General features: G+C 39.0%; 3 protein-coding genes across 3 annotated transcripts; all 3 read left to right on the top strand.

Moving 5' to 3' along the window:
- Positions 1-44283: 44283 nt before the first annotated feature.
- LOC141597502 (fruit bromelain-like) lies at positions 44284-45492 on the top strand. Its single transcript, XM_074417970.1, has 3 exons — positions 44284-44626; positions 44980-45158; positions 45277-45492. Exons 1-3 carry the CDS (start codon positions 44284-44286, stop codon positions 45490-45492), a joined length of 738 nt encoding a protein of 245 aa, XP_074274071.1.
- Positions 45493-52363: 6871 nt separating this feature from the next.
- LOC141597503 (oryzain alpha chain-like) lies at positions 52364-53995 on the top strand. The gene is made up of 2 exons (XM_074417971.1): positions 52364-52712; positions 53430-53995. Exons 1-2 carry the CDS (start codon positions 52364-52366, stop codon positions 53993-53995), a joined length of 915 nt encoding a protein of 304 aa, XP_074274072.1.
- Positions 53996-60339: 6344 nt separating this feature from the next.
- LOC141597504 (fruit bromelain-like) lies at positions 60340-62137 on the top strand. Its single transcript, XM_074417972.1, has 2 exons — positions 60340-60682; positions 61561-62137. Exons 1-2 carry the CDS (start codon positions 60340-60342, stop codon positions 62127-62129), a joined length of 912 nt encoding a protein of 303 aa, XP_074274073.1. The 3' UTR covers positions 62130-62137.
- The last annotated feature ends 9952 nt before the right edge of the window (positions 62138-72089 follow it).

Raw genomic sequence — 72089 nt, forward strand, 5'->3', positions numbered from 1 at the left:
TTATTTTCCCTTTGAAAAATCAAAAATCAAAAAATATGTTCATTTCTTTTCCTTATTCACTCCCTATGCTTTTGTCCATTGAGGACAATGTACATCTCAAGTGTGGGGAGGGAAATATCCACTCTTGTGAATATTTGTTTATAATTGTAAATGTTTATAAATTAGAGAAAATGCCTAAAAATTGAAAAATTTCTGAAAAATTCAAAAAAATTGCATTGTATATATATGTTTTGTCTAACCTTTGGCATGACACATTGACCACTTGAGGCAAAAAGGAGCTAGAAGACCGCTTGGTATAATCCTTCCTATCTCTTACTCCTTTTTACTATTCTTTCTTTTTGGTATCTTTGATATTTTGAAGGAGAATGGGAATTTTGTTGCTTTGGGTGTCTCCTTGGGAGACCGTTTGGAATTTTGGTGTTGATGTGCTGCTAGGTTTAGCCAATTTGTTGTACGTTTCATTTCATGTTTATTTAAATTTCCGCATGCATTTGTTCACATGTAAATACTTGTTGCATTTCTTTCTTTTGCATTGAGTTTGTAAATAAGTTTTTAAGGAAGAACATGGTCAAAGGAAGGGAACCAAGTACCCCCATGATGAACTAATGTGTCCAATAGTGCCTTTCCCCTCCTCGTGACTCGCGCCCGTGGCCTCTTAGTTAGCCGAGGAAGGAGGGCTTGACCAATGAGTTTGGACCGATCTTGTGAGACCTAGGGCCGTAGACTAGACCTTTGGCTTGACTTAGCTACTCAAAGGTAAGGGTAGAGCCTCCTAGGGTGGGTACATTCATACCCCGCCCTCATCTAGGTTCGAGAGTAGGTCTCCTCGCGAGGCGTGTCACATCATTACGCATAAGTGTGTCGCATCGTCCTTAGACCATGAAATTGCATTACATTTTTGTGCATATGATATGAAGCAAAAATCAGTTTTTATGTGCCTCACATAGCCACATAGCCTTGTTTTCTCCCCTACATTGTTTCCCTTTTTTATTCACCCCCTTTGAGCTTAGCCTTTTTCATTTGGCAAACCCACCTAAATAGCTACATTCCCATAACCACCCTTCCTTAACCAAGAATTGGTCGGTTTAGTAGTTGTGTTGTAGGAGGTGATTTGGGACGTGACGGTGGATGGCTTGCACATCCACTTGGGTCGGATTTCGAGGTGAACTTGGTTTGTAAATAAATAAGAGGTTTTGAAAAAAGAAATGAAAAACAAAATAGAAAAGTGAAAAAGTCATGAAAAAATCAAAAAAATGAGTTGTGTTGTATATATTTGTTTGTTGTCAAGAAAAAGAAAAAGGCAAGCAACACCCCTACTCATCATTTAAAGGGGTAGAAAAAGCCGTTGCTAAATAAAAAGGGGCAAATTGATGTTTTTCCAAAGATGAGTCGGGTTTGCACATTTTTTGCATGACTTGGGAAACCGAGTCGTTGTTACGGTGTAGACGTTACCATTTGTTGAAATAAAAGGAGTTTTATCAAATTTTTCCTACTTGAGTTGGGTTTATGCAATTTTTGCATAGTTTTGGTCATCATTGCTATGTTAGGGCATAGACGTGTCTCATGTGTTGCAATAAAGAGATGGGATGTGATGTGTCGACGATTCTTGATTTGAACCCCACATGTCCAAACGGTGCTTGCACCAATACCGTTTCGACCTTCTCCTTAGCCCCGTTGTAACCCTTGCTTCATGTCTTGTGCATTTTCCCATTGTTTGCATTTCATTGGACATAGGACGATTTTACACATTAGATTGCGGGCACGTTTTCGCTAGTCGAGTTAGTCGAGTGATTTTGGTTACTTTTTGTCACAAAAATCACCTTGTTCTTTCATTGAGTGACGAGTGAAAACCGTGAGGATGTCGTTGCCTTGGTCCCCTTAGTCATGGGTCCTTTGGTTGAATCTTGTGTCGGTTTTGTAATTCTCGGCGGACTTGCCCTTTCTTCCCTTTCCCCGCTCTTGAATTTGTTTCTTGAGCATTGGTCATACAAGGGTTGCTTTCGTCACATTTAGGGGGTTGGCACCTCAATTGGCACTTCTGAGACGGTACTCCCGACCAAGACCGTGTTTTGTTGCTTGAACAATTCGGCCACTTAGATGAGGAAAGTGGATCATTTTGTTAGATGCATTCTATTTGTTGATTACATGCTTTCGTGATGAATGTGTCGAAAGTTTTGTAGCAAGACCCAACTTGCCTTGCAATAGGGCACTCTCCCCTCATGGGTGTCAAATTGTGAGTTGAAGGGGCGTTGAGTGCGCTAATACTCGATCGGTTTAAGTAGTAATTTAGTTGAGTGATGCTTATATTGTGCATCCACTCTCCATATCTATTATAATAATGCTTTGTGCATTTGGTTTAGGGACTTACTCGGGGACGAGTAAGGCTTAAGTGTGGGGAGGTTTGATATACGATTAATTTACCTCTAATTCCCTCTTTCTTTTATGCATACCGACTCATAACGAGTCGGTTTCGGGTGTTTTTCCTTGCATTTTGTGCCCGATGCCCGTACTTGTTACCTTGTGCATCCTTTTGTAGGAAACGATCCAAGTATGGAGAAATTGGGGCAAGAAAGGCACCCCATTGCCTTTACATGAAGAAGAGGTGAAGAAATGCTGAAGAGTGTGTTTTGCCGGCAGACCGGCAGCCGGTCTAGCCACCGGCAAAACACACCCCAGAGAATGACTTAAGATTTTGAAGAAAAGTTGAGGAATGTGCTTTGCCGGCAGGCCGGCAACCGGCCCACCGGTAAAGCACAGCAAGTGGGATTAATTGGAGAATTTGGTGAAAAACAAGCTTGGCCTCGCTGCCGGTAGGAGCACCGGCAGCCGGTCAACCGGCATTTCACACATCACAAAGAAGAAGAAAGTCCTAAAGAAGGTGTTTTGCCGGCAGGCCGGCAACCGGCCCACCGGCAAAACACAGATGCCAGATGTTTTAATTCTTTGCACGGTTTTGCCGGTAGGAGCACCGGCTGCCGGTGCACCGGCAAAACGCAGCAGACGGGATTTTGGGCTTTTCTTCCTCTTTTCTTCTTAATCTTGTACAAGCCTATAAATACCCCTCTCCTTAAACCCTTTGACACACAACCCTAGATCTGAATTATTTCCCTTTCCAAGTTTCAAACTTTGTTAATTATTTCACTAATCATTCCCTAATTAAGCTAGTTCTTCAATTAATTGGGGTTTGAATTTGGGTTTGTAAGAAGATTGAAGGATTTCCTTCTTTATTATTTCTATTCCAAATTCCTCTTTTGCATTTGTGTTGGTATTAATTCTCTCCCTATTTTCAATTGTTTACACTTTGTTCTTCCTTCATGCTTGTTTGATTGTTTATGTTAAATTGTTGTTGTTGTTTGTTTGTTGTTGATATTTTCATCATTGTTCATCTTTTTATTGTTCATCTTTCCTTTGTTTCTCTTTCATTTGTTCATACTTGGATAGTTGTCCTCAAAGACTTAATCTTTGAGTTGATTTGGTTAAAGATTGCATCTTTAGGTTTAATCACCCTTGTTATTAGATTAAATCATCTTTCTTTACAACTATTGTTGGATTGTTGCATGTTTAGTAGTAAGATTCATCTTCTCACCATGTTTGTGACCAAAGTCTCCATCTTTATTGTTTGTTTTGCAATTAGGACCATGATTAGTGAGTAGTCTCCCACTAGGGCTCGGTTTGACCCAACATGAGTAATTTCATTAATTGAATTTCATAAAGGCTAATTATTTGGGGAAATTGGTGAGGGTAGTTTAGAGGAATGACTTGGTTTATGGATTGACTTTTGGGTAGTGTCGACTTTTACCCTTGACCACCAACGAGAGTTGGTTAGGTTGTGATTTGGATACCCGAGATTTGACCCTATTGTTGACCTCGGTTGAGACCGAAAGGGAGAACCGGGGTAGGACACCTCTAAATTAGCGTTTGAAATCGACCCTCGAGAGAGGGAGTGGGATGACCCGGGAATTGATGGGGCTTAATGACCTTAGCAAATATCGGACCACCTTGGGAAAATGCATGTTTTTGGGGTAGTCGGGTATTGAGTTAGGGATTCCGACCTTCGAACCCGAGAGGGGGGTTGGTGGGTAGTGCTAGTGTCCTATTTCGAACCCGAGAGGGGGGTCTTAGGCGAATTAGAGCCGTCACCTCCTCACCTAACTACCCTTGTGATTGGCCTAGAGATTTAACTATGTGGAATTGCGAATTGTTTGGGAAGAACCGAGTCTTAGGCCGTTTAATCATTTGAATTACAACTTATCCTTCGTTCTTGCTTATTTTCCTTGCTTTTGTTAAGTTTGCATTTCATCTTGTTTTAGATAGCATTAGTATAACAACCTCATCTTTTATTTTCGACTTAGCTAAACGATCGGATTAGAACAATTAGTAATCTTTTCAACTCCTTGTGGGATCGACCCTTAATAGTGTACAACGATAAAATCGTGCACTTACGAGGTATAGCTTGATACCATCAGCGCCAAATTAGTGAAAAGTAATCACAACGGTTATATTAGAACCCGTTTTTAATACTTTTTAACAACGGTTGTAGACTCAATAACCGTTGTTATTAATATTATGAAAATCTTAAGAACGACATATTGCTTTATTCTGCTATACGCTACAAAACACAAACACAAGCTAATACTGCTACTATATCATCCTCCATTCCTCCCTGATCGTCTCTCTGTCTTCATCTCCGTCACTGTTGTCACGTCTTCTCTCCCTCATCGTGTTTATCAATCAGGTATATATATGTTTATAGTTTGTTGATAATTTAGCTTAATTGCTTTCCTGAATTTCGTTTATTTGTTTGCCTATTATTGTATTTTCTGAATTAGTTGCCTATTATTACGAATGTAGAATAATGACTCGAACTTGGGTGATTGATGCAAATATGAGTGACCGCACCTACAAGGATGGTTTAGCTGAATTTTATGAATTCGTTTCGAACAATTTGAAAGGTTCTTCTAGTATTGCATGTCCTTGTGAAAGATGTGGTAATATTAGCTATATGGCTTTTCCGGACGTTAAAATACACCTAGAAAAGTGGAGATTTAGTCGATCCTATACACTTTGGATTTTTCATGGGGAATCATTAGAGGAAGAGAATAACTCTGAAGAAGATGATGTTGAGGTACACGAAAGGCTAACTGATGATCCTGAGTTTGCCGAGTTTTTTGAGTTGGAAGAGTTGGAAGTAGAGAAGTTGAATGTTGGGTCTATAGATAATGAAGAGAATGATGATGAGTCCATTGCTTTTGAAGATGTAGGTGATGACACTAGTAATTGGGATGACCTTAACAACATGTATGAGAAGTTGTGTGAGTCCAAGCACCTCTCGTATCCCGGTTGTAAGTTCACAAAAATGTCGACTGTGGTGAAGTTGTATAATATCAAGGGGGCAAATGGGGTGAGTGACACGTGTTTCACTAGTTTTTTAGCCTTGATAAAGGAGTTGCTTCCTGATGGTAATGTTCTACCTGTTAAGACATATGAGGCGAAAAAACTAATAAGAGGAGTGGGTATGAAATATGAGAAAATACATGCATGTCCAAATGATTGCATATTGTATCGGAAATTATATCAAAACTTAACCAATTGCCCTAAATGTTTGGAGTGGCGTTATAAGGATAAGGAAGGGATCCCGGCTAAGGTGTTGTGGTATTTTCCATTGATACCAAGAGTCATAAGGATTTATGCGAATTCCGATGATGCAAAAATGTTAACTTGGCATGAAACAGGAAGAATAAATGATGGAAAGCTAAGACACCCGGCAGATGGTAAGCAATGAAAATCGTTCGACGCTAAGTATCCCGAGTTCGGCAATGAACCTAGAAACTTACGTCTAGCGCTGTCCACTGATGGAATGAACCCACACGGAAACATGAGTAGCCAACATAGTACTTGGCCAGTAGTGTTGGCTATTTATAACTTACCTCCATATGTTTGCATGAAAAGAAAGTATTTGATGTTGTCGTTGTTAATTTCCGGCCCTAAACAACCTGGAAATGATATAGATGTATATTTGGAACCTCTTCTAGATGATTTGCGATTGTTGTGGGATAGTGGGATAGAAGTATTTGATGCATATAAGAACGAAACTTTCAATTTGAGAGCGATGTTATTGTGTACAATATCTGACTATCCGGCTTATGGCGACCTTTCTGGGCACACAGTTCATGGGAAAGAGGCTTGTCCATTGTGTGGGGAGGATATCGAGTCTGAATACTTGAAGTCTTCTCGTAAGTATGTGTATATGGGAAATAGGAGGTTCTTGTCTCATGACCATTGTTATCGCAAGATGCAAAAAGCATTCAATGGAAGACAAGAACTTCGTCAACCTCCTAGAATTTTGAGTGGGCATGAAGTTTATCAAAAAGTAAAGCATATTGAGATAGATTATGGGAAGAAGAGCGGCTCTAAATTGTCTACTCGTGGGTATAAGAAAAGATCCATATTTTTTGATAAACTTCCATATTGGCCTGACCTGGAGGTCAGGCATTGCCTCGATTTCATGCACATTGAGAAAAATGTCTCTGATAATATTATCAATACCTTTCTGAATGTTCCTGGTAAAACAAAGGATAACGCCGCAGCTAGGGAGGATATGAAAATGATGGGTATTAGGCTAGAGTTTGCACCACAAAAGAGAGGTAATCGTACATTTTTACCGCCAGCAGCTTTTTACCCTTTCACGGAATGAGAGAAAAGAGTTACGTGCATGCTTGAATGGAATTAAAGTGCCACATGGTTATTCGTCGAACATCAAAAGCCTAGTGTCGATGCAAGACCTAAAACTCACCAGGTTAAAGTCACATGATTGTCACACTTTGATGCAACAATTACTACCTGTGGCTATTCGTTCCATTTTACCCGAAAAGGTAAGATATGCTATAACTAGATTCTGTCTCTTCTTCCAGTCCATATGCGAGAAAGTCATCGATCCCGATGACGCGGATTCATTGCAGGACCTCGTTGTAACCTCTCTTTGTCAATTGGAAATGTATTTTCCACCCTCTTTCTTCACTATCATGATTCATCTGACCATTCACTTGGTTAGGGAGATTTTGTACCTTGGGCCCGTGTACTTGAGATACCAGTATCCTTTCGAAAGATTGATGAAAGTCTACAAGGATTATACATCTAATCGGTATCGTCCGGAAGGTTGTATTGCTGAACGCGCTATTTTAGACGAAGCTCTTTCATATTGTTACGCTCATCTCTCCCCGAGGAGTTGATTGGCGTTCTAAAAAATCGTCATAGTGACTGGATGACCGGAAAAGGTATTAGGGGCCGGGTTGAAAAAAATTGTGACACGTGAAATGTTGCATTTAGCACACATGTATGTGCTAAACAACGAAGATGAGGTGCAACCTTATATTCAACAACACAAAGATGAGCTCAAATACGATCACCAAAACAAGACCGAGAAGTGGATTGCGAACGAGCATACGAAGACGTTTCCAGAGTGGTTTAGGAATATTGTCTTACAGTGTACTGATCAAACTGGTGATGACATCTCTCCTAGGTTACTACGTCTTGGTTTAGGTCCAAATGCCAGGGTCACCTTTTACAACAGTTTTGCCATTAATGGATATACTTTTTACACCCGCGAGCAAGATGAGGTGAGCACAATGCAAAATAGTGGTGTGAGTTCTGAATTTGAGGCAATGCACTTTGCTACTTCAAAAGATAAAAAGCCTATTTGGGGAAAATGCCTTTATTATGGTGTTATTCAAGAAATATTGGTACTAGATTACATTGATTTCACAATGCCTTTGTTTCGATGTAATCAAGTTGATAACAACAACATCCATTGTGTCCGAAAGGATAAGATGGGATTTACGTTGGTCAATCTGGGTAAGGTTGGCAATAATAAGGATGATCCTTTCATAATGGCATCCCAAGCTAAACAAGTGTTCTATGTCACCGATCCTATGGATAAGAAGTGGTCTGTTGTACTGTCTATAAGGAAAAGAAGGAGTAGTCCATCCGATAATGGTGATGATGATCAGGATGTCGTTTTTGAGGGAATGGATCGATCTACCACTTTGTATCTTATTTCGACGATGTTGACACTGATCATGAGGACACCGAAAGCATCTATATGCGTGATGACCATGGTGAAGGTATTTGGGTTAACGAAGAAACTATGACATCCAAGAAACGTCCCCGATCCTCGAGATAGTTCATCGGACACGGTATGCATGCATCTTTGGTGTTGTCTTATTTTCTTGATCTTATTATTAGATGTGGATGCTTTGGTGTTGAAATTGTCAATAATGTTGCGATATGGTGCTTCTGCTGTTACAGTATGTATTGTTACAGGTTTGGACTGTAATGGAATTAATGTAATTTTTTAAAAAAAAAGAGGTTCGACAATAACAACGGTTATATTTAAATTACCCGTTGTTAATACTTTCAACAACGGGTGTAGTACCTCTACCCGTTGTCAATTATTGTTTTTGACATATTTCATTTTGGCGCTAATTTGGTGAAAATATATTACAACGGGTATATTTTAACCGTTGTAATAAACTTTTGACAACGGTTTACTTTTATTGACCCGTTGTTATTAACATATAACAACGGTTCTTCTTTGAGCACCCGTTGTCAATAGTTTGTCTTAATAAAAAACTAATATAGAAACCCATACAAAGATGCCATACACAAACACACACAACATTATTATTAGTTCAACCGTTGGGTATCCTGAGTTAATTCTACTCTCTTCCTCGCTTTTTACATTCTCGTCGCGCCGTCGCCGCCCGCTTTCCGAAGCCCGATTCCGTTGCCTTCCCTTATCATCCTGCTCGTTCTCTTTATCATCATCATCAACAGGTATGTTCACTTTAATTTTGTGTTTCGTCATTAGGGTTTTAAGACGATCATCTTGTTTCTTTTTCATGCATCTGTTTGTTTTTCGTCTTCTTTGTTATCTTATTTATCATCCCGCATCATCTACTTTACTCCTCTTATCAGGGTTTAGGATTTTAGAAGCTCAATCTGTTGTTTTAAATTTTCATTCCTATTAGGGTTTAGGGTTTTAGATAATACTCTGCATGTACGTTGTTAAGTTGTTCATTTCCAGCTATATCATTCATATTTGGGTTTTAGGATTATCATGGGTGAAAAACGTAAAAGAAGTCAAAAGAATAATGAGCCTGGTGATAATAAGCCTGGTGAGAAGGGTGCTACGAAGTGCAAGAAAGTCCTTGCAGCTATAGCCGCTAAAACAAATTGTTCCAATTAACATGGAGTGAGATGGGTTTCCCTCTTTGTCCAAATGCGGGTCTTTTCTCCAATTGGATTGGTGCTTGCACAAGACAGTTTGTGCCTATCCATTTAAATGATGTTAGAACTTTGAATCCAAAATTGGCGGAATTATACTTGGCTCGTGTAAAGGAAGGCTTTATTATACCCGATAAAAGCCATGATGAGTATTTAATGCATAAGGCGGCGGATGTCCACAGCGGTGGAAGTGTGGCGTTGCTAGGGATTGGTTGTATGTGGACAAGGCAACGGGGAGATGCGTAAGAGCCCACCGGAAAACAAGTGTCCCACCATCAAGCAGAAGAATGGGATCTTTTCAAAAGATGAGAACTACGAGAAGTTTCAGGTTAAATATCCTCGCCTTTTAACGATTTACCTATCATTTTTTTAATTAATGAGTCCTTTATATAATCTTTTTATTATCTCATCTACTTGCGCTTTTATATAATTATTTGAAGGCCGTTAGCAGAAGAAATCGTGCTAACATTTCATGCAAGAAGGGGAAATTCTATGGTTCTCGAGGCGGTTCTGAGAAAGATAGAAGAGGACCTCGTAAGTAGCATGCATTATTCCCCTGTGAGACTTTATTTTTTTAATCACACTTGGACTTGCATTGATACACATTTACGTGTATAAATGTTACCATGTTAATGTGTAGGTGGCAAAGGGAGTGAAAGAGGTGGATCGGCATGTAACTTATAAACAAGGGCACACGCCTAAAGGATCCCGGTCGTCGCGTGACAAATATGATGAGGAAGTCTTGGCCAACATAGTAAGCATTATTTTATTAAGACGAGTTCATTACTAACTTTATTATTTTAGTCACAAATATAATTTGAAGTTTATTTAATATATTATAGGATAACGTAGTGAAAGAGGTAGAAGAAGGGAAATTCACTCCCAGTGGTCGTAATGACGTTCTTGCTAGAGCGATCGGCCGACCCGAACATCCAGGTCGTTTGAGGGGCGTCCCGTTACAGGTTGGAGTAACGAAATATTATGGGAAAACTGCCCGGATAAAGAAGAAAAGGAAGACTAAGGAAAAGAAGGTGACATGGTAACATTTATTCTATTATTTTCATTTAAGTTCAATTCACATGTTATTGTTGGGATAAAAATTGCGACATATTACATTCTTGGCAAGCGACTTGATTAATGGCATCCGTACTACTAAAGCTGAATGCTGGAGGTAAGCTTTCCGAAGAAGAAGTGAAGATGATGGAGGATGTCATTTCTCAAGGGGGTAATAATAAGGTACAACAGATTGGTCAAGAGGCCGCTACTACCTTGGCAATACATGAGAAGGAAGTATCGGTCAACGAGATTCAGAAAGATCAGCTACCTAATAATGCTTCTGAAGTTGTAACAACTAAAGCCGATCAGGTACCTAATACTTCCTTATTTTTCTTTTGATTTTTTTTTGGGTAAGATCAGGGGGTGTGTTCTCTGCCAGCTCTAATGCTATAACTTCTGACATGGTGCCATTGAATTGGTTGATTTTATTAGGTAAATAATGGGTCTGAAAAGGAGATACAACTTGAGAAGACGGTGATGGAGAACAAAGATACATCCCCTTCAAGTCGGTTCCTGTTTTCGATAAGGTATGCATGAAGTGTTTAATTAGTTAAATTTATATGAATGCTGAAGTTTGTGCAAAAATCGGCCGAGACAGAAAGCGTTTTTGCAAAATCTTTTGAATCTTTGAAGCGTTTTTGCAAAGATATAATAATGTATGTCTATATTCTTCAAAGTCGTAAACAAGAGGCCGCTATTCTTGCTGACCATAATAGAATCGAAAAGCCACATGTGCGTGTTGGCGGGGTCTCGTAGAAAACAAATCTGCAGCAGCGGCAACTGTAGTTATTCATGGCGAAAAACTTTTGCCGAATCATAGAATAGTAGAGATAACTACAGTCAATCCAGGCCATGAAAACTTTCAACTGCCTGTCCCAGTTCGTGACGACATTACCATTCTGGGAGATGCGCTTGGAAGTTTCATCCAATGGCCTGATACTCACATCTACTTGGCGAAGATATCTCCGCCGCCTCAGCAGCAGAAAGCAGTTGGGGTTAGAAGAAATACCATTATATATATGTTACATTTTTAATTGTTGAATGTTTTTATATGTTAAATTTATATGTTATTTTTTTTTTGTAGGGAACAAAAAAGGCGGCTTTGGCGGATAAGCCTAAGTCCACAGACATGCCAACGTCCTCGTCGAGACAACAACTTGATGAGGTATTTAATTAACTTCTCCATTTTTTTAAAAACCTCGCTCCCTTTATTTATATTTTGTCTGTTTATAAAAAGCATGGTAATTTTGTGTAGGGGACAAAAAAGACCGATAAGCCTAAGTCCCCGTCTTACCTCTTACTACTACTACCTCATCATTGAAAGAGCAGGTTGACGAGGTATTTAATTAAGTACGCTTTTATTTTTATTACTCCAACTGCTAGGATATGTTACCTTTGGATTTTTTATTATTTTAATTATCTACTACATGTGTAGGCTGGTGGTAGTAGCACAAAATCAAAGACTCATTCTTTCCCGGACCTGAAAGTAGTTAGGAGTTTAAACTCCACACAATATAAAGGGAAGGATTACATGCAAAAAGTAAGAACGGTGACGATGAAGAAACTTCATGAGGAGGTTGCCCATCGCATAGCCAACGAGCAATTGATAGCTATTCCGCTCGAGGAGGATATTCTAGGGGTTGAGCGCCAAGCACATCTTACATGGGATGTGCTAGCCGTATGGGCTGGCCTAGACCAGATTGATGTCCAACACGTATTTGTTTGGATGAAGTAAGTTTCTTAATAAATAATTTCATAGTCTAATATTCTGACTACTAGATAGTGTTTTAAATACCGGAATTAATACCGTAATAATGTAGGATATTGAAATTGAGAGTGATCCCCGAGAAGAATATTCCATCTGATCAATACGGATTCCTGTGCCCCTATGTTTTATCTTTATTTATTGCGGATTTCTCGTTCGATTAACGGGTAGATTATATTGCTCAGCAATTGGCGACAACCAAGAAGCTGATTTTTGGCGCTTATAATGAAAAAGGGTAATAAACAAATTAATATTACGTTTCCCTCTACAATTGCATTTTCATAACTAATATATGTACTTGTTAATAATGATGATGTCTCTTGATGTAGGGCTCATTGGGTGCTAGCAGCCATCATGCCGACAAAGAATAAAGTTTTCTGGTTGGACTCTATACATCATCAACCAAGCGAGACTTTTAAGCGCTTGATTAATATGTAAGTTTATAATACTGATTTATTTATAATAACATTAAGTTTCAATTTTTATTTATAGAAAAAAGCTCATTTTTGCCCCTAAAAAAATGAGTTTCTGCCTCCTTTTTTATTTTTAAAAAAAAGGGCCTTTGAGAAGAAAAGAGCAAACGAGCAGGATCAACCCACGAAAGATTCTGATGTTGGCCCTGAATTTATTACGATAACAGGGGTACGTGCTCAAATACAATAACATTAAGTGCAAAATCTGTGTTTAATACTAATACAATAACTAAAGTTCAAGATTCTGATGTGAGCCTTCTCTCGTCTGTTTGTTTTTATGTAATAATAGGTCCCTCGCCAGCCAGATAGCATACAATGTGGATACTACGCTTGTCGGTTCATGTTGGAGATTATTAGGCGAAGATATATCATTATTCCTCCAAAGGTTAGTAATTTAATAATGTGTTTATTACTTTTTTTAAATTAGAGCTAATGTTGTCATGCTTGCTGCTATATATACCATGATGTTGCTATGTTGTCTTGCTTGCTGCTATATATACCATAATGTCTTCTCTTTGTTTTTTCCGCAGTATGCAATCAACCCGTCGAGCAGTTGAGCGGACTCAAATATAGATATAGACGAGGTAAGAGACATGTGGGGCAACTACGTCTTAGAATATACTAGAAATGCATGATACTCAGAGTTTAGATCAACTTATTAGTAAATTTTTTGTTGAAGTTAGGGAATGATTAGTTCATGTAAATTCAACTCCTTGTAAGTATATATATATATGATGATGTTTTTGTTGTGGTTGAATTGAATCTATTGAGTTCGATGAACCCAAATTGTGATTTATCTTTGTCTTTGGTATATATGCGAGGTTTTTGAATGGCATGAAACAAATTTATTTTTTCAAAACAATAGGAGTTAAGTAATAAAAACGGTTACTAAAAAAAAACCGTTGTCAATACCTTTCACAACGGTTAATAAACATAACACCGTTGTGAATGACATTCACAAATACCCGCGCATAATATTCAACAACAGGTTTTAATCAAAGAACCGTTGTTAAAACTCTTCACAATTTTGGAGGTAAAATTACAACAACGGGTATTAAACAAAGAACCGTTGTTACAAAAACTTTTGACAACGGGTTTATGGTACATACCCGTTGTCAAAAGACTTCACAATTTTGGAGGGAAAGTTACAACAACGGTTATACATATGACAACCGTTGTTATATCATTCCCACCAAAATTTTGAAACACTTTCCACAACGGAGAACACCCAACAACAACGGCTTTTAACCGTGGTGAATACTTTAGACAACGGTTTCACTAAATAAGAAAACCGTTGTAAATACCTTCTACAACGGCCGCTTTAACAACGTCCGCTTTTTGATTTTACAACGGTTTTTACCCGTTGTTATAGGCTGTATCTGTAGTAGTAATTCTTTGCAATCTATTGAACAACTTTGTTATCAGAATAGAGTGTGATTGGCAATGGCACTATAAGATTGAAATTGTGCAACAATCTTTCCACCCATACTAGCTCACTTGATTTTTGACTCATGCTCCAGTTAGACCTGGCAAAAGCAACCCGACCCGATTGAGCCGACCCGAGACCCGAAGTGACCCGAACTGGCCTGACCTAAAAATGACCCGATCTGAAACCACTAAACCCGAAAATGACCCGACAAAATATAACTCTAATTGAACCGAAATGACTTGAAATGACAATTTCTCTATTATTCTTTGACCCGAAAACGACCCGACCCAAAACAACTCGACCCGCTTGACCCGGAACTGACCCGACAACAAACCCAAAACAGACCCGAAACCCGAAATGACCCATCCCGACCCGAGTTAACCCGAAATCAATGAGAAACCCGAACTGGCCCGACCCGAACTCGACCCGTTGACCCGTTTTTCCAGGTCTAAATTTATAACATTTTTAACAAGTATCTGATGTCCCTCGAAGACTAGATTATCGAACACTGATAGCCTCAATTGTCCTCTGTTGGTGGTCAAATTTTGTGAGGCCCCTTTGTCTGACCCGAGAAATTATCCGTGTGATTTACGGAAATTTTTGTTCCGGGACCTTGAAATCACAAAAAACGTGTATTATACACTTCAATTTGAGCCGTTCGGGAGGATGTACGGGGTCTCGTTTCTTTTTCTCCCGGTTTTCCTACCATGTGTCAAGGGTCGCTTCAGGAGTTACCCTATTCGATTTCAACTCAAAATAACAGGTATTATAACATTTTTAACGAGTCTTCGATTTACGCGGATCTCAAGATTGATTTATCGCACACCGGCAGCCTCAAATGTCCTTTGTTGCTTCTCAAATTTTGTGAGGCCGCTTTATCTGACCCGCGAAATCATCCTTGTGATTTACGGACATTTTTGTTCTGAGACCTTAAAATCACAAAAAACGTGTATTATACACTTCAATTTTAGCCGTTCGGGAGGCTGTACGGGGTCTCGTTTCTTTTGCTCCCAGAGTTGTTGTGCAGAGGTTCAAAATAGTGTCAAGCAACGCTACTTATCCAGTAATTGGCCAACTAGATTTCAACAGAACTATATTTTCTAGGAGGTGTTAAGTGTATTGCTTTTTAGTTGAAGTTGTAGGTGGTATCAATTGTCTCGCAAGCCATGTAATGTAACTTTGTACTCATTTATCTATTAATACATATTCACATTCCACCTAAAAAAAAGATTTCTGTCTCAAATAACGAGTATTAATACATTTTTCACGATTATCCGAGGTTCGACGAATGCGGGTTTATGGCATACCGGCACCTCCAAATGTCTTCCGTTGCTACTCAAATTTTACGTGGCCGCTTTATCCGATCCGTGGAACTTGCTGCGTGATTTCCAGAGAATTTTGTTCCGGGACCATGGAATCCCGAAAAACCGTGTATTATACGCTTCAATTTGAGCCGTTCTCGAGATCGTACCGGGCCCTATTTCTTTTTCTCCCGGTTTTTTTATCCCGCGTCCGAGGTCAATTTTGGAGTTAACCTATTCGATTTCAAACTCAAATAACGAGTATTAATACATTTTTCACGATTATCCGAGGTTCGACGAATGCTGGTTTATGGCATACCGGCACCTCCAAATGTCTTCCGTTGCTAATCAAATTTTACATGGCCGCTTTATCTGACCCGAGGAACTTGCTGCGTGATTTTCGTTGAATTTTGTTCCGGGACCCTGGAATCCCTAAAAACCGTGTATTATACACTTCAATTTGAGCCGTTTGGGAGATCGTACCGGACCCTGTTTCTTTTTCTCCTTGTTTATCAATCACGCGTTCGAGGTCATTTCTGGAGTTATCATATTCGATTTAAGTCTCAAATAACGAGTATTAATACATTTTTCACGATTATCCGAAGTTCGGCGAATGCTGGTTTATGGCATACCGGCACCCCCAAATGTCTTCCGTTGCTACTCAAATTTTACAGGGCTGCTCTATCTGACCCGAGGAACTAGTTGCGTGATTTCCGGAGAATTTTATTCCGGGACCCTCGAATCCCAAAAAACCGTGTATCACTTCAATTTGAGCCGTTCGGGAGATCGTACCGGACCCTGTTTCTTTTTCTCCCTGTTTTTTAATCACGCGTTCGAGGTCATTTCTGGAGTTATCATATTCGATTTAAGTCTCAAATAACGAGTATTAATACATTTTTCACAATTATCCGAGGTTCGACGAATGCTGGTTTATGGCATACCGACACCTCCAAATGTCTTCCGTTGCTACTCAAATTTTACGTGGCTGCTTTATCTGACCCGAGGAACTTGTTGCGTGATTTCCGGAGAATTTTGTTCCGGGACCCTGGAATCCCGAAAAACCGTGTATTATACACTTCAATTTGAGTCGTTCTCGAGATTGTACCGGGCCCTGCTTCTTTTTCTCCCGGTTTTTTTTATCACGCGTCCGAGGTCATTTCTGGAGTTAACATATTCGATTTCAGTCTCAAATAACGAGTATTAATACATTTTTCACGATTATCCGAGGTTCGACGAATGTTGGTTTATGGCATAGCGGCACCCCCAAATGTCTTCCGTTGCTTCTCAAATTTTGCTTGGCCGCTTTATCTGACCCGAGGAACTTGCTGCATGATTTCCGGAAAATTTTGTTCTGGGACCCTGGAATCTCGAAAAACCGTGTATTATAAACTTCAATTTGAGCCGTTCGGGAGATCGTACCGGACCCTGTTTCATTTTCTCCCGGTTTTTTTATCAAGGCGTCCGAGGTCATTTCAGGAGTTAACCTATTCGATTTCAGCCTCGGATAAAGAGTATTAATACATTTTTCACGATTATCCGAGGTTCGACGAATGCTGGTTTATGGCATAACGACACCTCCAAATGTCTTCCGTTGCTACTCAAATATTACGTGGCTGCTTTATCTGACCCGAGGAACTTGTTGCGTGATTTCCGGGGAATTTTGTTCCGGGACCCTGGAATCCCGAAAAACCGTGTATTATACACTTCAATTTGAGTCGTTCTCGAGATTGTACCGGGCCCTGCTTCTTTTTCTCCCGGTTTTTTTATCACGCGTACTAGGTCATTTCTGGAGTTAACCTATTCGATTTCAGTCTCAAATAACGAGTATTAATACATTTTCACCATTATCCGAGGTTCGGCGAATGTTGGTTTATGGCATAGCGGCACCCCCAAATGTCTTCCGTTGCTTCTCAAATTTTGCTTGGCCGCTTTATCTGACCCGAGGAACTTGCTGCATGATTTCCGGAGAATTTTGTTCCGGGACCCTGGAATCTCGAAAAACCGTATATTATATAAACTTCAATTTGAGCCGTTCGGGAGATCGTACCGGACCCTGTTTCATTTTCTCCCGTTTTTTTTATCACGCGTCCGAGGTCATTTCAGGAGTTAACCTATTCGATTTCAGCCTCGGATAAAGAGTATTAATACATTTTTCACGATTATCCGAGGGTCGACGAATGCTGATTTATGGCATACCGACACCTCCAAATGTCTTCCGTTGCTACTAAAATTTTACGTGGCCGCTTTATCTGACTCGAGGAACTTGTCGCGTGATTTTGAGAGAATTTTTTTCCGGGACCCTGGAATCCCGAAAAACCGTTTATTATACACTTTAATTTGAGCCGTTCTGGAGATCGTACCGGACCCTGTTTCTTTTTCTCCCGGTTTTTTTATCACGCGTCTGAGGTCATTTTTGTAGTTAACCTATTTGATTTCAGTCTCAAAGAACGAGTATTAATACATTTTTCACGATTATCCGAGGTTCGACAAATGCTGGTTTGTGGCATACCGGCACCCCCAAATGTCTTCTGTTGCTACTCAAATTTTGCGTGGCCGCTTTATCTGACTCGAGGAACTTTCTGTGTGATTTCCGGAGAATTTTGTTCAGGAACCCTGGAATCCCGAAAAACCGTGTATTATACACTTCAATTTGAGCCGTTCGGGAGATCGTACTGGACCCTGTTTCTTTTTCTCCCTGTTTTTTAATCACGCGTTCGAGGTCGTTTCTGGAGTTATCATATTCGATTTAAGTCTCAAATAACGAGTATTAATACATTTTTCACAATTATCCGAGATTCGGCGAATGCTGGTTTATGGCATACCGCCACCTCCAAATGTCTTCCGTTGCTACTCAAATTTTACGTGGCTGCTTTATCTGACCCGAGGAACTTGTTGCGTGATTTCCGGAGAGTTTTGTTCCGGGACCCTGGAATCTCGAAAAATCGTGTATTATACACTTCAATTTGAGCCGTTTGAGAGATCATACCGGACCCTGCTTCCTTTTCTCCCGATTTTTTTATCACGCGTCCGAGGTCATTTCAGGAGTTAACCTATTCGATTTCAGCCTCGGATAACGAGTGTTAATACATTTTTCACGATTATCCGAGGTTCGACGAATGCTGGTTTATGGCATAGCGGCACCCCCAAATGTCTTCCGTTGCTTCTCAAATTTTGCTTGGCCGCTTTATCTGACCCGAGGAACTTGCTGCATGATTTCCGGAGAATTTTGTTCAGGGACCCTGGAATCTCGAAAAACCGTGTATTATAAACTTCAATTTGAGCCGTTCGGGAGATCGCACCGGACCCTGTTTCATTTTCTCCCGGTTTTTTTATCAAGGCGTCCGAGGTCATTTCAGGAGATAACCTATTCGATTTCAGCCTCGGATAAAGCGTATTAATACATTTTTCACGATTATCCGAGGTTCGACGAATGCTGGTTTATGGCATAACGACACCTCCAAATGTCTTCCGTTGCTACTCAAATATTATGTGGCCGCTTTTTCTGACCCGAGGAACTTGTTGTTTGATTTCCAGAGAATTTAGTTCTGGGACCCTGGAATCCCGAAAAACCGTGTATTATACGCTTCAATTTGAGCCGTTCTCGAGATCGTACTGGGCCCTGTTTCTTTTTCTCCCGTTTTTTTTATCACGCATCCGAGGTCATTTCGGGAGTTAACCTATTCGATTTCAGACTCAAATAACGAGTATTAATACATTTTTCACGATTATCCGAGATTCGACGAATGATGGTTTATGGCATACCGGCACCCCCAAATGTCTTCCGTTGATACTCAAATTTTGCGTGGCCGCTTTATCTGACTCGAGGAACTTTCTGCGTGATTTCCGGAGAATTTTGTTCCGTGACCCTGGAATCCCGAAAAACCGTGTATTATACACTTCAATTTAAGTCGTTCGGGAGATCGAACCGGACCGTGTTTCTTTTTCTCCCTGTTTTTCAATCACGCGTCCGAGGTCATTTCAGGAGTTAACCTATTCGATTTCAGCCTCGGATAACGAGTGTTAATTCAATTTTCACGATTATCCGAGGTTCGACGAATGCTGGTTTATGGCATAGCGGCACCCCCAAATGTCTTCCGTTGCTTCTGAAATTTTGCTTGGCCGCTTTATCTGACCCGAGGAACTTGCTGCATGATTTCCGGAGAATTTTGTTCAGGGACCCTGGAATCTCGAAAAACCGTGTATTATAAACTTCAATTTGAGCCGTTCGGAAGATCGTACCGGACCCTGTTTCATTTTCTCCCGGTTTTTTTATCAAGGCGTCCGAGGTCATTTCAGGAGATAACCTATTCGATTTCAGCCTCGGATAAAGCGTATTAATACATTTTTCACGATTATCCGAGGTTCGACGAATGCTGGTTTATGGCATAACGACACCTCCAAATGTCTTCCGTTGCTACTCAAATATTATCTGGCCGCTTTTTCTGACCCGAGGAACTTGTTGTTTGATTTCCAGAGAATTTTGTTCCGGGACCCTGGAATCCCGAAAAACCGTGTATTATACGCTTCAATTTGAGCAGTTCTCGAGATCGTACCAGGCCCTGTTTCTTTTTCTCCCGTTTCTTTTATCACGCATCCGAGGTCAATTCGGGAGTTAACCTATTCGATTTCAGACTCAAATAAAGAGTATTAATACATTTTTCACGATTATCCGAGGTTCGACGAATGATGGTTTATGGCATACCGGCACCCCCAAATGTCTTCCGTTGATACTCAAATTTTGCGTGGCCGCTTTATCTGACTCGAGGAACTTTCTGCGTGATTTCTTGAGAATTTTGTTCCGTGACCCTGGAATCCCGAAAAACCGTGTATTATACACTTCAATTTAAGCCGTTCGGGAGATCGAACCGGACCGTGTTTCTTTTTCTCCCTGTTTTTCAATCACGCGTCCGAGGTCATTTCAGGAGTTAACCTATTCGATTTCAGCCTCGGATAACGAGTGTTAATACATTTTTCACGATTATCCGAGGTTCGACGAATGCTCGTTTATGGCATAGCGGCACCCCCAAATGTCTTCCGTTGCTTCTCAAATTTTGCTTGGCCACTTTATCTGACCCGAGGAACTTGCTGCATGATTTCCGGAGAATTTTGTTCAGGGACCCTGGAATCTCGAAAAACCGTGTATTATAAACTTCAATTTGAGCCGTTCGGGAGATCGTACCGGACCCTGTTTCATTTTCTCCCGGTTTTTTTTATCACGCGTCCGAGGTCATTTCAGGAGTTAACCTATTCGATTTCAGCCTCGGATAAAGAGTATTAATACATTTTTCACGATTATCTGAGGGTCGACGAATGCTGATTTATGGCATACCGGCACCTCCAAATGTCTTCCGTTGCTACTTAAATTTTACGTGGCCGCTTTATCTGACTCGAGGAACTTGTCGCGTGATTTTGAGAGAATTTTTTTCCGGGACCCTGGAATCCCGAAAAACTGTTTATTATACACTTCAATTTGAGCCGTTCTGGAGATCGTACCGGACCCTGTTTCTTTTTCTCCCGGTTTTTTTATCACGCGTCTGAGGTCATTTTTGTAGTTAACCTATTTGATTTTAGTCTCAAAGAACGAGTATTAATACATTTTTCACGATTACCCGAGGTTCGACAAATGCTGGTTTGTTGCATACCGGCACCCCCAAATGTCTTCCGTTGCTACTCAAATTTTACGTGGCTGCTTTATCTGACACGAGGAACTTGTTGCGTGATTTCCGGAGAGTTTTGTTCCGGGACCCTGGAATCTCGAAAAATCGTGTATTATACACTTCAATTTGAGCCGTTTGAGAGATCATACCGGACCCTGCTTCTTTTTCTCCCGATTTTTTTATCACGCGTCCGAGGTCATTTCAGGAGTTAACCTATTCGATTTCAGCCTCGGATAACGAGTGTTAATACATTTTTCACGATTATCCGAGGTTCGACGAATGATGGTTTATGGCATACCGGCACCCCCAAACGTCTTCCGTTGATAATCAAATTTTGCGTGGCCGCTTTATCTGACTCGAGGAACTTTCTGCGTGATTTCCGGAGAATTTTGTTCCGTGACCCTGGAATCCCGAAAAACTGTGTATTATACACTTCAATTTAAGCCGTTCGGGAGATCGAACCGGACCGTGTTTCTTTTTCTCCCTGTATTTCAATCACGCGTCCGAGGTCATTTCCGAAGTTATCCTATTCGACTTAAGTCTCAAATAACGAGTATTAATACATTTTGCACGATTATCCGAGGTTCGACGAATGCTGGTTTTTGGCATACCGACACCTCCAAATGTCTTCCGTTGCTACTCAAATTTTACGTGGCCGCTTTATCTGCTCGAGGAACTTGTTGCGTGATTTCCGGAGAATTTTGTTCTCGGAACCTGGAATAACGAAAAACCGTGTATTATACACTTCAATTTGAGCCGTTCTCGAGATCGTACCGGGCCCTGTTTCTTTTTCTCTCGGTTTTTTTATCACGCGTCCGAGATCATTTCTGGAGTTAACCTATTCGATTTCAGTCTCAAATAACGAGTATTAATACATTTTTCACGATTATCCGAGGTTCGACGAATGCTGGTTTATGGCATACCGGCACCTCCAATGTCTTCCGTTACTACTCAAATTTTATGTGGCCGCTTTATCTGACTCGAGAAACTTTCTGCGTGATTTCCGGAGAATATTGTTCTGGGACCCTGGAATCCCGAAAAACCGTGTATTATCCACTTCAATTTGAGCCGTTCTCGAGATCGTACCGGGCCCTGTTTCTTTTTCTCCCGGTTTTTTTTATCACGCGTCCAAGGTCATTTCAGGAGTTAACCTATTCGATTTCAGCCGCGGATAACGAGTATTAATATATTTTTCACGACTATCCGAGTTTCGACGAATGCTGGTTTATGGCATACCTGCACCTCCAAATGTCTTCCGTTGCTACTCAAATTTTACGTGGCCGCTTTTTCTGACCCGAGGAACTTGTTGCGTGATTTCCAGAGAATTTTGTTCCGGGGCCCTGGAATCTCGAAAAACCGTGTATTATACGCTTCAATTTGAGCCGTTCTCGAGATCGTCTCGGGCCCTGTTTCTTTTTCTCCCGTTTTTTTATCACGCGTCCGAGGTCATTTCGGGAGTTAACCTATTCGATTTCAGACTTAAATAACGAGTATTACTACATTTTTCACGATTATCCGAGGTTCGACGAATGTTGGTTTATGGCATACCGGCACTTCCAATGTCTTCCGTTGATACTCAAATTTTGCGTGGCCGCTTTATCTGACTCGAGGAACTTTCTGCGTGATTTCCGGAGAATTTTGTTCCGTGACCCTGGAATCCCGAAAAACCGTGTATTATACACTTCAATTTGAGCCGTTCGGGAGATCAAACCGTACCCTGTATCTTTTTCTCCCTGTTTTTCAATCACGCGTCCGAGGTCATTTCCGGAGTTATCCTATTCGACTTCAGTCTGAAATAACGAGTATTAATACATTTTGCACGATTATCCGAGGTTCGACGAATGCTGGTTTATAGCATACCGACACCTCCAAATGTCTTCCGTTGCTACTCAAATTTTACGTGGCCGCTTTATTTGCCCAGGAAAATGTTGCGTGATTTCCGGAGAATTTAGATCCGTGACCCTGGAATCCTAAAAAACCGTGTGTTATACACTTCAATTTGAGCCGTTCTCGAGATCGTACCGGGCCCTGTTTTTTTTTCTCCCGGTTTTTTTATCACACGTCCGAGGTCATTTTTGGAGTTAACCTATTCGATTTAAGTCTCAAATAACGAGTATTAATACATTTTTCACGATTATCCGAGGTTCGACGAATGCTGGTTTATGGTATACCGGCACCCCCAAATGTCTTTCGTTGATACTCAAATTTTGCGTGGCCGCTTTATCTTAGCTCGAGGAACTTTCTGCGTGATTTCCGGAGAATTTTTTTCCCTGACCCTGGAATCCCGAAAAACCGTGTATTATACACTTCAATTTGAGCCGTTCTGGAGATCGTACCGGACCTTGTTTTTTTTTCTCCCGGTTTTTTTATCACGCGTCTGAGGTCATTTCAGGAGTTAATCTATTTGATTTCAGCATCGGATAACGAGTATTAATACATTTTTCACGATTATCCGAGGTTCGACGAATGCTGGTTTATGGCCTACCGGCACCCCCAAATGTCTTCCGTTGATACTCAAATTTTTCGTGGCCGCTTTATCTGACTCGAGAATCTTTCTGCGTGATTTCCGGAGAATTTTGTTCTGTGACCCTGCAATCCCGAAAAACCGTGTATTATACACTTCAATTTGAGCCGTTCGGGAGATCGAACCGGACCCTGTTTCTTTTTCTCCCTGTTTTTCAATCACGCATCCGAGGTCATTTCCGGAGTTATCCTATTCGACTTAAGTCTCAAATAACGAGTATTAATACCTTTTGCACGATTATCCGAGATTCGGTGAATGCTGGTTTATGGCATACCGACACCTCCAAATGTCTTCCATTGCTACTCAAATTTTACGTGGCCGCTTTATCTGCCCGAGGAACTTGTTGCGTGATTTCCGGAGAATTTTGTTCTGGGACCATGGAATCCCGAAAAACCGTGTATTTTACACTTCAATTTGAGCCGTTCTCGAGATCGTACCGGGCCCTGTTTCTTTTTCTCCCGGTTTTTTTAACACGCGTCCGAGGTCATTTCTGGAGTTAACCTATGCGATTTCAGTCTCAAATAACGAGTATTAATACATTTTTCACGATTATCCGAGGTTCGATGAATGTTGGTTTATGGCATAGCGGCACCCCCAAATGTCTTCCGTTGCTTCTCAAATTTTGGATGGCCGCTTTATCTGACCCGAGGAACTTGCTGCATGATTTCTAGAGCATTTTGTTCCGGTATCCTAGAATCTCGAAAAACCGTGTATTATAAACTTCAATTTGAGCCGTTCGGGAGATCGTGCCAGACCCTGTTTCATTTTCTCCCGGTTTTTTTATCACGCGTCTGAGGTCATTTCTGGAGTTAACCTATTCAATTTCAGTCTCAAATAACGAGTATTAATACATTTTTGACGATTATCCGAGGTTCGACGAATGCTTGTTTATGGCATACCGGCACCTCCAAATGTCTTCCTTTGCTACTCAAATTTTACGTGGCCGCTTTATCTGACTCGAGGAACTTGTTGCGTGATTTCCGAAGAATTTTGTTCCGGGACCCTGGAATCCCGAAAATCCGTGTGTTATACACTTCAATTTGAGCCATTACGGAGATCGTACCGGACCATGTTTCTTATTCTCCCGGTTTTTTATCAGCATTCGAGGTCAGTTCAGGAGTTAACCTATTCGATTTCAGCCTCGGATAACGACTATTAATACATTTTTCACGATTATCCGAGGTTCGACGAATCTTGGATTATGGCATACTGGCACCTCCAAATGTCTTCCGTTGCTACTCAAATTTTACGTGGCCTCTTTATCTGACCCGAGAAACTTGTTGCGTGATTTCCGGAGAATCCCGAAAAACCGTGTATTATACACTTCAATTTGAGCCGTTCTGGAGATCGTACCGGACCCTGTTTCTTTATCTCCCGGTTTTATTATCACGCCTCCGAGGTCATTTCTGGAGTTAACTTATTCGATTTCAGTTTCAAATAACGAGTATTAATACTTTTTTCACGATTATCCGAGGTTCGACGAATGCTGGTTTATGGCATACCGGCACCCCCAAATGTCTTCCGTTAATACTCAAATTTTGCGTGACCGCTTTATTTGACTCGAGGAACTTTCTGCGTGATTTCCGGAGAATTTTGTTCTGTGACCCTGCAATCCCGAAAAACCGTGTATTATACACTTCAATTTGAGCCGTTCGGGAGATCGAACCGGACCCTGTTTCTTTTTCTCCCTGTTTTTCAATCACGCATCCGAGGTCATTTCCGGAGTTATCCTATTCGACTTAAGTCTCAAATAACGAGTATTAATACATTTTGCACGATTATCCGAGATTCGGCGAATGCTGGTTTATGGCATACCGACACCTCCAAATGTCTTCCATTGCTACTCAAATTTTACGTGGCCGCTTTATCTGCCCGAGGAACTTGTTGCGTGATTTCCGGAGAATTTTGTTCTGGGACCATGGAATCCCGAAAAACCGTGTATTTTACACTTCAATTTGAGCCGTTCTCGAGATCGTACCGGGCCCTGTTTCTTTTTCTCCCGGTTTTTTTAACACGCGTCCGAGGTCATTTCTGGAGTTAACCTATGCGATTTCAGTCTCAAATAACGAGTATTAATACATTTTTCACGATTATCCGAGGTTCGATGAATGTTGGTTTATGGCATAGCGGCACCCCCAAATGTCTTCCGTTGCTTCTCAAATTTTGGATGGCCGCTTTATCTGACCCGAGGAACTTGCTGCATGATTTCTAGAGCATTTTGTTCCGGTATCCTAGAATCTCGAAAAACCGTGTATTATAAACTTCAATTTGAGCCGTTCGGGAGATCGTGCCAGACCCTGTTTCATTTTCTCCCGGTTTTTTTATCACGCGTCTGAGGTCATTTCTGGAGTTAACCTATTCAATTTCAGTCTCAAATAACGAGTATTAATACATTTTTGACGATTATCCGAGGTTCGACGAATGCTTGTATATGGCATACCGGCACCTCCAAATGTCTTCCTTTGCTACTCAAATTTTACGTGGCCGCTTTATCTGACTCGAGGAACTTGTTGCGTGATTTCCGGAGAATTTTGTTCCGGGACCCTGTAATCCCGAAAAACCGTATATTATACACTTCAATTTGAGCCGTTCTGGAGATCGTACCGGACCCTGTTTCTTTATCTCCCGGTTTTATTATCACGCCTCCGAGGTCATTTCTGGAGTTAACTTATTCGATTTCAGTCTCAAATAACGAGTATTAATAGTTTTTTCACGATTATCCGAGTTTCGACGAATGCTGGTTTATGGCATACCGGCACCCCCAAATGTCTTCCGTTAATACTCAAATTTTGCGTGGCCGCTTTATCTGACTCGAGGAACTTTCTGCGTGATTTCGGGACCCTTGAATCCTGAAAAACCGTGTATTATACACTTCAATTTGAGCCGTTCTGGAGATCGTACCCGACCCGGTTTCTTTATCTCCCTGTTTTTCAATCACGCGTCCGAGGTTATTTCAGGACTTAACATATTCGATTTCATTCTCAAATAACGAGTATTAATACATTTTTCACGATTATACGAGGTTCGACGAATGCTGGTTTATGGCCTACCGGCACCTCCAAATTTCTTCCGTTGCTATTCAATTTTTACGTGGCCTCTTTATTTAACCCGAGGAACTTGTTGCGTGATTTCCGGAGAATTGTGTTCCGGGACCATGGAATCCCGAAAAACCGTGTATTGTACACTTCAATTTCAGCCGTTCTGGAGATCGTACCGGACTCTGTTTCTTTATCATTTTGTTTTATTATCACGCGTCCGAGGTCATTTCTAGAGTTAACTTATTCAATTTAAGTCTCAAGTAACGAGTATTAATGCTTTTTTCACGATTATCCGAGGTTCGACGAATGCTGGTTTATGGCATACCGGCACCCCAAAATGTCTTCCGTTGCTACTCAAATTTTGCGTGGCCGCTTTATCTGACTCGAGGAACTTTCTGCGTGATTCCGGGACCCTGAAATCCTGAAAAACTGTTTATTATACACTTCAGCTTGAGCCGTTCTGGAGATCGTACCCGACCCTGTTTCTTTATCTCCCTGTTTTTCAATCACGCGTCCGAGGTTATTTCAGGACTTAACATATTCGATTTCAGTCTCAAATAACGAGTATTAATACATTTTTCACGATTATCCGAGGTTCGACGAAGGCTGGGTTATGGCATACCGGCACCCCCAAATGTCTTCCGTTGCTATTCAAATTTTGCGTGGCCGCTTTATCTGACTCGAGAAACTTTCTGCGTGATTTCCGGAGAATTTTGTTCCGAGACACTGGATTCCCGAAAAACCGTGTATTATACACTTCAATTTGAGCCGTTCGGAAGATCGTACCAGACCCTGTTTCTTTTTCTCCCTGTTTTTCAATCACGTGTCCGAGGTCATTTCTGGAGTTATCCTATTCGATTTAAGTCTTAAATAACGAGTAATAATAAATTTTTCACGATTATCCGAGGTTCGATGAATGCTGGTTTATGGCATACCGGCACCTCCAAATGTCTTCCGTTGCTACTCAAAATTTACGTGGTCGCTCTATCTGAGCCGGGGAACTTGTTGCATTATTTCCGGAGAATTTGTTCCCGGACCCTAGTATCCCGAAAAACCGTGTATTACACACTTCAGTTTGAGCCGTTCTCGAGATCGTACCGGGCCCTGTTTCTTTTTCTCTCGGTTTTTTTATCACGCGTCCGAGGTCATTTTTGGAGTTAACCTATTCGATTTCAGTCTCAAATAACGAGTATTAACACATTTTTCACGATTATCCGAGGTTCGACGAAGGCTGGGTTATGGCATACCGGCACCCCCAAATGTCTTCCGTTGCTATTCAAATTTTGCGTGGCCGCTTTATCTAACTCGAGAAACTTTCTGCGTGATTTCCGGAGAATTTTGTTCCGAGACCCCGGAATCCCGAAAAACAGTGTATTATACACTTCAATTTGAGCCGTTCGGGAGATTGTACCGGACCCTGTTTCTTTTTCTCCCTGTCTTTCAATCACGTATCCGAGGTCATTTCTGGAGTTATCCTATTCGATTTAAGTCTCAAATAACGAGTATTAATACATTTTTCACGATTATCCGAGGTTCGACGAATGCTGGTTTATGGCATACCGGCCCCTCCAAATGTCTTCCGTTGCTACTCAAATTTTACGTGGCCGCTCTATCTGACCTGGGGAACTTGTTGCGTGATTTCCGGAGAATTTTGTTCCCGGACCCTAGAATCCCGAAAAACCGTGTATTACACACTTCAGTTTGAGCCGTTCTCGAGATCGTACCGGACTCTGTTTCTTTTTCACCTGGTTTTTTTATCACGCGTCCGAGTTCATTACTGGGGTTAACCTACTCGATTTCAGTCTCAAATAACGAGTATTAATACATTTTTCACGATTATCCGAGGTTCGACGAATTTTGGTTTATGGCATAGCGGCACCCCCAAATGTCTTCCTTTGCTTCTCAAATTTTGCTTGGCCGCTTTATCTGACCCGAGGAACTTGTTGCGTGATTTCCGGAGAATTTTGTTCCGGGACCCTGGCATCCCGAAAAACCGTGTATTATACACTTCAATTTCAGCCGTTCTGGAGATCGTACCGGACCCTGTTTCTTTTTCTCATGGTTTTTATCACGCGTCCGAGGTCATTTCTGGAGTTAACCTATTCGATTTCAGTCTCAAATAACGAGTATTAATACATTTTTTACGATTATCCGAGGTTCGACGAATGCTGGTTTATGGCATACCGATACCCCCAAATGTCTTCCGTTGCTACTCAAATTTTGGGTGGCCACTTTATCTGACTCGAGGAACTTTCTTCGTGATTTCCGGAGAATTTTGTTCCGGGACCCTCGAATCCCGAAAAACCGTTGATTATATACACTTCAATTTGAGCCGTTCGGGAGATATTACCGAAACCTTTTTCCTTTTCTCCATATTTTTCAATCACGCGTCCGAGGTCATTTCTGGAGTTATCCTATTCGATTTAAGTCTTAAATAACGAGTATTAATACATTTTCACGATTATCCGAGATTCGACGAATGTTGGTTTATAGCATATCGACACCCCCAAATGTCTTCTGTTGCTACTTAAATTTTACGTGGCCGCTTTATTTGACCTGAGGAACTTGCTGCGTGATTTCCAGAGAATTTTGTTCCTGGAGCCTGGAATCCCAAAAAACCGTGTATTATACACTTCAATTTGGGCCGTTCGGGAGATCGTACCGGACCCTGTTTCATTTTCTCCCGGTTTTTTATCACGCGACCGAGGTCATTTCAGGAGTTAACCTATTTGATTTCAGCCTCGGATAACGAGTATTAATACATTTTTCACGATTATCCGAGGTTCGACGAATGCTGGTTTATGGCATACCGGCACCTCCAAATGTCAACCGTTGCTACTCAAAGTTTACGTGGCCGCTTTATCTGACCCGAGGAACTTGTTGCGTGATTTCCGGAGAATTTTGTTCCGGGACCCTGGAATCCCGAAAAACCGTGTGTTATACACTTCAATTTGAGCCGTTCTCAAGATCGTACCGGGCCCTGTTTATTTTTCTCTTTGTTTTTTTTATCACGCGTCCGAGGCCATTACTGGAGTTAACCTATTCGATTTCAGTCTCAAATAACGAGTATTAATACATGTTTCAAGATTATCCGAGGTTCGACGAATGCTGGTTTATGGCATACCGGCACCCCCAAATGTCTTCCGTTGCTACTCAAATTTTGTGTGGCCCCTTTATCTGACTCGAGAAACTTTCTGCGTGATTTTCGTAGAATTTTGTTCCGAGACCTTGGAATCCCGAAAAACCGTGTATTATACACTTCATCTTGAGCCGTTCGGGAGATCGTACCGGACCCTGTTTCTTTTTCTCCCTTTTTTTCAATCACGCGTCCCAGTCATTTCTGGAGTTATCCTATTCTATTTAAGTCTCAAATAACGAGTATTAATACATTTTTCACGATTATCCGAGGTTTGGCGAATGCTGCTTTATGGCATACCGGCACCCCCAAATGTCTTCCGTTGCTACTCAAATTTTGCGTGGCCGCTTTATCTGACTCGAGGAACTTTCTGCGTGATTTCCGGAGAATTTTGTTCCGAGACACTGGATTCCCGAAAAACCGTGTATTATACACTTCAATTTGAGCCGTTCGGAAGATCGTACCAGACCCTGTTTCTTTTTCTCCCTGTTTTTCAATCACGTGTCCGAGGTCATTTCTGGAGTTATCCTATTCGATTTAAGTCTTAAATAACGAGTAATAATAAATTTTTCACGATTATCCGAGGTTCGATGAATGCTGGTTTATGGCATACCGGCACCTCCAAATGTCTTCCGTTGCTACTCAAAATTTACGTGGTCGCTCTATCTGAGCCGGGGAACTTGTTGCATTATTTCCGGAGAATTTGTTCCCGGACCCTAGTATCCCGAAAAACCGTGTATTACACACTTCAATTTGAGCCGTTCTCGAGATTGTACGGGACCCTATTTCTTTTTCTCCCGGTTTTTTTATCACGCGTCCAAGTTCATTTCTGGGGTTAACCTACTCGATTTCAGTCTCAAATAACGAGTATTAATACATTTTTCACTATTATCCGAGGTTCGACGAATGCTGGTTTATGGCATACCGGCACCCCCAAATGTCTTCCGATGTTACTCAAATTTTATGTGGCCGCTTTATCTGAATCGAGGAACTTTCTGCGTGATTTCCGGAGAATTTTGTTCCGAGACCCTGGAATCCCGAAAAACCGTGTATTATACACTTCATCTTGAGCCGTTCGGGAGACCGTACCGGACCCTGTTTCTTTTTCTCCCTTTTTTTCAATCACGCATCCCAGTCATTTCTGGAGTTATCCTATTCGATTTAAGTCTCAAATAACGAGTATTAATACATTTTTCACGATTATCCGAGGTTCGACGAATGCTGGTTTATGGCATACCGACACCCCCAAATCTCTTCCATTGCTACTCAAATTTTACGTGGCTTCTGGAGATTGTACCGGACCCAGTTTCTTTTTCTCCCGGTTTTTTATTTTGCGTCCGAGGTCATTTCTGGAGTTAACCTATTTGATTTCAGTCTCAAATAACGAGTATAAATACATTTTTCACGATTATCCGAGGTTCGACGAATGCTGGTTTATGGCATACCGGCACCCCAAATGTCTTCCGTTTCTACTCAAATTTTGTTTTGCCTCTTTATCTGGCGTTTCCTTGTTGTCTCATTTCCCTTCTTCTTTCACCATAAGCGTGGTCGTTCATATCTCTCTTCCTCAATTCACCATGCTCCTCCTTTAAATTCGATGCTGATAACCTATATAATTCTACCTTTGACATCCTTGTTGACCTAACTTCGACTCTTACCCTTAGGAAAGTCATTATAGCTCTCTTGTTGGTCAAGTTTGAGCTCTTTTAACATACTTTGTTTTTATGCTATCTAAGTTACTTTCCTTTTTGTACAACTTCTAAACTTTCAAGCTACCAGTTTCGATTCATTCTTAAAAGTTTATGTCACTTCTGCAAACCTAACCTATTTTTAAAGTTTTGAAAATGAAAATTTGATTTAGTTCCCTATTCCTTCCTTGAATATAAACTCATTTATCGTAATTTTTAATCGCTAAACCCGAGATTTCGTTAAGTTTTGTCCAATTTCTGTTAACTTTGATCTATTTATGACTTCTTTGTCAAAGTTAAATGTTACATTTTCAGGGATTTGACTCCCATTTGGCTTTAAAGGTGAAACCTTCATTTTTATTTTGTCTTTCGCAAAAGAAAATTTGAGTGGATTGCCTTTTTCTTTGATTTTGACGTTGATCGGATGATAGAACTAGTTATTGGAAACGTTTGATAACTTGTTCTACGCTTGTCGGCAAATAGTTTTGTTTTTAGAGAATGGAAAAGGGTGTGACTAAAAATGGTCGGAGAATATGGTGAGTTTTAACTTTATTTGCTAAAAATACTTGAGGCTACATAAGGGATATCCGATACATGTATTTTGTGTAATAAGAAACATTGAGGAATGAAAATTGGGGTAACAAAAGAAAAGCATATAACGAATTAAGGAGTATGTAGTTGAATTAAATTCTTGGAGTAAATAATCTAATGCCGAGATTTGGAAGTATGTGAATTGTGATAATAGGTAATAAGAGACATAATGAGACCCTTATCGTGTGGATATTAGTATGAACTAATTAAGAATAATTTAGAGATGTATGTACATAATTGCCGGAATAGAATCAGAAATGTGGTGGAATAAGTCCAAGGCGCAAAGAATTGATAATGAAGTTTTATGTAATAGTGATATTGAATTTAACCATAAGGATGCGATTATTTAAGAACTTGCATGGATATAGAAAAGAAAAGAGAAGAACTATAGCGGTAAATGAATGAATACTATGAGGGGCTATCTGAAAACCCAAATTTATTAGAAGCTTGAGACTTATTAATGATACTTGGAGGGCAAGTGAAAGAATTGGGTTCCGGGAGCAATTATAAAACGGATATATAGGAGGTAGATGAAACATTTGGTTGGAAGAGATGAAACATTTGGAAGATCTTTGACTTTACGATATAGTATCGTAGAAATATAAATTGTCATAGTATTTTTCTCTTGATGGAAATTGAAGGAGTTCGTATACAAATTTTGAGGAACATTGAAAATATGGATAGATGCAAAGAAGATTGCAAATTATGGAGGTCATTATACAATGGGTTAACCAAAATGATATGGCGAGTGAGCTCGCAAAGATACGATGTAATTTGAGGACATGAACATATTATGTCATAAAGGATTGAGTGTTGTTCTATGATCGCCATTTTGTGGATGAGGGACATCGTTAGGAAACATAAACCAATCTACGTAATTTTTCGTACCTTACAAGTTTAAGTGGGACGAAACTTTTTATTAGGGGGTAAGACTGTAACACCCCGTATTTTTATCAATATTTTATAATTAATAGAATTTCATAGATATTATTTAAAAGTCATTTTTATATTAATAATATTTTCTCAAATTTAAGAATAGATAAATACATGTATGTAATTGTTAAAATACTTCATTAATACGGTTTCTTATTAAACTAAGTTCCATCAATATTACGCCATTATTAGTACATACGTAAAACTCGTCATATAGATATGATGTTTATATTTCATCTTAAACAATCTAAATTTCTTGTTTTAGGCCATTTATTATATTTTTATTTCACATGTGTAATTAGATAATTTAAGTAGCTTCTTATATTGTAGAAACGGCTCTAGATTCCCTGAAGCCTTTAATATGGTTAATATTGTTAGAATTAGAAATTGGTATTGAGGATTCTGTTGGTTTATCTGCTGAATAGACAATATTATATAGCCTTTCACATGATAGAATGTTAGAATTCATGTTGGTAAGTGGGACTTTTTGCCCTCTTATGGTTAAGTGGGTGTCTTAATTGACTTGTGTGGTGAGTCGTGTGTGGTGTGGGCTAAAGTATTCAAGCTGGGACTAGCTGGGACTAGGTCCTAGGTGAGTATTTCGGCCTTCATCATAGATAGGTCTTTATAGTCTCTGACGAGTATATGTTCACTGCTTGATAGCCTTTGTGTTCCTGACTAGTGGATTTATATCCAAGTTGGGGCATGACCTCAGGTACTTATTTTGATAGTATGGGGTCAGCTTAAGTACTAGCCAACCCTTCGGTGGTGTCCTTAGGGTACTCACTTCACTTTGTTTTAAAAAAAGTTGTGGGTCTTGGGTGCGGTGGTGTGTATCCGCATGTCTAGGTCTCTGCAGATTTTAGGCTAGGGTTGTGTTGTCTCTTGGCCATGTTTTCTTAATAGTAACCGCTGAGCCAAGATACCGGTTCGATTACCTTCCCTACCTCGTGGTATAGACTCGAGTTACAAAGTGACTATTGACGGTACTAAGAACTTATGCCTGTCTTTGATATATTGCCCTTTCTTGTTTGATGATTCTATGAATCATAGAAGGTGAGATGCAAGCCGGCTATGGTTGATAGAGTTTGGATTACAATTTGTTACATGTTTCACATGATAGTCTAGTTGGTCAATTTAGGGCTCATATGTTAGAATGTTGGATAATTGATTTATTTATCATCTTGTTTACATGTTTTACCACATGTTACATAAATTTTGACGATTCGTGGCCGGGGAGGACTCGAAGTTACTCCCCACGGAATTGTGGCTTTCGTGTTTGTATAAAATGCGATTGACAGTTGTTGATGCTTAGTTGGGGTCACGAGGCGAGCTAGTGAGCAAGGAACCTTGGACCTAGTTTTGGCTATTCTATTAGTAAACCTTTTACACTTTTGGTTTGTATATTATTTGAAGGGACATATGTCTCCCTTTTCTATTTTTGGTTTGTATCCTTACATTTCCGCGTCCTTAGTTATGTATGTAAATTAGTTTATCAGCTGTTGCAGGGTTTTTGACACTCTTCTTGAGTTGGATTGGTTGTGAATGGTTTAAGTTAGAAAATTTTTTGAAATTGCAGGTTTTTGGACTAGTTGAACCATTTACAAACATATCCTACCAGTTTTTCTGTAGAATTTACGTATTTAATTAAGGCTAGATTTAAGTGTGTCACAGTTGGTATCAGAGCATATTTGCTCCCGACGCACGTTTGTGCACCCCACTATAAATAACTTGACCTTAAAATAATAAACTTGAGAGACGGGTAAGATGGGTAGATTTAGGATCTTATGTTGTAGTCTCTTTGTGTTTGCTCTTTGTTAGGTACTAACATGTTTGTTGATTGTCATTTAATAATTGTTGCGTTCTTAGATCAATGACCGTGAACTTATTTATAGTTAATGGAGTTATTGCCCTTATTAAAAAAATTTGAACTAAAGGTTTTGAAAATATTTTAATGTTTTTCACTGGTTTTAACGTCAATTAGTGTTAAAGCTTGTTATTGGAGACGTCTGATAATTAGTTTTATCATTTGTTGGTGTAAAAATGTATTTTTTTTATGTCTTTGAATTGGAATATTGATGTTCTTGAGTGATCGCCAAGAGTATCTCCGTTCCATTGAAAGGACACTTATATTTTACGAAGATCAAGATTTAGTGCCTATTGCTGAGGATTGAAGATTTGTTCAACCTTTGAAGAATGCTTCTACTTCCTTGAAGATGTTTCTCGTTCTTTTTGTATCTAGTCTTATTCTTAATCTCTTGGTGCTTATCCTCCTTCTAAACTCCCTTCTGTTTTACTTTAAAAGCTAGTCTTGTACTCCTAACTTGTTCTTTGTTCCTTGCTTACCCTTCCTTAACGCCTTTTTGATAGTATTCTTTCTTTTGAGGAGATTGTTTGTGTTTGACCCTTAACCCTGGCTTTGAAAAGTCGTGATGTTAGAAAGACTTAGGTAAGGTGATGAGACATACTTAGTGATTCTTATACCTAGTTCCTTGACAAAGTGAGTATAATTGATCGGTGGAATTTTGTGTGTTAAGTGTGAGTTGCCTATGATATTGAGATTATGGAACTTAGCCTTGCTGTTTATACTTGGAATTTGAGGATTTGATAACTTGAGTATTGTTGCTTGGGGAATTGACATGGCGTAGAGTTTATGATGAGAGCTTGGAAAGAAACACCTATAGGACGTGTTGGCCATTGGTGATAAAAGTGTTACTTGGAAGTTTGAGTTGAACTCGAGATTAGCGTAGTCGGTATACTTTTGTGAGTGTTGTGCTGATTACGTAGGAACCATGTTAGGTGAGAATTGTTGTTAGCTTTAGAATCTCATTCGGGTATCCACTTTGCGGTAATGAGGAATTAGTAGCCAGAGTTCTTGAGATGTAATTATAGGTTGGGATCGATGGATGTTGAGTTGAGATGAGTTAGAGGTTTTGGGTGGTTGCCTTGTGATTTGGAGAATGTCACCATCTATGCTTTAGGTTTCGAGAGTATAACAAGACCTCTTTGGAGTGATAGATTATGGAAAAGGATTTTTGAATTGGGATTTTGATTAAGGGTTGTACCATTTTGAGAAACTCATAGTTGACACTAGATGGATATGAGCATAGCTTTGTTAAAAGCTTTGACCTTGATCTCGTGGAGGTTGTTTGTAGATATCTCAGGATTTAGAGTGGTGAAATCACACTTATAGTGAAGTACCTTGTTTCTTGGAATAGCTTAGGATGAAGTAACATAGGTGTTTTGAGGAAATTCTTGGAAGTAATGTAGTTCTGAGATTTATTTTATTAGGAAGTTTTCGGAACCGTTTAGGATGATGTTATGTTTGGGGATATGAGTATCTGGCGTTTCCTTGTTGTCTCATTTCCCTTCTTCTTTCACCATAAGCGTGGTCGTTCATATCTCTCTTCCTCAATTCACCATGCTCCTCCTTTAAATTCGATGCTGATAACCTATATAATTCTACCTTTGACATCCTTGTTGACCTAACTTCGACTCTTACCCTTAGGAAAGTCATTATAGCTCTCTTGTTGGTCAAGTTTGAGCTCTTTTAACATACTTTGTTTTTATGCTATCTAAGTTACTTTCCTTTTTGTACAACTTCTAAACTTTCAAGCTACCAGTTTCGATTCATTCTTAAAAGTTTATGTCACTTCTGCAAACCTAACCTATTTTTAAAGTTTTGAAAATGAAAATTTGATTTAGTTCCCTATTCCTTCCTTGAATATAAACTCATTTATCGTAATTTTTAATCGCTAAACCCGAGATTTCGTTAAGTTTTGTCCAATTTCTGTTAACTTTGATCTATTTATGACTTCTTTGTCAAAGTTAAATGTTACATTTTCAGGGATTTGACTCCCATTTGGCTTTAAAGGTGAAACCTTCATTTTTATTTTGTCTTTCGCAAAAGAAAATTTGAGTGGATTGCCTTTTTCTTTGATTTTGACGTTGATCGGATGATAGAACTAGTTATTGGAAACGTTTGATAACTTGTTCTACGCTTGTCGGCAAATAGTTTTGTTTTTAGAGAATGGAAAAGGGTGTGACTAAAAATGGTCGGAGAATATGGTGAGTTTTAACTTTATTTGCTAAAAATACTTGAGGCTACATAAGGGATATCCGATACATGTATTTTGTGTAATAAGAAACATTGAGGAATGAAAATTGGGGTAACAAAAGAAAAGCATATAACGAATTAAGGAGTATGTAGTTGAATTAAATTCTTGGAGTAAATAATCTAATGCCGAGATTTGGAAGTATGTGAATTGTGATAATAGGTAATAAGAGACATAATGAGACCCTTATCGTGTGGATATTAGTATGAACTAATTAAGAATAATTTAGAGATGTATGTACATAATTGCCGGAATAGAATCAGAAATGTGGTGGAATAAGTCCAAGGCGCAAAGAATTGATAATGAAGTTTTATGTAATAGTGATATTGAATTTAACCATAAGGATGCGATTATTTAAGAACTTGCATGGATATAGAAAAGAAAAGAGAAGAACTATAGCGGTAAATGAATGAATACTATGAGGGGCTATCTGAAAACCCAAATTTATTAGAAGCTTGAGACTTATTAATGATACTTGGAGGGCAAGTGAAAGAATTGGGTTCCGGGAGCAATTATAAAACGGATATATAGGAGGTAGATGAAACATTTGGTTGGAAGAGATGAAACATTTGGAAGATCTTTGACTTTACGATATAGTATCGTAGAAATATAAATTGTCATAGTATTTTTCTCTTGATGGAAATTGAAGGAGTTCGTATACAAATTTTGAGGAACATTGAAAATATGGATAGATGCAAAGAAGATTGCAAATTATGGAGGTCATTATACAATGGGTTAACCAAAATGATATGGCGAGTGAGCTCGCAAAGATACGATGTAATTTGAGGACATGAACATATTATGTCATAAAGGATTGAGTGTTGTTCTATGATCGCCATTTTGTGGATGAGGGACATCGTTAGGAAACATAAACCAATCTACGTAATTTTTCGTACCTTACAAGTTTCGTGGACGAAACTTTTTGTTAGGGGGTAAGACTGTAACACCCCGTATTTTTATCAATATTTTATAATTAATAGAATTTCATAGATATTATTTAAAAGTCATTTTTATATTAATAATATTTTCTCAAATTTAAGAATAGATAAATACATGTATGTAATTGTTAAAATACTTCATTAATACGGTTTCTTATTAAACTAAGTTCCATCAATATTACGCCATTATTAGTACATACGTAAAACTCGTCATATAGATATGATGTTTATATTTCATCTTAAACAATCTAAATTTCTTGTTTTAGGCCATTTATTATATTTTTATTTCACATGTGTAATTAGATAATTTAAGTAGCTTCTTATATTGTAGAAACGGCTCTAGATTCCCTGAAGCCTTTAATATGGTTAATATTGTTAGAATTAGAAATTGGTATTGAGGATTCTGTTGGTTTATCTGCTGAATAGACAATATTATATAGCCTTTCACATGATAGAATGTTAGAATTCATGTTGGTAAGTGGGACTTTTTGCCCTCTTATGGTTAAGTGGGTGTCTTAATTGACTTGTGTGGTGAGTCGTGTGTGGTGTGGGCTAAAGTATTCAAGCTGGGACTAGCTGGGACTAGGTCCTAGGTGAGTATTTCGGCCTTCATCATAGATAGGTCTTTATAGTCTCTGACGAGTATATGTTCACTGCTTGATAGCCTTTGTGTTCCTGACTAGTGGATTTATATCCAAGTTGGGGCATGACCTCAGGTACTTATTTTGATAGTATGGGGTCAGCTTAAGTACTAGCCAACCCTTCGGTGGTGTCCTTAGGGTACTCACTTCACTTTGTTTTAAAAAAAGTTGTGGGTCTTGGGTGCGGTGGTGTGTATCCGCATGTCTAGGTCTGCGCAGATTTTAGGCTAGGGTTGTGTTGTCTCTTGGCCATGTTTTCTTAATAGTAACCGCTGAGCCAAGATACCGGTTCGATTACCTTCCCTACCTCGTGGTATAGACTCGAGTTACAAAGTGACTATTGACGGTACTAAGAACTTATGCCTGTCTTTGATATATTGCCCTTTCTTGTTTGATGATTCTATGAATCATAGAAGGTGAGATGCAAGCCGGCTATGGTTGATAGAGTTTGGATTACAATTTGTTACATGTTTCACATGATAGTCTAGTTGGTCAATTTAGGGCTCATATGTTAGAATGTTGGATAATTGATTTATTTATCATCTTGTTTACATGTTTTACCACATGTTACATAAATTTTGACGATTCGTGGCTGGGAGGACTCGAAGTTACTCCCCACTGAATTGTGGCTTTCGTGTTTGTATAAAATGCGATTGACAGGTTGTTGATGCTTAGTTGGGGTCACAGACGAGCTAGTGAGCAAGGAACCTTGGACCTAGTTTTGGCTATTCTATTAGTAAACCTTTTACACTTTTGGTTTGTATATTATTTGAAGGGACATATGTCTCCCTTTTCTATTTTTGGTTTGTATCCTTACATTTCCGCGTCCTTAGTTATGTATGTAAATTAGTTTATCAGCTGTTGCAGGGTTTTTGACACTCTTCTTGAGTTGGATTGGTTGTGAATGGTTTAAGTTAGAAAAATTTTTGAAATTGCAGGTTTTTGGACTAGTTGAACCATTTACAAACATATCCTACCAGTTTTTCTGTAGAATTTACGTATTTAATTAAGGCTAGATTTAAGTGTGTCACACAAATAAAGAGTATTAATACAATTTTCACGATTATCCGAGGTTCGACGAATGCTTGTTTATGGCATACCTGCACCTCCAAATGTCTTCCGTTGCTACTCAAATTTTGCGTGGTCGCTTTATCTGGCCCCGAGGAACTTTCTGCGTGATTTCCGGAAAATTTTGATCATGTACCCTGGAATCCTGAAAAACTGTGTATTATGCACTTCAATTTGAGTCGTTCCGGAGATCGTACCGGACCATGTTTCTTTTTCTCCCGGTTTTTTTATCACGCGTCCGAGGTCGTTTCAGGAGTTAACCTATTCGATTTTAGTCTCAAATAACGAGTATTAATACATTTTTTTACGATTATCCGAGGTTCGACGAATGCTGGTTTATGGCATACCGGCACCCCCAAATGTCTTCCGTTGCTACTCAAATTTTGCGTGGCCGCTTTATCTGACTCGAGGATCATTCTGCGTGATTTCCGGAGAATTTTGTTCCCGGACCCTGGAGTCCCGAAAAACCGTGTATTATACACTTCTGTTTCAGCCGTTCTCGAGATCGTACCGGGGCCTGTTCTTTTTCTCCCAGCTTTTCAATCACGCGTCCGAGGTCATTTCTGGAGTTAACCTATTCGATTTCAGTCTCAAATAACGAGTATTAATACATTTTTCACAATTATCCGAGGTTCGACGAATGCTGGTTTATCGCATACCGGCACCCCCAAATGTCTTCCGTTTCTACTCAAATTTTACGTGGCCTCTTTATCTGACCCGAGGAACTTGTTGCGTGATTTCCGGAGATCGTACCGGACCCTGTTTCTTTTTCTCCCGGGTTTTTATCACGCGTCCGAGGTCACTTCTGGAGTTAACATATTCGACTTCAGTCTCAAATAAAGAGTATTAATACAATTTTCACGATTATCCGAGGTTCGACGAATGCTTGTTTATGGCATACCGGCACCCCCAAATGTCTTCCGTTTCTACTCAATTTTTATTTGGCCTCTTTATCTGACCCGAGGAACTTGTTGCGTGATTTCCGGAGAATTTTGTTCCAGGACCCTAGAATCCCGAAAAACCGTGTATTATACACTTCAATTTGAGCCGTTCTGGAGATCGTACCGGACCCTGTTTCTTTTTCTCCCTGTTTTTCAATCACGGGTCCGAGGTCATTTCAGGAGTTATCCTATTCGATTTAAGTCTCAAATAACGAGTATTAATACATTTTTCACGATTATCCGAGGTTCGACGAATGTTGGTTTATGGCATACAGGCACGTCCAAATGTCTTCCGTTGGTACTCAAATTTTGCGTTGCCGCTTTATCTGACCCGAGAAGCTTTCTATGTGATTTCCGGAGAATTTTGTTCGGTACCCTGTAATCCCGTAAAACCGTGTATTATACACTTTAATTTGAGCCGTTCGGGGATCGTACCGGACCCTGTTTCTTTTTCTCCGTGTTTGTCAATCACGCGTCTCAGGTCATTTCTAGAGTTATCTTATTCGATTTAAGTCTTAAATAACGAGTATGGATACATTTTTCACGATTATCCGAGTTTCGACGAATGCTGGTTTATGGCATACCGGCACCCCCAAATGTCTTCCGTTGCTACTCAAGTTTTGCGTGGCCGCTTTATCTGACCCGAGGAACTTTCTGCGTGATTTCCGGAGCATTTTGTTCCGATACCCTGGAATCCCGAAAAACCGTGTATGATACACTTCAATTTGAGACGTTCCGGAGATCATACCAGACCCTGTTTCTTTTTCTCTTGGTTTTTGCGTCCGAGGTCATTTCAGGAGTTAACCTATTCGTTTTCTGCCTCGGATAACGAGTATTAAAACATTTTTCACGATTATCCGAGGTTCGACGAATGCTGGTTTATGGCATACCGGCACCCCCAAATTTCTTCCGTTGCTACTAAAACTTTGCGTGACCGCTTTATCTGATCCGAGGAACTTTCTGCAAGATTTCCAGAAAATTTTGTTCCGGGACCTTGGAATCCCGTAAAACCATGTTTTATACACCTTAATTTGAGTCGTTCGGGAGATCGTACCGGACCTTGTTTTTTTTTCTTTGTGCTTTTCAATCACGCGTCCGAGGTCATTTCTAGACCTGGCAAAAGTAATCCGACCCGATTGACCCGACCCGAAAAAGTTTACCCGAGACTCGAAGTGACCCGAACTACATCACCCGAATGTGACCCGAAAACCCGAAATGACCCGACCTGACCCGAGCATGACCCGAGCTTTCTTAACTCGTACTGGGCCGACCCGAAAATGACCCGATCCGAAACCACCAAAGCCGAAAATGATCCGACAAAATATAACTCTAATTGAACGAAAAGACTTGAAATGACAATTTCTTTATTATTCATTGGCCCGAAAATGACCCGACTCGAAACAACCCGACCCGTTTGACCCGAACTGGCCTGACCAACAAACCTGAAACAGATCCGTAACCCAAAATGACCCGGCTCGACCCGAGTTAACCCGAAATCAATGAGAAACCCGAACTGACCCGACCTGAATTGGCCCGACCCGAACCCGATCCGTTGACCCGTTTTTCCATGTCTACATGTGGCAAGGGTTGCTTTAGGAGTTACCCTATTCGATTTCAACCCAAAATAACAAGCATTTTAACATTTTTAACAAGTATCCGATGTCCGCCGAAGAGTAGTTTATCGCACACTAGTATCCTCAAATGTCCTCGGTTTCTTGTCAAATTTTGTGAGGCCCCTTTGTCTGACCCGAGAAATCATCCGTGTGATTTACGGACATTTTTGTTCCGGGACCTTAAAATCACAAAAAACGTGTATTATATACACTTTAATTTGAGCCGTTCGGGAGGCTGTACGGGGTCTCGTTTCTTTTTCTCCCGGTTTTCCTACCATGTGCCAAGGGTCGCTTCAGAAGTTACCCTATTCGATATCAACCCAAAATAACAGGTATTATAACATTTTTAACGAGTCTCCAATTTACGCGGATCTCAAATGTCCTCTTTTGCTTCTCAAATTTTGTGAGGCCGCTTTGTCTGACCTGAGAAATCATCCGTGTGATTTACGAACATTTTTGTTCTGGGACCTTAAAATCACAAAAAACGCGTATTAATTATACACTTCAATTTGAGCTGTTCGAGAGGTTGTACGGGGTCGTGTTTCTTTTTCTCCCGGTGTTTCTACCATGTGTCAAGGGTTGCTTTAGGAGTTACCCTATTCGATTTCAACCCAAAATAACAAGCATTATAACATTTTTAACAAGTATCCGATGTTCGCCGAAGACTAGTTTATCGCACACTGGCAGCCTCAAGTGTCCTCTGTTACTTCTCAAATTTTGTGAGGCCGCTTTGTCTGAGCCGAGAAATCATCCGTATGATTTACGGACATTTTTGTTCCAAAACCTTTAAATCCCAAAAAACGTGTATTATACACTTCTATTAGAACCGTTCGGGAAGCTGTATGGGGTCTCGTCTATTTTTTTCCCGATTTTCCTACCAGTGTCAAGGGTCGCTTCAGAAGTTACCCATTCGATTTAAACCCAAAATAACATGTATTATAATGTTTTTAACAAGTCTCCGATTTCCGCTGAAAACTGGTTTATCGCACTCTCGCAGCCTCAATTGTCCTCGGTTGCTTCTCAAATTTTGTAAGGTCGTTTTGTCTAACCCGAGAAATCATCCGTGTGATTTACGGACATTTTTGTTCCGGGACCTTAAAATCACAAAAAACTTGTACTATACACTTCAACTTCAGCCGTTCGGGAGGCTGTACGGTGTCTCGTTTCTTTTTCTCTCGGTTTTCCTACCATGTGTCAAGGGTCGCATCAGCAGTTACCCTATTCGATTTCAACCCAAAATAACACGTACTATAACATTTTTAACGAGTCTCCAATTTACGCTCAAGACTGGTTTATTGCTTACTGGCTTCCTCAAATGCTACCCTAGGTAGCATTTCATTTCAGGTACTTTTTTTGTTATAAAATGCTACTTGCCAAACGCGTTCAAGAAAATAAGCTACCTGAATTTTTTGTCAAAAAAGCTACTTCGATGAAAAAAAAAGGTATCTGAAATGCGCTACCAAACAGAGCCTTAGAGTGGATTGGTTAAGAGCACACAAATAACAACAAAAACATATTGTAAATACTTAGAAAATACTAAAATAATACTATTTATATGAGTAGATAAGACAGAAGAGTTTGCTACTCCTTAAACAATCTGCATTTGTCTTATCTATCCAGGACAATATCCAGATTTTGGAGATATGTTTATATTTCAAGAAAGTTACTATGGTTGATTTCTTAGCAAAATTATAATATTTCGAATTCGGAGAAGAACAACATAAATTCCTTGAAACAATTTCGGATGATTGGAATTATTTGGAAACAATATCAAAAAATTTATTGTAAAAGAGGAAGATTTGGTTGATTCTTAGAAATTTAAAGATTTGATTTTTTATTTACATAAGTAAGAAAACTGAATGTTAGTAAGACTTGTCCTATAAAAGCCATTGTTGCATAGCAAGATAAACGACGTGTTATTCTAATTCATTCCAATACGGAGGATAACACTCACTAGGTTGCATTGTTTTGAAAGAGATTGATATCATGTTTTCCACACATAAAATTTTCCAATTTTTTTTCTTTGCTTTGTTCCTTTGTTCTTCTGCGATTTCTCGTACTCTCGAACCCAAGACCGCCTCGTCGTCCATGACCATGATGGACAAGTTTGAGCAATGGATTACTCGCCACGGTCGTGAGTATAAAAGTGTAACTGAGAAAGAAATGCGTTTTCGCATATTCGAAGAAAATATGAAAAGTATAGAGGAATTTAATAATGACGGAGCCGTAAATAAGTCGTACACACGAGGACCAAATGCGTTTACGGACATGACCATAGAAGAGTTTCAGGCAACTTATACGGGTTACAAGGCACATAACAAATCATCTAGCACGATTAAGTCTACATTATTTGACAACGATAATATGGTTTTGAAACCATCAATTGATTGGAGACTACAGGGCGCGGTCACACCCGTAAAACAGCAAGCAGATTGCGGTAGGTATTTTTAACTAGTTTAGATCCCATGCAATTGCATGTTATTTTAAAGGGAAAATATATTAAAAGTAAAAAAAAATTGCATTTTTACTTTGAACATTAAAAAAAGTTAATTTATATAAGATGGAACGATGAAAAAGAGCGAAGTTGACACTTTATATTATCGATTGGTGTTTTACTTTAATTAAACTCTTAGGATTTAAGGGAAATAATTATTTGAATAAAATACTTTAGGAATACTTTATATTATCGATTCGGAGTTTACAATTTAGAGTTTTTATTTATGTTAAGACCGTATTTCGTAAGAATCAATTGTTTATTAATGTTTCTTACGCCCTGTGATTATTTTATAGGGTCTTGTTGGGCATTCTCAACCGTTGCGGCGGTAGAAGGGCTACACAAAATCGAAACTGGAAAACTGGTTTCATTCTCGGAACAAGAACTCGTCGACTGCCTTCACCCTGACGGTTGTGGTCGTCCCGGGAACATGAAATACGCATATAATTATATCGCTGAGAACGGCATATTCACGGTACCCATACGTTGGCAAGACAGGCAAATGCAGAACCGGCCGCAACTTATTTAAAATCTCAGGCTTCTCAGAATTTCCAAGTGGCGAAAATTTGCTAATGCAAGCCTTGAACGTGCAGCCTATATCGGTGGGTATTGATTCCCATGCGAACGGATTCAACCATTACTCTGGCGGAGTTTATGATGGAGGATGCGGGACTAATTTAAATCATGCCGTGACAGCGATTGGATATGGCAGAGATGCTGCATCGGGGAAGAATTATTGGTTGATTAAGAATTCTTGGGGTACATCATGGGGTGAAAATGGATATATGAGGCTTCTTAGAGACGAGTGAGTTTGTCCCCTCACTCTCGACTGTTCTTACCCTGTCATCGAGTAGGTTATTATGCATGCATAATAAGATCGCGATGAGGCCATATTCACTTGTATGCAAAGCACACAGAATGACTTAATTTGAATCACATTTCATTACTTCAAATTTCACATTATATACGTTAAAATAAAGAATCAATCGTGAAAACTAAAATATAAATAGTGTACTTTTTTTCTAAGACCCTAAATTATTCAACCCACCTGACCAATATGACCCAACCATCATACTCAAAAAACGCTTGAAGCCAGAAATGACCAGACCCAACCTGAAATATTCGATAATGTGACGCACCTGAATTGACTTGTCGATAGTCCATAACCTTATCTGACTAACCTGTTTACCGAATCTACTGGTGAGATATAAAAATATATCCAAAATTGTTGGGGGACAAATACCTCTTTTGGTTACAAATTTTCACTTATTTTAAATTTGAGAAATAAATTTTTAGGGTTCAAATATTTCTACTGAGTACTGACCCATTGTAAACAAAAATATGAAAGACTAAGAATTTTTTTCTTATAAGACGGTCTCACAATAACAGTAAAAAGCTCGGACTTAAAGGGTCAGACCATCTGACACATATTGGGCCAATACAAGTATAGGCAATGCTTAGTGTGACGATCCGCACACTTGAACCCTTAGATTTATTTATACTTATGTAATTTCATTTCCCTTGTACATTTGTAGTAAGTATTTTCTTAGTAGTTTTAGAATAGGTTTCCATAAATAGGTATATCGCTATTCTGAACTAAACTTGTAAATTCAATGTTTCCTGCTACCAGGACCAAACTATCAAATTTGCCTCTATGAGAGGTGCTAGTCAATGAAAAACCGCTTCTCATCCAAAAGCTTGTTGTTGCTTGTTGCTTGCTTTCAATAATCGTATTGCTTACTTTTATTGCTTTCGTGTGCCGGACTTGATAATCGTGACTAGGATTCCCGACACACACCGACCCGAGACCCGAGTATCGTGCTAGTGGGCGATCCCTCACTAGTACGAAGATCCTTGTCGCTTGCATCTTGCCTTGAGACGGACAAGGGTGCGCGCCACGGTCCGGCAAAAGTAGCGGATCGTGACATTTGGTATCAGAGCCCGGTCTTCGGACGGGCGTCTGCAAGCCGCATTTGTTTATCGAGATCGAGAAAATGGGCGAAACAATCGAGGACCGAGTGGATGCCTTAGAGGACACAATCGACGTCAAGCTTCCCAAACTCGAGGACATCGTTATGCGGATGGCCGCGAGCCTCGAGGAGTTGCAAAAGACGGTTTGTGACCTTGAGACGAAGGTAGACGGGAGGGATACCCGCATACAAGCGATCAGTGGTGCGATCCCCGACGATCGGGAGGAAGAGATCAATCATCTGCATCGAAAGGTCGAGATGTTAGAGAACACTTGCGCCACGCTCGTGAAAGCGGTGGCCAATGACGGGAAATTTGTGGGGAGCCATAAGGTGAAGGCCCCTCCACCTCGTGCCTACGATGGGGCGAGGGATTCGAAAGCGGTCGATAACTTTATCTTCGATATGGAGCAATACTTCCGAGTAAGTGGGCTCGACGAAGACGCGGAAGTTGTCACGGCAAGCATGTATCTAGTCGACGATGCCAAGATGTGGTGGAGGGCTAGGTACAAGGAAATCGATGCGGGCACGATTACGGTGACATCGTGGGCCGACTTTAAGAGGATCTTGAAGGATCACTTCTACCCCGAGAACACGGAGTTTGTTGCTCGGAAGAAGTTGAAAGAAATCAAGCACACCAAATCAATCCGGGAATATGTGAGGGAATTCTCAGCGTGCATGCTCGAGATTACCGAAATGTCCGAGACGGATAGGACATTCGAATTCATTGACGGGTTGAAGAGGTGGGCACAACAGGAGGTCATGAGGCAGAATCCCAAAACTCTGTCTTCGGCCATATCGGTTGCGGAGCGCCTACTCGACTTTCACGGGGAGCGAGAGGCACCAAGAGTTGTGGCACCAACGGGGAATACTGGTGTGTCACAAAGTGGGTACAATGGACAAAGGCCACAAAACAGCGCCATTTCAGTTGGGAACAGTCGGTTCCGCTCACAAGGAAGTCAAGCCCAATCGGCGAGCACTACAAACTCGCCCTCAAGCTCGTCTTCGAAGGCGGGAAACTCTACTGCTTCCACAACGAAGAGACCGTTTGCGTGTTTTGTGTGTAAGGGTCCTCACAAGATGGCCGATTGTCCGAACAAAGCGGAGTTCAATGCCATGTTCAAGAAGATGCCGAAGGGGGCTCAAGAATGTCTTGATGGGGCGTTGGCCGACTATCACCAAGAGTGCAACGAAGACTCGAGTGATGGTGAAGACCAACCACGGATGGGCTCACTCCAACGGATCAGCGCGATGGGGAAATACGAAGATTCCTCCGCCAAGAAATCCAACGGGCTCATGTACGTGGACTTGATGGTGAATGGGAAGTAAGCACGAGCCTTGATCGACTCGGGCGCCTCCCATAACTTTGTCACGAAAGAGGAAGCGGATCGGTTGGGGCTAGTTCTGCGGGATGCTAACAGTGCTGAAGCGGTCAATGGGAAAATGAGACGCGTCCAAGGAGTGGCTAAGAAGGTCGCGGTCCAAGTGGGTGAGTGGGCAGGGGAGCTCGACTTCACCACCGTTCCGCTTGATGACTTCAAGTTAGTACTCGGGATGCAGTTCTTTCAGAAAGCATTGGTAGTATTGAAACCAAGTGACGGATCGATGCTACTAATGGGGTCTATCGTAGTGAATACGGTAGACGGCGACGAAGACAAGGGGCAGCATCGAATTTCGGCTATGAGGGTGATACCGACGCCGAAACAAGGGATGCGACCTTGGAGAATGCCTAAAGGTTCGGTGGAGCCGAGGGCGAACAAGACCCAGGCTAACTACGATGCTAAGTGGCCTGGGGGACGAAAGAAGAGTCTACCCCCTCACCGAGGAGTAGACAATGAGGGCCGAGATGCCCAAAGAAGTAGGCCTCGTACCATCAGGGGGCCGCGTCGATGTGTTGAATCGACGTCCTGGTTTGCGGGTCAGTCGACCCCAAGAGATAAGGCCTCGTACCATCGAGGGCGCGTCGATGTCTTTGAATCGACGTCCTGGTTTGCGGGTCAGTCGACTCAAGAGAAAAGGCCTCGTACCATCAGGGGGCCGCGCCGAAATGTTGATTCGGCGTCCTGGAGATCTCACATTCCCTTGAATGCAGGTGAAGAAGTGATGAGAGACAAGGTGAAGGTCCGCTGGAGCCAGTACTTGGAGAAAGCCCGAGAGAGATCTTTTCAAGCAGCGGCAAAGTGGACTTTCCCGAAACACAAGGAGCACGTGGTGGACTTGGAGAACATGATGTTCGGCAGCTTCTATGTCAAGGAACTCCAGCCTATCCTTGAATGGACGAAGAGGCCAGTCATTGTTTGGGACGAAGCGCACATTCATGCCGAGTTGTACAAGCCAATCCCCAACACTGCATGGACAGTCAGAGCTCACCGAGGATGTCTCACTGAAGCACCATTCAAGATTTTTGTGTTGCCGAGGGCGGCAACAGATTAGGTGGGGGAGAGTGTGACGATCCGCACACTTGAACCCTTAGATTTATTTATACTTATGTAATTTCATTTCCCTTGTACATTTGTAGTAAGTATTTTCTTAGTAGTTTTAGAATAGGTTTCCATAAATAGGTATATCGCTATTCTGAACTAAACTTGTAAATTCAATGTTTCCTGCTACCAGGACCAAACTATCAAATTTGCCTCTATGAGAGGTGCTAGTCAATGAAAAACCGCTTCTCATCCAAAAGCTTGTTGTTGCTTGTTGCTTGCTTTCAATAATCGTATTGCTTACTTTTATTGCTTTCGTGTGCCGGACTTGATAATCGTGACTAGGATTCCCGACACACACCGACCCGAGACCCGAGTATCGTGCTAGTGGGCGATCCCTCACTAATACGAAGATCCTTGTCGCTTGCATCTTGCCTTGAGACGGGCAAGGGTGCGCGCCACGGTCCGGCAAAAGTAGCGGATCGTGACACTTAGCTAGGTAGTACGGACACTCCTCTTAATCGGCTTTCCCGTGTCGGACACCCGTGTCGGACACGACACTCGTCGGACACACGTCAAAACGAGTCGTACACTTTTAAAGCCGTGTCTAACTTCCATCTTTTATTTGGGCACGTGTCTATGGTATTTTGAGCTGTGTCCATGGTATTTGGACACACCTTCAAACGGAATCAAGTTGAATTTAAGGTAAATGGCGTGAATTGTTATATGGTTGAATTTGGTGGGGAAATAAGTTTTATTGGGGGCAAATGATGTTCTTTAGACTAGTAATAAAAAGTCGAAATAGATTGATTATAAGTTGGTTTTTCGTTTTGGAAATGAGAATGAGTTATAATTAACGTCAAGTTTTACCTTCACTTATTTAAATTTAATATTCAATACTTTTTCAAAAATAAAAGCACACATAAATAATTATAAAATATATATTTTATTAAATTTAAATGACGTGTCTCATGTCCTAAATTTCATTGGATGCCTTGTTACGTGTCTGTGTCGTGTTAGTGTCCATGTCCGTGTCCATTTTGGTGCTACCTAGATACTTAGCGGGCAGCGAGTTATGAATTATATGATACTAGGCTAAGGATAGACAGCACTAAGTAGCAAGCTTAGGCCTTTAGAGGCTCTACACTTTGCTTGTTAAAACCCAGCCCATAATATAACAGTCCGTCTTGCTTAAGACCGTCACTATCCGTCTTAAGCTTAAGACGGATAGTGGCCTCTCACACAAATGCAAGTGGGAGGCAAGTGGGTATATCCATTTCCCACCCACTTGCCTCCCACTTGCATTTGTGTGAGAGGCCACTATCCGTCTTAAGCTTAAGACGGATAGTGACGGTCTGAAACAAGAATTTGTGATAATATAAATACATCCTTCGTCTTAGCAATTTATTTTTCCGTGTATTTTTAATTGAAGGCAAATAAATAACTGGAAGGAAGGGAATACATGAAATCTTTGTAACATAATTGATGTGGGTAACAAAACCACAATAAAAAAACATGTTCAAATTTTTTTTTAATGAAAAAATTGATTTCTACTTAATTGCAATTTTTTTGAAAATTATGAGGCTAATTTGCTACAATTGAAATTTAAAAAGCAAATTTGCACATAGTTCATAAGTTATGGAGATAATTTACAACATCCCCGCTTAATATCGCATTGAAACATTGAAACATTGAAACATTCACAACCCCCTGCCCTTAGTGACTAAACAATGTCACACGAAAGTTGTCAACCAAGCAAATAATATACTCACTCGTCTCACTCAATAGTTATCAATTGATTTCGGTACAAAAATTGAAAGAATTTATTATAATAAAAATAATATTACACTACAAATCTGCCATTTGCCCACGGACAACTTTTAAGATAAAATTTACTAAAAATAGAAATGGTAACTATTACTTGATATAAAAATAAAAAATGATAACTATTAAATGGGACAGAGGCTCCGATTAATCAGAATCGAAATTCAAGAGTCCGGTAATATATCATGTACCATTAACCTCTCCAATCCTAGGCATGTATTGGGCCAAATAAGAAATGGCCCAATACAATTTAAATTAAGCTTAATTGCATTGAAACATTTCAAACACACAGGTAGATCTGATAAACGTGTCAATAGGATTAGCTTAGGGTTATTCAAATTTCCATGGATTTGGGTTCGGTTAGGTCATTTTCAGGTTAGTTGTTATAAAGTTATTTTGAGGATAAAAATCAGTATGCGATAATAACCGTTCGAGTTGGGTTGAATAACGTCTAGTCAATTTGGGTTAGATTTAGGTCCTCAATTCGGGTGCGAGTCGGGTTCAAGTTAAGTTATTCGGGAGGGTTGGCTCGGGCCGGGTCGGGTCAGTTTTGCCAAGTCTACGCGCACCCCCTTATTTATTGAACAGTACTAGGGGTGGTCAACAATGCAGGTCGGCCGGGTTCGGGCCAGGTCAGGGTTTGGGAGACCCAGAACCGGCCCGGGTAAGGGGCGGGGCGGGGCGGGTGGAGGCGGGACGGGTTAGAAGTGACTCGTGAGGCGGGTTTATGGGAGGATCTTGGGCGGGTCTGGGTTTGACATTTGGGGACCCGGAACCGGCCCGGATATAGGGGTCGGGCCGAGGCCGGGTCCAGGTCAGGCGGGCCGGTTTTATCTACGGGTCCGGGTTAGCAAGACCGACCCGCATTGTTGACCACCCCTAGGGCCCTAGTGATTACACGAAAATTGTTAAACCATGCAAATGATATAGGAACAATAATATTTGCTCAATGCTCAATAATCGATATTCAAAACCACATCGAATGTTAAGTGTAAAAAACCACTTTAGTTGATCTCAAAAAAATAATATTTCCAATTTGGAAAAAGTGGCATGAAAAGATTTCCTTGAACAATTTCGGTCGATTGGAATTTGGAAATAGTATCAAAGATTAGTATATATTGTATTTGGAAGCAAGATTATTTTGTTTACTTCCAAAGAAATTCACTGTTTTTATTTAAGGAGATTTGATTATATTTTAGAAAAAAGTTTATAAGAAATTTGAAATTTAAAGTGAAGTATTTCCATAAGAAAACTGAATATATTATAGTAAGATCGACTTGTCCTCTATAAAAGCCATTGTCGAATGGCAAGATTAACAACTAACATGTTATTCTAATTCTAATACGGTAGTTTTGAAAGAGATCGATATCATGTTTTCCACACACAAAATTTTTCGGTTTTTAATCTTTGCCTTGTTCTTTTGTTCATGTGCAATTTCTCGTCCTCTCGAACCTAATAATGTCTCGTCGATGACCATGATGGACAAGTTCGAGCAATGGATTGCTCGCCACGGTCGTGAGTATAAAAGTGTAACCGAGAAAGAAAAGCGCTTTCGCATATTCGAAGAAAATATGAAAAGTATAGAAGAATTTAATAATGATGGAGCCGCAAATAAGTCGTACACACGAGGACCAAATGCGTTTACGGACATGACCATTCAAGAGTTCCAAGCAACTTATACGGGTTACAGGGCACGTAACAAATCATCTAGCACGATTAAGTCTACATTATTTGACAACGATAATATGGTTTTGAAGAAATCAATTGATTGGAGACTACAAGGCGCTGTCACACCCGTAAAACAGCAAGCAAGCTGCGGTAAGTAAACAAACATTATCATATATGTCTATAATATTCGGAGTATTCCATAATTGATGAACTATATACTTTGCATTATTTTTCATCAATAAAGTTTACCTTCGTCTAACTGTTTATCATGAAGTTATGAGAAAAAAGATTGTACATCAGATATACTACATCATACTTAATAGTTGTTTGAGTTTTTGTGAATTTTTTTCGAGTACTATAGAGTTTATAAATTACATTTTAGTTTTATGTTGTCAAAAATAAAATTTTTTGAACTTATATGTAATTTTTGGAGTTATAATATAACCTTTTGAGATTAAAGTTTAAGTAAATAAACTCAAAAAATTTATAATAAAACTCAAAAATTTGAGATTAAAACTCAAAAATTTTATCTTAATGCTCAAAAACTATACCATCTGATATACTACATCAGATGTATAATCCAGATGTATAATCCACTTGCTGTGAAGTTATCGACTAAGTTATGTATAAAATGTTTTTACACAAAGATTCTCCCTCCGTCCTAATCATTGTTTATCTTTTTGATTCTTTATGAGAGTATATTAGATTAAGACAAAGGAAGTAATATAATACAGGTTGTTTTTTAAAATAAATTTATTATTCTTGTCCAATCAATTAATAATTTATATATAAAATTTCTTTTTATTTTCGTCTCAATCAATTGTTTATTAATGTTTCTTACGCCTTGTGATTGTGATTATTTGTTAGGGTCTTGTTGGGCATTCTCAGCCATTGCGGCAGTAGAAGGGCTATACAAAATCACAACCGGAAAACTGGTCTCATTCTCGGAACAAGAACTCGTCGACTGCCTTCACCCTGACGGTTGTGGTCGTGATGGGGACATGAAAGAGGCATATAATTATATCGTTGATAACGGCATATTCACAGAAGAAGCGTACCCATACGTTGGCAAGGCAGGCAAATGCAGAACCGGCCGCAACTTAGTTACAATCTTAGGCTGCTCGGACTTTCCAAGTGGCGAAAATTTGCTAATGCAGGCTTTGAATGTGCAACCTATATCGGTGGGTATTGATTCCCAAGCGAGAGGATTCAGTGACTACTCCGGTGGAGTTTATGACGGAGGGTGCGGAACTTATTTAGATCATGCTGTGACGGCTATTGGATATGGCAGAGATACTGCATCAGGGAAGGATTATTGGTTGATTAAAAATTCATGGGGTGAATCATGGGGTGAAAATGGATATATGAGGCTTCTTAGAGACGAGAGTGTTTGTCCCATCACTCTCGACTGTTCCTACCCTGTCATGGACTAGTTACTTCCTCCGTTCACTTAGATTTCATATGTTCCATTAAAATACATCTTACATATACTCCCTCCACTTTTCTATTTTCACCCCATTTCCCCTTTTTGGCAAATTATCTATTTTCACCCTATTTCTCTTCTTTCCTTATTTGGACTACCTTTTTCATTCTTTAATATTTCTTTTCACCCCACTTACATCTCTATTATTATTTTTTCATTCTTTAATCATTCTTTTTACCCCATTTACAACTCTTTTATTACTTTTTCATTCTTTAATAATTTTTCTTAATATGCGTGTAGAAAGAAATGGGGTGAACAAAAAAAAGTGGAGGGAGTATTAAACAAACGTATGGAATTTAAATGAACAGAGAAAGTAATATATAGTACTAGTAATAATAAAATACATGTTACTTCTAGAATCCATTTTTGAAATAATGGTCAAAAATAAAATATTTGTCGTTTTGGGTCAGTTTTGAAAATATTTGTCAAAATGGTGTCCACTTTATTTTAGTCCATTTTTTTAATGAAGTTTCTTTCCGTACTCATTATAAACACGCCATTGGTAGTGGCGTGTTTCAGGTCCAGAAATCCCGAGCCTACGTGGACACCATTTTGACAAATATTTTCAAAACCGACCCAAAACGACAAATATTTTATTTTTGACCATTATTTCAAAAATGGACTCTTACTTCTACAACCAAGAACTCTACAACTCTTCTGATATCTTCTTTGATTTCAAGAAGACGATTGTTAAAAGTCAAAACCACGTCTAATGTTAAGGGTAAGAAATGAATCGAAGTATGGGGTTCGACATTTAATTTTATACATTGATCTCCGCATACTTGCGCAAGCAATTCTTTCGTGTTATATTATTGCCTTGTGAGCCGATTTGAGCTCGAGCTCGGATAAGCTTGGAATCGGCTCGAAAATTTTAGCTCGAGCTCGAGCTTAGTTAAATCATTATTTTATTTTATTTCTACTCCCTCCAAAAATTAATATTTTTCCTATTTCATTAAACTACTATTTACATATAATAGAGAAATGGGAAGAACATTTTAAATCAAATTAAAAATAAATATATTTTAGTGCTAATATAAAAGACTTTATCAAATATAACAAAATTATAATCATAATTGATCAAATAACATTTTCTTAAGAATGAAAATAATTGTAAAATGCGTAATTATTTAATAATAAAAAATAAAACGAGCTTCTGAATCCAAGCTTTTCTAAGCTAAAACTCGGCTCGGATTTGGTCCACCTAGGCTAGGAATCGGCTCGGAATCAGTTTTGACCGATTTCGAGCCGAGCTTTGACCGAGCTAATTTCAATGGCTCTACGAGATAGGTCAGATCATTTACAGCCCTATACCCAATATTGTTATTTATGATTTGGAGCTAATTACAACACGAGAAATCAAATAAACTGAATTAAGCATATAATCGATTATCAAATTAAAAAATTAAAAAAATAGAGATCTAGCACGGTAAAGTTAATGCTCTTTGACTAGTAAGTAGATTATACATCGATGTACGTAGTACCACAAGTTGTATAGTTTCTGAGCATAATAAAAAAAGTTTTTGAGTTTTGTTTTACAAATTATGAGTTTTACTTTAAGTTTTTGAGTTCATTCACTTAAAAGTTAAGCTCAAACAATTAAAATAAAACTCAAAAACAACATTACATATATAAGTTTAGTTAAATTTGAGTTTTGACGAAAAAAAATTAAACTATAAATTATAAACATTACTATGCTCATAAAAAATACACATATGCTCAAAAAAAAGTTTAAGGTAATAAGCTTAGAAAAAAATATACAGATCACAAATTCTTGTTTGTGACGGCACCTATTCGTCACTCTTGAGTGACGGATACCATTTTACCTCACAAAGTACCCACTTTTTCTCTCTCTGCAACATTATTCATGTGGTCCCCTTTCTCCACTAACCCATTTTGTTACCATTTTAACTCACAAAATATCCGCCACAAATGGTAACCCGTCACAAGGGAGACCAATTGTATACAGATACTCAAAAATAAATAAAGGTTGAGATAATACATCCGATTTATGTTCCTTTCCCCCCTCTTTGACTCCTTAGTCCTTAATAGTCGGACTGAATTTCTAAGCGACTATTGATTGATGTAAAAATAAAAAATGACAAGTGATAACTATCAATCCGGACAGAGGCTCTGACTAATCCCCTTATACTAAAAGAATATGGATTATGAAATATTTTCTCTCCAAAAGCACTTCCTTGATTAAGGAAGCAAATATGATTAATTTTCTTCCATTAAACCATTATCTTTTTATCATATTTTCTGTTCATCAAAGTATAATTTTGTTATTAAATTCTAAAATATAACTATTAGTTAAAATAAAATAAATTTGATATACCCATAAATTATATATTGTTAAATTTTTCATTTGGAGCTATTATCCCCACAAAACTAAAAGAATAAGGATGGCTAAAATTTTCTCACTTAGTTGATTAATAACAAAACCGAGCCTCTATTGAAAATATTTTTTTATTGATTGACACACAATTAATAGAGGTATGAAAGATTGCTCAACTTTTCACATATTTAATAAAATCTTTAACACACAATTAATTGACACAAAGTAGGCCCATACCGAACAAATCTTTCAATCAACTTCCTATTTAATAAAGCATTTACACTATCAATCGTCACAAAAGCCTGAAAATAAATAAAAAATTTAATTAATGTAAAATACAAAATCAAGAAGATAACTTAATGTCTCATTGCATAACGCCATAAATTATTGAAATTCATTGATTAATGTAAAATACGAGACAAGTTATTGTAGCTCATTGATTTTATATAATGTCATAAATTATTGAAATGCACACTGCCAATCTTTAAAAAAAACCTGAAAAAAATAAAAACATTATATTAATGTAAAATACGTAAAAATATACAAGATAAAATCAAAAATATTACATACTGATATGTTAAAAAGATTAACCATCTCCCGAAAATATTTTAAAATAATATCTTATAGTTTCTAAAAAAATAAAAAAGATAACATACTGATATGTTAAAAAGATTAAGCATCTCCATAAAATATTTTACAATAATATCTTATTATAGCTTCATATTTTAAAATATTTTAAAAAGATTAAGCATCTCCATAAAATATTTTACAATAATATCTTATTATAGCTTCATATTTTAAAATATTTTACAATAATAATTCTAATTTTTCCTATTAAAAATAAAAGAAAAAATAATATGGGGGTAAATGTATTTTTAATTGTTTTGTAAATCGTATAAGGACAATACGCTCTTGACTTACATTTCGTATATAAGATCAATCCTCCCATCCCTCTATAATCTCCTATAACTAAAACTATAAGTCATCTATAAATTTTTCCGATCAATTCAATTACAAAGTAGTGACTCTATATTAGACTAGTTGAGATCCCGTGCTAAAGCACGGTATTTGTGAAGGTTAAATTAATTGAGCTTTAATTTTTACATAAATGGGTTGTAGTTACAATAGTATGTACGTTATTTAAAAAGGCAAAATTTATTTATACATCAAAATTTATTTATACATTATAAGATTTTGGAAATTTTATTTGTATTAATTATACTTTTTAATTATACTCTATAATCTATATTATACTTTATACGAACACTATCAATACTATATATTAAATCCAGAAACCAAGGGACTTCAATGTAATTAAAGAAAGTTATACAAATTAATTATACTATATAGTTTTAAATCACTAGCATCGTGTGATGGACCCGATTAAGGGATCTCAATGCAAATATTATATAGTTTGGGTTAAAATTAAATTATATAGAAGCTTGGTAATTTTCCTAAACATTTGTAAGAGACTAAAACATGGTTAATTTCCTTAAAATAAAATAATTAATTAAGGTCAATTCCTTTAAAATAAAATAATTAATTAAGATGGTCAATTTCAAGGAGATTAAAAGAAAGAAGATGCTTGGTAATTTTCCTAAATTTTATAGAAGACTAGAAGATGGTCAATTTCCTTAAAATAAAATAATTAATTTGTATAAACATTCACGCACACTTATGATATTAATTATTATCATCATAAAATTATGTATTAAATTTAAAATCTATCCCATTTTATTAAACTATATAGTTTAATAAATGTATAGATGTTAATTATTTAACATACAGAAATATAATAAGTAGGTTATAAATAATTCAAGTTAAATTTCATAATATATAATATTGCATAATTTTTTCGATTTGATTTAATGCATAATCCTCTTAAAATTGCATGACTAAGTAGTAAAAGTAATTTCGTTAGTAAAGAAACGAATTGTAGTAACATTGGATATAGTTATATGATAGTAATCACTCATTTGAATAGTAAAAGTAACAATATTATCAGCGAGATTAGTGAGAGTGGTAGAAACAACGGGAGTAGTGAAATAGTCCATATTAATGCGGCAATAGTGAAAGTAACAATAATTACGGCGGGAGTGGTGAAATTATCAATATTAATCCGTGAGAGAGTGAAAGTAACAATAATTACGGCGGAAGTAGTGAAAGCAACAATAATTACGGCGGAAGTAGTGAAAGTAACAATAATTACGGGCAAGTAGTGAAATGTTATTACTATTGTTTCTTTAATAAGAGTAAAATATTAATAGCAGGAGTAGTGAATTGTCTCAAAATTTATTTATGTACTGGATATGTCATAAAAAATATATTAATGATTAATTTATGAGTTATATAACTTTTAAGTAATTTTATTTAATGAAAGAAAATAATAATGGTGAGTAGAGGTAGCCCGGGCGAAGCTGGGCACTAATACTAGTATTTCTTGGAGCTAGAACTTTTCTGTGTATAGAAATATAGGATGCTGAATATTTTATTTGTGGTAAAGATTGCGCATATAGTTATGAAAATTCTATTAGTATTATATAAAGTAATATTAATATAAAATATCAATATTTGGTCCCACCGAGTTTCTTGTTTTACCGAAAAAATTATACTTACACATTAAATTTTTCGTTGGCCCACTAATGTATTGAATGGTAATGAATTAAGATGAAAAAAATAGGCCCATTTATAGGAGAATGCATTTAGGCGGGAAAAACCATTGAGTTTCTTATTCTTTTCGTTTAGTGGGGATAATGTTATTCCATAATAGTTCACTATCATTATTTTTAATAATAAAAATAGGTTCACATAAAAATAATTTAATGTAAAAGTCCTTTGAATAGTAAACTTTTTTTTAAATAATATTACTAACATTATAAGCCGTACATTTCAACATTCTATTATAGGTACAGCTCATTAATGTAAATATTTTAAATTTATACGACCTCTATATATTCAACACTCACAATTATCGTGTTTTAGTACGAAATCTCAACTAGTCAGAGTCGAAATGAGAGCCCTATACTATTATGGACCATCAGGCATCAACGTCCAATCTTAAGCATGCATTGGGCCAAATTAGAAATGGCCCAATACAACTTAAATTAGGCTTAATCGTATTGAAGCATTCTAAATACACACCTAGACTTGGTAAATAGGTCAATTTGGTCAGGTTCGGATTAGTTAGTTTGGTTTATTCATGTTTGCATGAATTCGGGCTCGGTCGGATCATTTTCAGGTTAGTTGTTATAAAGTTATTTGAAGATAAAAATCAGTATGCTATAGTAACCGTTCGGGTTGGGTTGACTGACGTCTGGTCAATTCGGGTCAGATTTAGGTCCTCAATTATGGTGCGGGTCGGGTTCAAATTGGGTTATTCAGGAGGGTCGGGTCAGGTCCGTTTTGCGAGGTCTACCCACAACCCCTTATTTATTGAACAATGATAACACGAAAACTGTTTTTGGTACTATAACACCAAAATTGTCAAACCATGTAAATAATTTAAGGTTGATCTCTTACCAAAGTAATATTTCGAATTTGGAACAAATGGCATTAAAAGATTTCCTTGAACAATTTCGGTCGATTGAAATTTGGAAATAGTATCAAAGATTAAGTATTGTTTTTGAAAGCAAGATTAATTTGTTTACTTCCAAAAAAAAATTCACTGCTTTTATTTTAGGAGATTTGATTATATTTTTCAAAAAAATTTAAAAAAAATTGAATTTTAAAGTGAAATATTTCCATAAGAAAACTGAATATTATAGTAAGACTTGTCCTATAAAAGCCATTGTCGAATGGCAAGATTAACATGTTATTCTAATTCTAATACGGTAGTTTTGAAATAGATTGATATTATGTTTTCCACACACAAAATTTTCCGGTTTTTTATCTTTGCCTTGTTCTTTTGTTCATGTGCAATTTCTCGTCCTCTCGAATCTAATAATGTCTCGTCGATGACCATGGTGGACAAGTTCGAGCAATGGATTGCTCGCCACGGTCGTGAGTATAAAAGTATAATCGAGAAAGAAAAACGGTTTCGCATATTCGAAGAAAATATGAAAAGTATAGAGGAATTTAATAATGACGGAGCCGTAAATAAGTCGTACACACGAGGACCAAATGCGTTTACGGACATGACCATAGAAGAGTTTCAAGCAACTTATACGGGTTTTAAGGCACATAACAAATCATCTAGCACGATTAAGTCTACATTATTTGACAACGATAATAGGGTTTTGAAGAAATCAATTGATTGGAGATTACAAGGCGCTGTCACACCCGTAAAACAGCAAGCGAGCTGCGGTAAGTAAACAAACATCATATTGACATGTGATTTATATATGTTTATAATATACTTTATTACTTAATTCTTGAACTTGTTATTAAATTAAGGTGCTGTTTGGCATTGTTTATGTGAAAAAACTTCTCCTTTTTAGAAGAGTTTTTTCACAAGCTACTTTTTGGAAAAAAATTACTCCGATTTGTTTGGCCATACTTTTGTAATAGCTACTTCTTATCAAATTTATATGTTTGGCCTAACTTTCCATCTAGCTTTTTTTTTTAATACTCGTTTTGTTTGTAAAATCATTATTTGAATAAAAATTAATTTTTTAAAATTTACTGTAATCACTCGAGAATTGTACTTAAAACATATGATTACTCTTCAAAATAGTTTTATACACCTTTGTCGAATCAAAATTACGCCGATAAATAATTGGAGTTGATAATAGATTGCATGGTATGTGAGAGAGACAAAGGATTGTGCAGAAGAGGGAAACACCAATAACACAACATATAAAGGGGTAAAGATTTTCTGGAAGCAAAAAAACAAAAAAATTGGCGCAAAACATTTGGATTTATTGGTGCTTCTTTGAAAAGTAGAATGAGAAGTAGAAAATTGTTACTTCTACTTTTTGGGGCCTAGAATGAGTTGTTGACTTTTCAAAAGTAGTTTTACATTTGTTTAATAAATTATACTGTTTGGTCTGACTTCTCCTTTTCCAGTTAGAAAAGCACTTAAAAAGCTTGGCTAAACAGGTAACTTGTTTTTTAAAATAAACTTATTATTTATTATTCTTGTCCAATCAATTAATAATTCATCTATAAAATTCCTTTTTAATTATTTTGGTCTCAATCAAATTGTTTATTAATGTTTCTTACGCCTTGTGTTTATTTTTTAGGGTCTTGTTGGGCATTCTCAGCCATTGCGGCAGTAGAAGGTGTTTACAAAATCACAACCGGAAAACTGGTCTCATTCTCGGAACAAGAACTCGTCGACTGCCTTCACCCTGATGGTTGTGGTCGCGCTGGGAACATGAAAGATGCATTTAATTACATACGTGATAACGGCATATTCACAGAACAACAATACCCTTACATTGGCAAGGTAGGCAATTGTAGGAGCGGCCGCAACTTAGTCACAATCTCGGGATACTCAGAATTTCCAAGTGGTGAAAATTTGTTAATGCAAGCCTTGAACGACCAACTTATATCGGTGGGTGTCGATTCCCATGCGAAAGGATTCAACTACTATTCTGGCGGAGTTTATGATGGAGGGTGCGGGACTAATTTAAATCATGCTGTTACGGCTATTGGATATGGCAGAGATGATGCATCAGGGAAGGATTACTGGTTGATTAAGAATTCGTGGGGCGAAACATGGGGTGAGAATGGATATATGAGGCTTCTTAGAGACGAGAGTGTTTGTCCCATCACTCTTGCCTGTTCTTACCCTGTCATAGAAGAGTAGTAATAATAAGATCGTAACGACGAGGCGATATCAACTTATATTTACCTTATGTTAAGCAAAGTATTTAAATTTAAATTGTGAGGACATTGCTTCTACGACGTATTGAAGATAAAACTGGACCTTACAGAATATAAAAGGTAAACGAATAATTGAGACAGAAAGAATATACGATAAGTTTCCCTTCTGAATTATTCTTGGCACTTACATTAGACTCTTCGAGAAGAAAACCTTAAGTGAGATATAAAAAGTTTTGAACAAAAAATGTAAACAAATATCTGATCGCTTATACAAATTCGAGTTATTTGAGAAAACAAATACAGAGTAGATTAAATTAAGTATATAATCAGTTATCAAAATGAAGAATTACCAAGTCGATGCTCTAGCACTGTAGGTTAGTTAATGCACGTTGTTTCCTAGACCCAAAGATAATTTCAAGTAAAAATTCCGCATAAAGACTCGCTTTTAGATCAATATAATTATACAAATAAACATAATTTTCCTATAAGACTGTCTTATAGCATAAGACTAATTCAAAAGAAGAAAAGTCCAGCCTTAGCATTTGATAATATTTTAATTTTATTTTAATAACTCATTTTTATATATTATTATTTCCTTCCTCCGTTCCATTGAATTGTTTACGTTTGCTTTTTGTGCACTATTCATAAGTGAGAAGAATCTTCAATACAACTTCTAATGTATAACATAAAAGATAGTCATGTGAGATCTTGTTTATATTGTCTTACCGAGAGCATTATGAATATCAAATTTTTATAATTTTTAATGATATGTAACTAAAGATATAAACAAAAGAAAACAAGCATTGGCATACGTGCATAAAGCAAACGTAAACTATCCACGGAGGAAGTACTATTTAAATATGCTAATTATCAATACAAAATATTTAAGGGTTTTTCTAACATTTGCCATAAGGGCACATGTTAATAACGTTAATATTGTAAGACACAAAAGAATGTGTTGCCCCCAAGTCAAACAAAACAAAAGACGGTACATTATGAACAAGAAAGGTACCGGTGACTACATGTGCATCATTCTGCGCTTCCTGTTTGTCCATCATGAAGAGCTTTCCACTGCTTTTCTGCCCTCCTCCCTGGATCGAAGCATTAGAAGTACTCGGCTTGGCTGCCGAATCCTGGGTGACACTGTTGTTCTGGCGCTGATAAGACCCACCACCACTGCGGTTATAACTGCCATGGTTGCTATGTCTACCTCTGTTGCCCCATGATCCACCCGGCCGGTTGCTAGCAAAGCTCTGAGTCGGCCCCTGAGAGAAATTCCCTTGATAAGCTCCCGAGCCTGCTCCGGTCTTGGCACTTGTGCACTCCCGCTTCTTGTGCCTACACCACCACAGTTGATGCATGTAAGGTTGGAGTTGTCACTCATACAGTCATACTCCTACCACCACCTTTTCCCAAACCACGAGATCCCCTAGAGAAACCAGCTCCACCAGAAAAAGCCTTGGCATGGTTGAAGTTGCCCTTCTTGTTGTCCGACTGATTGTTGCTTCCACTACCAGTCTTCCTTTTCTCGGCAGCAGTCCTTTCATTAATCTCTTTTGAGAGATCCACCATTCTCTCAGCTTGACCCGCTCTAAGGTACACTTCCTTAAGATCAATGGCGACTCCAGCTGGTAGACGGTTCATGATCTTGGCAAACAAACCTCTCTAGAAACGAAGAGCCAAACCCCTTTGTCCCAACTGCATGTCCTCAACATAACGAGACAAGTATAGGAACCGGTGATAATACTCGGTGACTGTCATATCATCGGTCATGGTGAAGGAATCGAACTCAGATCTCATCTTGTGTCGGATATGCTCCGGCACAAACTGCTCCCTCATAGCGCTCTTTAAACCTGACCAAGGAATAGCACCCAGACCTTCAGCTTGGTAGTAGGCTCTAGCATCCTCTTTGACATTTTGCCACCACACGGCGGCTTCGTGATACGTGCATTTTATATAGTCTTTTTAGCCTATTTCATGCACGTACTTCTACGCTTTTATCGTAGTTTATGCTACGAAATGCCCCGAATATGCTACTTTGGTTTGTTTTGTCTTATTTGCAGGAATGAACCAGGAAGTAGTGAAATCAAGCCTTTTACCGTTCGTTTAGCATGCATTTGGAGGAAAAGTGAATTTGGAGCGGAAATGTAGTTGTCTTGAGATGCGCAAAGAAGTAAAATAGCTAGGCGAGCAAAGGAAGAACTTCAAATTGCTAGTGCCTACTTTGGAGAGCCATATCTCGAGTTCTACAACTGATATTCAGGTGATTCCAATTGGAGATGAAAGTTTGTCCTCTTAGCTTTCCAACGCCACTGGAATCGCCCTGTTTGCCCAAGTAACGAAGAAATGGCAGCCGTTTGAAGTTCAGTGCGCAAAGCAGGAAACTGTTGCTGGAAAGTACTCGATCGAGTAGAATTTTGTTCGATCGAGTCCTTTTTCTACTCGATCGACCAGTTTCATATATGCTTTTACTCGATCGAGCACTATTTTGGTCGATCGGGCTGTTTTGGCTGAAGAGTTGGTCGATCGAGTGGTTTAATCCACTCGATCGAGTGGTTTTGACGGGTTTGGGCTTTAATTAGCCCGCGTGATATTTTATTTCGCTAAACTCTTTTGCTTTGCTATTTAAGCATGCTTTACTAGGTTTATTAGGGGCATCTTTCATATTATCAAACATTCTACTGTAAACTTAGAACGTTGCTTCATTCCTCTCTCTTTGTTTCCTTATTTGGGGATTATTTTCACTCGGATTTTGTGTTCTTTACGCCGGATTCGCTTGGATTGTAATTCCTTTCTCTTCCTTCAATAATAATTAATCTTTTTTTGCTTTAATTCTTCGCTTTCGTTACAATTAATTTCTGCCCTAATTTTCCTTATTGCACTTTATTGTTTATTTATAATGTTTATTTCTTTGGGAAATTAATTGTTTGTTAGTTTAATTAGTAATATGAGTAGCTAATTCCCCTCTGCTGAGACTATATGGGATCCATAATATGAAGGGAGAGTAATCGAATTACTAGGTTAATGCGGGTACTGTCTTTGTTGGTTAAATGCTACAATTAATTGTATCTTTCTAATTGAGTCGACGCAATTAGACCTATAATTCTTAGTGATCCTTGACCTGGACCGAAAGGTTGGAAGGGGTAGACTAGTAGCGAACAATGGAGTATTGCAGTGAGGGCGAAAGTTAAGCTGTTTACGCTTTAGGGTGAATTAAGGACCGAAAGGTGACGTTCGTTACCCCTTAGACCGTATTTGCATTGACCTGAGGCCTAGATTACTTGACCGGATGATTATGGTGAACCGTCTGTCTTAGCTGTTCCTCTTTATCTGTTTGCTTCCTTCTTTTTATTTCACTCTCCCTTATTCTCTTCAGTTTAGAATATCATTTCAAACCCCCACATTGTGACCCGTTACTCATAGACTAAAATTAGACAGATAAATCTCAATTTTGCCTCCCTGTGGAGATCGACCCTACTTGCCGCTGACTTCTGTTAGTTGTAACTTAGGTATTTATTTTTGGTGTAGAAACGACCGCATCAAATTTTTTTTTTTTTTTTTAAAAAAAAAAAAAAAAAAAAAAAAAAAAAAAAAAAAAAAAAAAAATTTTTTTTTTTTTTTTTTTTTTTACTCGATCGACCACCATTCCACTCGATCGACCACTATTCCTCTCGATCGAGCTGTTTTGGACGCCCATTGCTTGACTTAGCTTCTTGTGACGATGTTTCGGAGCTATTAGTGACCTCCCATGTTGCTGGCTGGTTTGGGGAGGTCCCTCTTCGCTAGACCTGGCAAACGGGTCAACCGGGTCGGGTTCGGGTCGGGCCGGTTTGGGTCGGGTCATTTCGGGTTTCTCAAATTTTCGGGTTAGTTCGGATCGGGTCAGTTCATTTCGGGTTACGTCTATTTCGAGTTTGTTGGTCGGGTGTGTTTCGGGTCAAGTGGGTCGGGTTAATTCGGGTCAGGCCATTTTCGGGTCAAAGATTAAGAGAAGAGAGACATTTCAAGTCTATTAGGGTCAATTAAAGTTATATTTTGTCGGGTCATTTTCGGGTTGAGTGGTTTCGGATTGGTCATTTCGGTCGGGTCAGTTACGGGTCCATGAAAGCTCGGGTCATTTTCGGGTCGGGTCGGGTCACTTCGGGCTTCGGGTGTCATTCGGGTTCAGCAATTCGGGTTGATTTCGGGTCTCGGGTCATCCTTTTCGGGTCGGGTCAATCGGGTCGGGTTGATTTTGCCAGGTCTACTCTTCGCGCAATCTTGTGAGTTTTCCGCATTTACTCTCTTTCTCCTTTAGTTTGCATTTCCTTTCCATGTTTTAGTACAATGGGGGCATTGTACAGTTTGGTTTGGGGAGGTTATGCATCCATATCTCAAAATCGCATCTTATTGCATTTTTGTTATCACGTTTAATTTCAGTATGCATTGTTGTTTATTTTCATTAAAAAAAATCAAAAATCTCATAAAAATTGAAAAATTTCAAAAATTCAAAAAAAATATTCACGTTTATTTTTGCATATAGGTTGAGTCGGAACGGTAGATTTCCGTGATGAAATTGCACTTTACCTTGTCTTTTTTACTTGAGCCTTGCACTTTATTGACAGTTATTAGCTGAGTCTTGCGCATATCTACGAGTTTTTGTTCAAATATAGCCGACCGTGTAGACTTGACCTGATAAATTGGCAACCTACTCTACAATTTCTGAGTTTTAGAGCCTTATAACTGGTGACATTCATAACCGGTTCATGTAGGAATTGAGAGTAGTACTCCTTGCATAGCATGTTCATTATTTTTGCACTTTTATGACATTCGATTTCTTGTCAAATGCATACATTCGGGTTTGTGGTCGGTGTCACATGCAGGGAGGTGCTTATAAATTTTCCCCTTTTCTTATATTTTTCACCCATATAGCTCCACTTAAGCCAAATCTTGCCTTTTTGACCCATTAGCTACATCCCAAACTGAGCCTGCCTAGTCAAGCTAGTGTAGTATGTCTTTTGTGGTATGATTTTTCGTCTGCAGTTTGGCCCATGTGTATTTTGTTTGGAGTTGGTGGAGAATTAAAGAAGGGAGTATGAGAAGAAAAAAAAGAGTTGAAAAAAAAAGAATTACGTGAGATAGAAAAAAAAAAAAAGAAAAAAAAAAAAAATCAAAAATTTGTGATTCACGTGAAAATTCAGAAGAAAGAAAGTATGAAAATAAAAAAAAATGAGTTGTATGAATAAAAGAGACCGACTGTGTTTATCTCTATCTTGTGACGGTCTTACTCCTCTGTTTTATCTATATCATTTTGAGGAGATTGTGTATTGGGTAGTGAGTTTTGTGCCAAATGAAGGGCACTTGTGTTTATTTCTCAGTCAGTTGAGATTCGGACGGTCTTATATGGTCTTGTTTAGGAACTAGCTTGACGCTTTAACTCCACATTTCCATAATTTGTTTTGCCTTTTCTCACCTGAACCTCACTTTCCCATATCATTTGTAAGCCCTCAGCTGTGACGGACATTGTTGGTTGGAATGTATGTGTAGTACTTGAATCGTCTATCATTTTTGTTGCATGCATGTTATGTAGGTCGCAGTCTAGGTGAGTGACTGTCTTTTCTTCTCTCTTTTACATATAACATTCACCCTTTGCTTCATGAGAGAAAAGTGACCAAGAGAGAGTCCGATTTTGTTGGTCTTGCAAGGTCGATAGGTTGGCTATATTTCTGAACAACTTATAATTCGTTTGCGTATTGACCATTGTAGCTGTAACTGTTGATTTTAGTTTGCATTAAACTGGTTCAAGTAGACAAGTTAAGCTAGCTCTGAGTTATCACTTCCGTTCCATTAGTTGCATTTTAGTTTACTCGGGGACGAGTAAAGGTTTGGTTTGGGGAGATTTGATACGTGCATTTTATATAGTCTTTTTAGCCTATTTCATGCACGTACTTCTACGCTTTTATCGTAGTTTATGCTACGAAATGCCCCGAATATGCTACTTTGGTTTGTTTTGTCTTATTTGCAGGAATGAACCAGGAAGTAGTGAAATCAAGCCTTTTACCGTTCGTTTAGCATGCATTTGGAGGAAAAGTGAATTTGGAGCGGAAATGTAGTTGTCTTGAGATGCGCAAAGAAGTAAAATAGCTAGGCGAGCAAAGGAAGAACTTCAAATTGCTAGTGCCTACTTTGGAGAGCCATATCTCGAGTTCTACAACTGATATTCAGGTGATTCCAATTGGAGATGAAAGTTTGTCCTCTTAGCTTTCCAACGCCACTGGAATCGCCCTGTTTTCCCAAGTAACGAAGAAATGGCAGCCGTTTGAAGTTCAGTGCGCAAAGCAGGAAACTGTTGCTGGAAAGTACTCGATCGAGTAGAATTTTGTTCGATCGAGTCCTTTTTCTACTCGATCGACCAGTTTCATATATGCTTTTACTCGATCGAGCACTATTTTGGTCGATCGGGCTGTTTTGGCTGAAGAGTTGGTCGATCGAGTGGTTTAATCCACTCGATCGAGTGGTTTTGACGGGTTTGGGCTTTAATTAGCCCGCGTGATATTTTATTTCGCTAAACTCTTTTGCTTTGCTATTTAAGCATGCTTTACTAGGTTTATTAGGGGCATCTTTCATATTATCAAACATTCTACTGTAAACTTAGAACGTTGCTTCATTCCTCTCTACTGTTTCCTTATTTGGGGATTATTTTCACTCGGATTTTGTGTTCTTTACGCCGGATTCGCTTGGATTGTAATTCCTTTCTCTTCCTTCAATAATAATTAATCTTTTTTTGCTTTAATTCTTCGCTTTCGTTACAATTAATTTCTGCCCTAATTTTCCTTATTGCACTTTATTGTTTATTTATAATGTTTACTGCTGGGAAATTAATTGCTGTTAGTTTAATTAGTAATATGAGTAGCTAATTCCCCTCTGCTGAGACTATATGGGATCCATAATATGAAGGGAGAGTAATCGAATTACTAGGTTAATGCGGGTACTGTCTTTGTTGGTTAAATGCTACAATTAATTGTATCTTTCTAATTGAGTCGACGCAATTAGACCTATAATTCTTAGTGATCCTTGACCTGGACCGAAAGGTTGGAAGGGGTAGACTAGTAGCGAACAATGGAGTATTGCAGTGAGGGCGAAAGTTAAGCTGTTTACGCTTTAGGGTGAATTAAGGACCGAAAGGTGACGTTCGTTACCCCTTAGACCGTATTTGCATTGACCTGAGGCCTAGATTACTTGACCGGATGATTATGGTGAACCGTCTGTCTTAGCTGTTCCTCTTTATCTGTTTGCTTCCTTCTTTTTATTTCACTCTCCCTTATTCTCTTCAGTTTAGAATATCATTTCAAACCCCCACATTGTGACCCGTTACTCATAGACTAAAATTAGACAGATAAATCTCAATTTTGCCTCCCTGTGGAGATCGACCCTACTTGCCGCTGACTTCTGTTAGTTGTAACTTAGGTATTTATTTTTGGTGTAGAAACGACCGCATCACTTCGCCTCTCAGGTAGTATACTACCTGCTCAACGATCATATCCTCAGGACACTTGACCACTTCCATGAGACTTTCCATCTCACGGTGCCACTTCTCAAGCAACTTTGGTTCCCCAACTCCCTCATATGTAGGTGGGTTGAAGCGGGCGATGATGATGCTAAGCTGAGTAGCATCCACAGGCTTCTCCGCCCCCTTTCCCACATTCTTAAGAGCCTCAAGAAGAGCCTCTTGTTGCTGAATCATACGAGCAACCTCATCAAGGGTCATCTCAGCAGCTTGAATTTGTGCGGCAGTTCTTTTTTGCGGCATTTTGAGCTGATAAGAAAAAATGAAACGTAAGCACAAAAGCCTACGGCTCAAAATATAATGATCCTCCGCCAAAGAAACATTCGGACGAGTACCCAGCAATACTCGGTCGAGTAAGGACTACTCGGTCGAGTATCACTGATACTCGGTCGAGTAGTCGACTCCAGTAGCCGACCTCAAATGCACAAAGCACGCATACTCGGTCGAGTACACCTAAATATACTCGGTCGAGTTGACACTCCAGTGGCGAATGTCGCCTACCAAGAACCAACACTCGGTCGAGTACCAGTCCTGCTCGGCCGAGTCATGCCAAAAACGGGTTGAAACAGTACCAGAGTCTCCTATCATGCTTTCTATCCCCAACAAACAAGCATATACGACAGAAATTTGAATGCCACATAGTAAACATGTAATCAGGCCAATTATTCACATGCTAAAACCGTTTCACTAAATTTCACATATTTATCCCTTCTACTTGTTTCAATTCTCAATATACTTTTACGAATTCCACATACACATTCCTTATCACCACATGTTCCAACCATGGACCTTCACATACATGCACATATATGACACAACTCTCAACACATTTCCCCCCGTGACCGGCTCGAGTTAGTGAGGGCCAAATTGCGACTCCGGTACGTCTCACGAGTCTTTGCGGTAGCTCCAAACAACTCTCCCCGGGTTCATTTTTTTTAGACTCCCTAAGTTCATTATGTTCATTTGTTTTATGTGCCGGAATCTTCGGCTCTGATACCACTTTGTAACACCCCCTCATACCAAGGTGTCTTACCAGAACCACCCTACCATGAAAGAGTGTTACCATCTCGGTTGCCCGAGGTTAGTATATATCAAAAGCGTCTGTCCTAAACACGTTTATTAAAAGTACTGTAGAATATAAATGTTTACAATAGTCCAAATCCAAATCCAAAACCAACAAAGTGAATCCAACTGTTGACAACTACAAAATCATAACTAAGACTCGTAACTGTGGTACTACAACTGGTGATGCCGACTCCCCCATGACCGCCCAAGCTCACCAAATGCAATACCTGTCAAGCCTGCTCACCATCCCCGAATGGATCACAACAGATTCCACAAACAACAACAACGGGGTCAGTACCGTTTAATCAAGATAAGACAAACAAATAATGTAACCGGCTGATCATCCTCCACAGTAACTGACTACACACCGAACTGTGCAGCCCTGTCGGATTACCCATCGCAACAGGTAATCCACTCCGCCGGTGGGGGACCGCAGCCCATCCCTACCTAAATCCCGCTCATCAACGAGTGACAACCATGTCCCTTAATGTGCACATCCCCTCCCGTGACGGGTTCCACGGAGGGCGAACTAGGGTGTGAAGCCACTCCCGCAAGTGACTCCACCACATTCAACACACACATCACAGTACCACAGCATCACAGCTGTCACAACACCACCACCACCACCGTCACAACACAACCACATCACCACCGTCACCACAACACCCATACTCCGATGATCAGCAGATAACAACAATTACAATATAAACACAATCTTAAATCAATTAACATTAACTGAGTAGGGAAACCCTACCTTAGCAACAACAGCAATATGGAGAATCAGGCAACTAGAATGGCTCCTCTACGAAGTCTTCTCCTATACAATAATCACATAACACAATTACACATTGCACAATCCCCTTTTCCCCCAATCCATGCATAAAGTAAACCCTTAGAATAAATCATCAATGACATGGGAATAAGGACTTACCGACGGTGGAATGAACGATTGAATGCAAAAGCTACGATGATTACACACACAGTGGAAGATTTGGGAGTGATTAGGATATCGTAAAAGTGATTAGGGTTGTGAAAATGATGTTTAGAAACTGCTTTGCCAATTAAATAATCCCTAAACACTCCCGCATCAAACCGCTGAATAAATACACGCCAGACCAGATACTCGGTCGAGTATAGAGTATACTCAGCCGAGTATCCTCTACTCGGTCGTGTATTCATCATACTCGGCCGAGTATTCCTCGGCAGAAGCTAAACAGAACACACACTTAGCACTATTCGGCCGAGCAGGCTCTACTCGGTCGAGTACTTAGCTTAATAAAATCCGTAGTATTACATTTACCCGTCTATACCAAGACCTATTGATCGGCGATA

This window comes from Silene latifolia, chromosome 8 (genome assembly GCF_048544455.1).
Source record: "Silene latifolia isolate original U9 population chromosome 8, ASM4854445v1, whole genome shotgun sequence".
NCBI lineage: Eukaryota > Viridiplantae > Streptophyta > Magnoliopsida > Caryophyllales > Caryophyllaceae > Silene > Silene latifolia.

Excerpts from the sequence above, each read along its gene's own strand:
- LOC141597502 (XM_074417970.1), top strand. The coding sequence starts at position 44,284 with ATGATGGACAAGTTTGAGCAATGGATTACTCGCCACGGTCGTGAGTAT. Across the intron at positions 44,627-44,979 it reads AAAACAGCAAGCAGATTGCG|GGTCTTGTTGGGCATTCTCA; the intron begins GTAGGTATTTTT and ends ATTATTTTATAG. Across the intron at positions 45,159-45,276 it reads CTGAGAACGGCATATTCACG|CCTATATCGGTGGGTATTGA; the intron begins GTACCCATACGT and ends TTGAACGTGCAG.
- LOC141597503 (XM_074417971.1), top strand. The coding sequence starts at position 52,364 with ATGACCATGATGGACAAGTTCGAGCAATGGATTGCTCGCCACGGTCGT. Across the intron at positions 52,713-53,429 it reads AAAACAGCAAGCAAGCTGCG|GGTCTTGTTGGGCATTCTCA; the intron begins GTAAGTAAACAA and ends ATTATTTGTTAG.
- LOC141597504 (XM_074417972.1), top strand. The coding sequence starts at position 60,340 with ATGGTGGACAAGTTCGAGCAATGGATTGCTCGCCACGGTCGTGAGTAT. Across the intron at positions 60,683-61,560 it reads AAAACAGCAAGCGAGCTGCG|GGTCTTGTTGGGCATTCTCA; the intron begins GTAAGTAAACAA and ends TTTATTTTTTAG.